The sequence below is a fragment of the Pempheris klunzingeri genome, chromosome 17 (assembly GCF_042242105.1).
Source record: "Pempheris klunzingeri isolate RE-2024b chromosome 17, fPemKlu1.hap1, whole genome shotgun sequence".
Taxonomy (NCBI): domain Eukaryota; kingdom Metazoa; phylum Chordata; class Actinopteri; order Acropomatiformes; family Pempheridae; genus Pempheris; species Pempheris klunzingeri.
This window is the reverse complement of record NC_092028.1, coordinates 21497684-21569221: the sequence shown is the minus strand read 5'-3', so window position 1 is coordinate 21569221 and position 71538 is coordinate 21497684. Positions and strand designations below refer to the sequence as shown.

Below are 71538 nucleotides of genomic sequence, written 5' to 3'. Positions count from 1 at the left end.
CTTTCTGTGATTTTGTAAAAGTCAGATGGCTCCAGCGGGGAGGTGACGGGGCCTTCCTGCTAACCTCTGTTAACCTGTTTGCCAGCGACTTCGTGTCTCCTTGTCATCCCGTCACTGCCGTCGGGACGTGCTGTGCGAGGACTTGAGGGCCGGTGGGGGGCCGAGGACGGGCTCTGGATGAGTGAGGTTGACAGAAGGCCAGCGCTCGCATGTACTCAACATCCGGCTCGTCTTACCCCACCTCCCTGCTTTCTTGCCCCCCTGGATCCACATCCAGCCGCTGAATCACAGATGAAGAGCCGCTGATGGGAGCTGACAGCCCGCCTGTGGACATGCTAAATGTACTGACTTTCACATACTAATGTTGAGGTCAGGGGTCATATGAAAGCATGCAACACGTGACTGCAGGAGTGTGTGTGCACATATTCTCCTTGTACCCAACGTCTGCACAGTTTCACAGAATCACTTTGAGCTGACGCACACAAATGTTCCCAACCGTACTAGTTTTCATGTTATTTGCAAAATAAGTCGTCAGTTTCATCATGAACCCACCCGCTAAACTCCCCCTCAGGGCATTACCAGTCATCATGTGTGTGCTCACGTTAGCATGACAGAATATTCATTTTAATGCACAGATCAGCGTCCCCCTCATGTGTAGGTAGGCTGGGTGAGGTCAACAGTAAATTACATTAATTTATTTGTAGACTTAGTTAACGTCTATATTTCACTTTTCTTTTATTATTATCTGTTTTCAGGGGCAGGTTGGTTTGGTTTAGGCACCAAAAAGATGATGGTTTGGATTAAGATAATAAATCAAATACAAATATAAAAGGCAGGTACATTTTAGCTGTTCAGGCTAAAATCGTATAATACGTGATGTGTAGTGACACGTAGCTTTTATGGGACGGTGCTGCGACGGCGGCCCCCGTCAGCGAGCCCGACCCCCTGCTGAGCACAACAGGCCTGGTTTAAGGAACTGAAACTGTCCTGGCAGAGGAAGAGGACGATGAAGGCTTGTTACCATCATCGTCGTCATGAAACGCACTTAAATCTTTTCCAGCTGCCGTGTACAGTCAGGAGCAGTCACATGCAGCATCTGTATCTGCCCCCCCTTCCTCTCCTGCAGCAGCTGATGGGATTCATTCACTAAACACCTGATGTTTACAGACTCATTCCTCTTAAAATAAGTTATATTTAACATGCTCTGCAGCTCTGCAGCTCTCTGTGAAGACATGCATCTCTACATTTTCTCTGTCTGGCTGCAGCGTTACATAAGTAAGGTAACACCTGACAAGGTGTTCTTTAATTCCTGATTATGGACACCTCGTCAGGTGTTATCCCGCTTATACCAGGGTCAGACAAAATGTAAAGTTTTTCACAGCCATAACTCTTCCCTGCTAACACCTGATGGTCTGACTAATACCTGGAAAGATCATTACCATCCCAGTAGGATAACATCGATTGAGGTGTCAATAATCAGGAATTAATGGAAGATGTGGAGGCAGAGAACCGTTCGACACCCAACAACCATCATCATCATCAAGTGTTCACCCAGACGGTGGTGTTACAGCATGTTTATCATTTAGTTCAAAACCCAGTGCAGGTCAGAAACAGCTGGTACTGTCCATAATACTGGTGTTAAAATAATTCAAAGTGAATGTAAAAATAAGCATTAAGCTTTACACTTTAACTACAAATAAGCTAATAAGATAATAATATATTTTATTACTTTTACTACTTTCACAAGCTATATTTTATATCTCTGGAAAATAATATGGAATCTTGACTAGATTTCTTAGTTTAGAATAAATTCATGATTCTGTTTTAATGTCAGAAACATGAAGAAAAAACAGTCCTTCGGGTCCTTAAATGCCTCGTCAGTGAAACTTGTTTGATGGATTCATTAAATCTTCCTCATCAAACCCGATCAGTTATTTTTATGGGCATTTTATGAGTTTAACACATGAAGCCGAGAACGAATCGTGACATAATTTATTGAAGGAGGTTAATGAAAGTATTTACAACTCGTCAAAGTGTATTTCAGCTTATTTAAAGACACATTTCTAACTGTTCCCGCTGGCTCTTTCTCATGTTAACGCACACAGATGACTTTCTCTTCATCACACACTACTTTGCTCTGAATTAAGTACGTAGTCGATGTGTTCTGGCAGCTCTGTTGGGGTCTTTTGTGACAGCAGCCTGTGTAGAAATGTTAGAATGAGCTCCTCGCAGCCCTTTTCGTGCTCCTTTTTGCTGTGACGACGACATTAAGGATAATAGCCGGTGTTCATTTCAATCTAAATTGCAGATGAAAGCTGTTGAGCTTTGAATGGCGGTGAAAACTGGCAGCGAGTTTCCTAAATGCTCCTGACGGCGACAGGAAATGTTAAGTATAAAACCTAAGCGTGTCCGTGTGTGAACGTGCGGCTCTGCCACATTGATTGTCACTCGTTTCTTCTTGGTTCCTTGGCTGTGAGGCTCTTTTGTCGTCGAGAGGAGCGCTGAAGGTCAGAAACTCTGTTTGAGTTGTTTGTGATCTATTTTCAGAAACCCCTGTCCCTTTTCCTTAAGTGCTCCTCTGATGTCTGTCTCCTCCTCCTCTCCGCTAAGAGGCTCTCCTGCTGCGACTCCACCGCTAATTTGTCAAAAACATTTCAGAGTCTTCCCCTAAAAGGTCAGAGATGGAAAAAAGTTTGAGAAACAAAGATGCTCATCCTCTTCACCTGCTATAATAGAGATAGTGATACTGCATTAATTCTGTGTCATTATCAGCTGTAGCTGCATGCACACATGCACGTTCTGGCCTTTGATGGCCTACTTTCTGCAGCCTGCACATGTAAAAACATACATCCAGAAATAGACCCGTTTGTGGCAGCTCATGTTTGTGAACAGCTGTTCACTTTCTCCAGCATGTCCACTGACTAGAAAAATCACCCGTCAGAGTAATTTATCTCGCTGCCTTTCAGCCCGATGGCTTGTTGCTGTCTGGTCGTAATTAAAAATGACACCTGGCACAGATTTTTACACATGCTGGTGATCTGGTTTGGCCACCTGTGCTAAATAAGGAGATGCATTAAACGCCGTGCTTCGGCCTGACAGAGGCACACATTTGCATTGGCCTCCAGGTTGCTTTTAGTGGCCACAGGAGTTCCACATCAGCGAAAATCCCATCAGGCACCAAGGCTCTATTTTACCAGACCACAGCAGCCACCGACCGAGGACCAAATCTGTCTCTCACAGTGATGGAGGACGTATTCTGATTGGTGGGTACAAAAGAATTAATACTGGGTCCAGTAGATCACCTGAGCTGGATCAAACAAGCATTGGATGAATGGACATAATCCTTTGGGCCAACTGTCACACACTTAGAATAACACTCTGAGCCAGTCAGTGGATCAAACAGGCTCTTTTAGTGGACCAAATTACCTGAAATTTGTATTGAAGTACATTATTTGAGTAAATGTGATTAGTTACATTCCACCGCTGCTCTTGAGTCAAATGACTCAGATGATTAAAATTGTCTCATTCAACCCGAGAGGGTTCTGCTCTTATGTCAGTGAATGAGATGCCGTAGATCAATGAGTTATATACGGGAGTCTAATGATGTCAGTAAACTGGGGGGGATGAGGTCTGACCTCCACAGTAATGGAGAGCAGCTTTATCAAAGTGTGGCTGATTGTGAGGCTGCGATGGCGAGCAGATTGATGGCTCAGCCTCGGGATGGAGGTGTGCGGAGGCTCGATGACCTCAGACCGGCGTCTCACCATTAACACTGTGTGATGAATGAACTGAGAGCGAATGAGTGATGAGTCACATGAGTTATAATTTCTGTGTTGTGGAGGAAGACGGTCCCACAGGAACACGGCTCATTATTTTCCTCCTTTACACCAAATACACAGAAAAATACGCCGTCTAATTTTTATTTTAAAATCATGTTTTCTTCCTGAAAGCAAACAGGTGTTTATCACTGACCAATCAGTGACTGATGCATCCATCACATCTCAAATCTGTTTGTAACCTTTAACCTTTGAGCATGTTGAGTTTCAGAGATAATGAGAAGCTGCTGACCTCATGCTCTTCATCTCAGTGTCTGTGGTTTGTTAGCTTGTCATGGATGTAACGTTATTATCAGACCACATGTTGTGTCCATAGATTTACAATGAAAGCAGGAGATGAGCGGCCATGTTGAATGTAGCTAATAGTTCAGCCTCCTGCTAACTGTAACATTAGTCAGTTAGATTTATTGACATATATACTATTTTTTCCCTCATGAATTTACACATAAATCAACAAACATGGAAACAAGAACAACAAAGCTGCTAACTTCTTGTTCTTGTGAAATCAAAATGTGCTTCGGTGATCCGTTAGCTAATGAGTGGCTATGTTGATGCTAACAGCTTAGCCTCCTGCTAACCATAAAGTCAGCAGGAGCGTGTGGCTAATTCCAGTTTACACGTATGTTATGTTACATAACGGCACTGGGATCACGGCCATGATTGGGACGACTGAAGCTGCTGACTTCATGTTCCTGTAATTTACCGTGAAAGCAGGCGACGAGCAGCTGTGTTGACTGTTGCTAATTCTTTAGCTTCCTGCTAATTGTAGCCAAAGGCCTGAAAACCAAAACCAACTGTGAAATTAGTTTTACACAACAAGGGGGCACCATACACCAACACGTCTACACACATGATCAGATCACACACATGAAATACACATGCTCAGATTAACACACACACACCAGGCCCAAACATTTTAGCCTCATTCAAGTTAGCACAGGGCTAACAGGAAGTTAGCACAGGGCTAACAGGAAGTTAGCCTGAGATGACAGTGTCATGCTTTGGGGCCCAACAGTCTTTTTGCCTTCCTGCTCCACTGAGCAGCTTTCAGAGGAATGAGCGTCCAGGACTCTGCAGCCACAGACACACACCTGTAAACACACCTGTTTGCTGTATCATGTTCACATCTGACGCTTTGTCCTCGTCTCCCATCAGGTCAGAACTGAGGGATTTGTTGTAACTGAGGAAGTTTCTCTGCGCTGACAGCTGCTTAAATAACACTTATCAGCTCAGGCTGATGTGGAAACCCATGAAGCACCATGTGGGGCAGGCCTACGCTCACACATCTTCCTGTCAGCGTTTCAAAGAACGATGGTGAAACATCGACTCGCAGCCGACAGAATCAGAATCAGAATTCTTTTATTGTCATTGTGCACAAAGCACAACGAAGGCGTGACTTATATGAGTGTTAGGGAAGTAAGCGTGTGAGCTGCTGGGCTTGTTTTGCAGGCCATAGGTGTCTTTAATGGGACGCAGCCTCCCCGTTACGCTCTGTACCTTCTCCTACACATTGTCCTCTTTTTTTGTGGTTGCTCCTACTGGTTGCCAGGAAACAGTGTCAGATGAACGCCGCGTCTTATCTTGTCACACTCCTAATTTCCTGTGGACCGGCTCTCCCCTGTGGCTGCTGTTCCCGTGACGATGGAGATGGAGGAGGAGGCGGAGGAGGGTGGGGGGGCTGCGGCGTGGCTCCCGCTAAGGCGACCGTATCGTCACCGAGGGTGGAGAGGCCTTTAATGACTGTGTCAACACATGTGGGACACATGGAGCCCTGCATTGATGGAGCCTCAGCAAACACACAGAGATTCAGGACAAACGCTGTGCTCTGATGCTTGTGTCCAGCAGAAAGCCGTGACAACACGCCTCCTCTCATCAGTGCAGGAACACAGCAGGTGTTTGGGTTTTGTCCTGGATTATTTGCTCTGGACGGCTGAGGGACGTCCCCCCCCCCCTCCCGTCACACTGGAGCTGTGCACTGAATACTATCTGCAGCACAGCCTAAGACAGATAGCCCAGGCAATTTTAAATCTAGCCAGAGATGGATAGATAGCGGAGGCTGTTTTCAGAGGCCAGTGTGAGCGAGGAGTTTGCTGATAAAAGCAGAGTAATGGTGCTCCTGCTGCGGTGCCTCCCCAGGATCAGCGGCGGGGAGTCCACCACTGAAATGAAATCCATCTAGTTCAGCCGGATATTCTCCCACTTTCACAAGAAAATTGAGAAAAAATCTGGGAAAAGCTACAGGCTTTTTTGCTCCACTGCATTTCAGGGAGAGAAATGTGGTATATTTCTGAGTCCACTATAACTGATTTACAGCCACTGACTGAGTTCACATATAAAACACACGTCCAGCCTCTAAGATGTGATGGATTCAGTCATTTAGTATTAAACAGGTCACCTCACTGTGCTGCAGCATTATGCTTCTCACACTTTAGAAATCAATAACAATAAACCAACACATCACAACATAATAACAACCTGAAGTACATTTTACTGAGTATTTACCAGTCTGTGTAAAGAAGCGTCCTCTGATTGGTCGGTATCAGTCTGTGTAAAGAAGCGTCCTCTGATTGGTCGGTATCAGTCTGCGTAAAGAAGCGTCCTCTGATTGGTCGGTATCAGTCTATAAAGAAGCGTCCTCTGATTGGTCGGTATCAGTCTATAAAGAAGCGTCCTCTGATTGGTCGGTATCAGTCTGTGTAAAGAAGCGTCCTCTGATTGGTCGGTATCAGTCTATAAAGAAGCGTCCTCTGATTGGTCGGTATCAGTCTGTAAAGAAGCGTCCTCTGATTGGTCGGTATCAGTCTATAAAGAAGCGTCCTCTGATTGGTCGGTATCAGTCTGTGTAAAGAAGCGTCCTCTGATTGGTCGGTATCAGTCTATAAAGAAGCGTCCTCTGATTGGTCGGTATCAGTCTATAAAGAAGCGTCCTCTGATTGGTCGGTATCAGTCTATAAAGAAGCGTCCTCTGATTGGTCGGTATCAGTCTGTGTAAAGAAGCGTCCTCTGATTGGTCGGTATCAGTCTGTGTAAAGAAGCGTCCTCTGATTGGTCGGTATCAGTCTATAAAGAAGCGTCCTCTGATTGGTCGGTATCAGTCTATGTAAAGAAGCGTCCTCTGATTGGTCGGTATCAGTCTGTGTAAAGAAGCGTCCTCTGATTGGTTGGTATCAGTCTGTGTAAAGAAGCGTCCTCTGATTGGTCGGTATCAGTCTGTGTAAAGAAGCGTCCTCTGATTGGTCGGTATCAGTCTGTGTAAAGAAGCGTCCTCTGATTGGTCGGTATCAGTCTGTATGAAGAAGTGTTGGTGTCCTAACCAATCAGAGGCCGTCTTCATGGCACAAACGTCTCTTCTGTTGTGTATTTATTTATTGTAAGTGTATTTATCAAGACAGCAGGTGAACACGTTTTAAAGTGTTTAAAATGGGCTCAGATCAGAAAACAGAAATCTTACAACATGAAGATAAATACTAGAACTAGAAACCAAGTCCTTTCTAACAGAAGCTCGTTTTAGAGAAAAGCCTCTGTGTGCAGCTCAGGGAGGATTTGTAGATGAATATTTATTCCCCTGCTGATGACACTACATTCACTCATCAGTATGTACACACACATTCAGGCACACACTGTATGCACATGCATGCTCAAACATTATCTGTTAGCATGAGCGTAGCGTGCTCGGTGTTAAACTGCATTTAAACGCAGCAGATCTCCTCTGAAGTGGTCTGGGTGTCACAGAAACACTGAACCCTTGTTGTTCCTGAAAGGCTCCTCTTCTTGATTATGGAGCTCCTGAATAACCATTAAAACCCTGATTGGGATGTTTAGATTGCAAATGAGCAGGAAACAAGGAAATCTTGAAGCTGAGAGCTGCGGTTTTTCTTTATCAGCTCTGTTTTTAACCAAGTGAAGCTCCCCCAGCGATGAGACGGGCTGTGTGAGGATGCTCTCGCCTGATTAATATCCGTTACAGCACACAACGCTGCAATTCAATTAGTCAAGCACTGTTCCCATGCTAGCCAGTGAACTGTACATGAAAGCAGGCCAGCCGATGCACCGCTGAGCACCACGAAACACCGATTACATACCAACAATCAATCCTCCCCTCAAGAAGACTAATCACTGTTTTTCTCTTCCTTTTGTTCTCATGCCGCTTAGATGAAAAATTACATCACATTAATGGAAATTTAGGAAAATAAGGCATCATCCAGCATGTTAATGGGCCTGTAAGTGTGTGTGTGTGTGTGGTTTTTATTTCCATCTGTGTGTCTGTTTGCAGAAGCATGTTCATATTTCTCTCAGTCACAGTGGAAATAACTGCTGGGTGATGTCCCGTCCTCCATCCTTTATATCCTCCCTGCTCATTACTGAACCTCAGTCCCAAACGGCACTGAGCAGGTTTATTAAACAGACCTTATAAAAAATGTGAGAGTGGCCACCGTGACGTCCCCCGTCGGTTTGTGGACTGCCGTGTTGAAGCCTGAGTTTGTTTCTTCCACAAAGACCTCCTCTGATTGGTCAGTGAGCAGGTAGCCCCGCCCCCCTCTTCCTGGTGTATCTTCCTCTAAATGGACCATCGTTTACTAAATGAACATCCTGCTGAGAATATGTGACGGCTCCCACAAACGTAACAGATCCCCCCTCTGAGATTATGGGATGTTCAGACTGGACTGATGTTGTTGCCTCCAGCAGTGACGGGAGGGAACTCCCTCTGGATCTTTGACCTCTCAGTGAAAACTGGAGCAGGATTTAAATTCTTCATGCTGATCGTTGTAATCACAGAACACCTCCGTCGGCCTTAAATGGAGCAGAGTGATTCCACAGGCATCCTCTTCCTCCTCCTCCTCCTCCTCCTCCTCCTGCTCCTCCTCACACACTCCATGTGAGCAGATCCGCGTGTATTTTTGACCATTTAGTTAAAAGCCGCTGGAGTAGATATTTTTATAATAAGAGGCGGTGGAGACCAAAAGCAGAGCTAAAAGAGACTTCCATTGACCAGAATCACACTCTGTCTCATGATGTGGCAGCGTTGTGTTCACACACTCTCTCACACTCTTTAAACATCTGTGTCGATACGTTCACACACTGTTTCATCACCTTTGCTCACCTGGAAATACAGAAACACATGAGAAGCACGTCTGCTGAGCGTGGCTGCAGACCGCCGGACGTCTCCATCTGCTGAATGACACCCGAGCGTCCTACAGACCCCCCAGGAGTGCCTGTGTGAGCCACTAATGCTTCACATCGCTGTGGCTCCACAGTGTCTTCAGGTCTGCTGTCCCTCTCTGATATTTCTGTTTGAAGGTTTTACTGATGTTTCGCCTTCGTTACTCTTCCTGCTGCTGCTTCTTCTCTCTCTGCCTCCGGTTTTCACAGCCTGTATTCAGACCTCGTATTAGTGACTGCAGGTGTGATGTTCCTGCACATCGTGTTCATCCCACCGCGGACGGACGGGAAAGGAAAAATAAGTGAAGGAGGTGGTGATTGGTGTGAAGCGTCCCCCACCTTCCTGCATAACTGTATCAGCTTTGTATGTGAAGCCAGCCTGTGTGTTTCATGGTGTGTGTGTGTGTGTGTGTGTCATGTGCAGCGATGCATGGATGTGCGGAGTGTAAAGGCGAGTGGATGGATGCTGTGGTAGTTGTTAGTGCACTGAGCCCAGCAGAGAGATAAAAGGAGCATCTACAGGAGCTGTGCTTGATAACGCTGGTGAAGTGGTTGGAAAACATGGCTCTCCAGGCTCATTGCCCAGAGAGTTGTGCTGCTCTTCCCTCAGGGATGTCCTGCCCTCCTCTACGGTGTACCGCCAGGCTCCATATGGCACTGCAGCACAACACACAGGATTCAGTGTGTGTGTGTGTGTGTGTGTGTGTGTGTGTGTGTGTGTGCCCAAATGAGGGCATCCGACTGGCCTGGCAGAGCATGAGAGGCCACAGCTCTGCAGCTCCGTTCCCCGCGAACACAGAGCAGGCCGGTGTGTTTCCTCCGGGTCAGGCTCACCGAGTGGCTTCGTCACATCTCTAATCTTCATCGTGTCACTCACCCCTCCTCCCCCCACCTCCATCCATCAGCGGGGCCTCTGCTGCTCGGCCCACCAACATATCCGGTGATAGAGTTTCCTCCCCACAGTGGATCATCCTGCATGAATCACTGCTGCTGAAGAGGGTTTGTCACTGCTGAGCTTAGAGACACTTGATGTTGTTTTATACTGTAACAGCTGAATTTATCCAACATACGATGAGGACGTGATGATGTCACCTCTTCAACTTATCTTCTACTGCAGTACATAGATTTCCCATTAATATCTGAGGGTGCTCTGGACCTCTGTGGCCACTGAGTTAGCAGAAAATCTTTACTTCAATGTGAGCACAGACGCCTGCTTTTCGTTAAGGTGGGGGTGCATCATTAGTAAGGGGAAAGGGGGACAGCACAGCCAATTTATTCTGCTTTATAAAATATTAGTTTCTGTTCAGACTAAACGTCGTCTCAGAGTGACGCAATGCAGATATTTATTCTATTTTATCATATAGATATTTCATAGTTTGCTGCTTCACTCATCTGGACACATTTCACCTCAAAACCAGACTTTTGTTGTGTTTGTGACCTGATTCAGCATCATGTGCTCTTCAGTTTCACTTCAGTTCACCATAAACCCTAAAAAAGTCACTGCTGAAGAATCCTAACATAACTGTATGTGTGATAAGTTCTCTACAGGGACTCGACCCCCAGTCTAATTCATGGATTGATATCATAGTAACACATCGTCAGGGTGTCTGTGGGGGAACTTAGACAGTTTCTGGCTGATGGAGTTCATCAAACATCCTGTAAATCCCGCACGGTCACAAAGCAGCTCAGTAATCTGGCTGATTATATTGGTCTCCTGAATCTGTTAACCACAGAGACGCTTTTAACGTGTTTTATTGGAGCCCAGTGAAGTGCAGCTTCTCTCTGCTCTCCTGTCATGTTATTGGCCTCGACACCTCTCTAATTCATCTGTCCGCTGGTTTAATATCACAGCTGGAGATAATAATCTTTTTACAGCATCACATCATCGCCTGAGTCCAGAAACTGCCTTTTCAGTTTGCTCTCTGTTTTCCGCTGACGACATGTGAGCAGGTCTGAATGCTTATTCACCAAACAAACATGAGTGTGTGGTCACGTTGTGTTTGAGGCTGAGCTTCTCTCACGCCTGTTTTGTCCATTTCTGCCCCCCAGTTCCCTTCTGCTGGGGGTTTTTATTAAAATAGATACCGTCTCTCATTATCCTTGGTTGACACTTTATGTTTTATTCATCACGTCCTCCATAAGTGCCAACGCCGCCCGGGCTCTCAACTAATCACGATCCCGGTGGGGAGAGTCTTTCCCGTCATTAGCTCCACCTGTGGCGGGGCTCTCCTCGGCCACACATGCTAATACGACAGTGATGAGGTTAACTGCACAACAGGCCGGCCTGCGTCTGGAGCTGAAGGATGAGGCCTAATCACCGAACCACGTCTGTCATCGCCTCTCTGCGCTCCTGCTGCAGGCGAGGAAGCATCAGGAATCCCTAATTGCTAATCAGGGATAACTGGAGCGCCGTGGCTGAATGTGAGACGGGAACAACAAAGACTGGAACCCCGGACAAACGCAGGAATTCAGGCTCCTCGAGAGGCCTCTCTGTTTTACTGTGTTATACTGGTCCCCTCTGAAGCTTCCTTTTTACTGGACCTTTCAGGTTCATGCAAACAAAAAAGGAAAGTAAAGAGCCAGAGCTCTGCAGACGGCAGGCTTCAGTCCGTCTCCAGTGTTTTACATCCTGTTCAAACTGTCGCCTTAAAGGAAAGGTCAGTGTCTGGTTGACAGTTTGTCTGTGTGGCCCTTCATCCAGGATCCGTCCTGGGACACGAGTCTGTCCTGGTTTGACTCTGTGCAGGTATAATGTCCTTCGATTAGAGGGCGGCTCCAACAAACATGGTCAGAAGAAGGTCGTCCCGAGGCTCCACCCCCCCCCCCCCATCCCACTGTGTGAACTTCTTTTGGTGGCACAAAGTATCTTACTGTGTTTTTCCAGCAGAAGTCCCACCAGGATCCTGCTCAGTATCCCTCTGAAGTTGGCTGTCCAGGGACGTCCCCCCCCCCTCCAACCACCACCCTACAGCTGAGCAGAGTGATGAAATCCTTCCACACACTCTGTAAACTGTTCATCATTCTGACCATTACTGATCCTGGAGCAGCAGCCTGGGAGCGGCTCTGCCTCCGCTCAGTTTGCTGCTGCCTGTTATCTCTAATTTGGCACATTATTGCCGCTCTGAACGCTCTGGTCCGTCCTCGTCCGTCCTCGTCTGTCCTCGTCTCTGCTGGCTGCACGTCCACGCTTGTTGTTGGCGACCAGCTGTGTTTCCCTTCGCCGTGAAGCAGGTGTCACTCACTTGTTCTGCGTGCAGCTGGATTTTAGTGGTGTTTATTATCATCAGACAACACCAGGACCGCGCCGGTGGGCCGAGCCACAGTTCACATGTTGGTGACAAATTCACACTTCATCTGTCTTCTGTTAACCAAACAATTTGGAAGCAGAAGCTGCAGATTTGGCTGCATCCCCAGATCTCAGCAGTGTAGTTGGAGAGCAAATATGTAATTAACAGGAATGATGCAAAGCCCTCAAACTCATGAGGAAAAGAGGGAAGCGGCTGTTATTCTCCTCACTGTTAAAGCTCACGATGAGGACAAATCTGAAACTGTGCTGCTCCACCGCTCAGCGCTTTGTGGCATCATAGAATATATAAGAACAGGTCTTTTCACAACCACTCAAACAGGAAAAATGAGTGCAGTAGTTGGGACTATTTTCAGTGGTGGATTAATACACATTTCATGCTGTAATAAGTTTCTAAGGCAGCAGAACATCTGTGATCCAGTCCAGTGGAGCAGCTCACTGACGGTCTTCTGATAGTTAGTGTGGCTCAGAGGAATGAAACAGATAAAACTCGTTAGCAGGATCAGTTTGTCGTCGATCACTGGGGGGCACTGTGGCCCGTCATGGTTGCCCCCCCCCCCAGCGCTAGTAAAGGAAAGAAAAGAAAGAAAGAAAGACCTTTTCCTGGATTTGTTCTTGAAGGAAAACACTAAACCATCAGAGCAAAGAGAACAACAACAGAGTTCAACACAAATGCTGCTGAGATCATGAGCTCGCTGAACAGGTCACATGTCACCACCTGATCCACGGTGAGGTGTCACCTCACAGGAGCAGGTGAGCACAGATGTTTTTATAGGAACAAAGGAGATCAGAGGAGGCGGTGGGAGGTGATTGAACGGAGCATATTCATGACATCGTGCTCCCTCCTGATACTCCAGATGAAGCTAATATCAGAGAGGGATTAATATCCAGGCCTCCCGTTAACCACAAGTGGAGCTGGAGGAGGCAGGTGGGCGGGAGGGGGCCGTGAACAAGCGGCCATGTTGATGGTTAACTGTAGTTAGTTTCATTGGGCACTGGGATTAAGGGAATTATGGGTATCCACGTACTGCCCAGAAAATCCTATCAAGTGCTCATTATCTATTCTATTAAACAAGAGATGCACAGAGAGCTGCACACACACACACACACAAACACACACACACACACACACAGACACACACACACACTGGTCGCTGTGGTTTATTAGTGCTGGTGCTCGCTGCTAAAGGCTGACATTTTAATCATAAGCCTTTTTTAGCCTCTTTCATGTATAAGAAATGTGTATTTACTGTTTTAAAGAGTCTGATGTCTGTAGCAGCGTCCAGCTGTCGGTCTGTGGTCCACACTGAGACATCCACCAACACTAAACCAGCGCCATCACATGTTAACGAGGAGGATTCTTTAAGGTGAAAAAGGCTAATTTAGTTTGCATTTAATTACCAGATAATTATCACCAGCACCAGAGGATAAAACTACAGGAAATAACAGGAGTGTAGTTCTTGTTTCTGCATAATAAAACTGCACACATGCAAAGACCGTTGGCGTCTGACCAGCTCAGAGACAGTCTGACCTTCAGGCCGACCCCGGGGGGGTCCAGGCCCCCTCCTCCACCACGGCTGACTGTTTGCTCTTCTTTACTGTGAGTATAAAGGTGTTTTCATACAGAAGAATTACTCACAAACTCAATGCAAACACACAAAATGGTGGTGATGGACATTATTTACAGCAGCAGAGTCTGTAATTAAAAATTGTCAGCTGGTCATCATCCACCTGGTTTCTCATCCGTCCTCCGTTCTGCTCTCTGATGGTTTCCCATCAGGACCTGGTAATGAATCAGTTGTTGTTCCGTTTCTTTCTCCCCCAGTTAGTCACTATTGAACCGGCAGCGTCCGTATCAACAGAAACATTGAAATGCAACTGAACAGAGCCGAGCTGACAGGCTGACAGCTGAGAGCCACTCAGCCCGTCTGAGGCGGCGTTTCACACAGATCTCCCAAAATAAGTCCTCACTGAGAGGCAGATGAATTAATGCACGTCTTTCCTTTTAGCTGGTTTGGAGGCAGAAAGCGTGCGATGACGCCAGCGGGCTGGAAACATACAGCTGTGATATCAATACATCGTTTATCTCAAGCACCAATAAATTAGGAGGGCCGGGTCACTTTCCTGCCGTTAATTAAAGCCTATAACATAACAGCATGGCAGCTCGCTGTAATACTGTTAATTAGTGAGAGTGTGAGTGTTCACAGGCCTCCCCCTCACATATGGGGGGGCGCAGAGGTCAAACACATGGGGCCGAATGTATCGAGCAGCTTTTAGTTCAGGATCAGAGTGTCTGACTGTGTGGGGGGGCGCTCGCACATTCATCACACGGCTCCAGTCCGACGTAATTAAAGCTCCAGTTTGTGCAGAATAAAACCTGGAGAGGTCTGACTCCTGTGATTCAGCCAAACTTCATGATTTGTCTTCTTTTTTTTTAGCCTCCCTCCTCACTTTTCTCTCCTCTCCCCACTCGGGACTGTGTGAGCTCCAGGATTAGATTAGCCATCATTTATAGCAGGCCTGGGAGGCTGTGAAGAGCAGACTCCATCAGATGGAGAGATAATGGTGCTTTATGATGGATCCTGGCTAATGAAATGCCACTGTCTGTAATGAGATCAGTGAAAAGTGAGCTTTTGACCCCCAGAAAAGGGCAGGCGGCATGTAGAGAATATCTACTGAGGATGTTCTTGACGTCTAAGGGTTCTGCCCTCCTGCTCCCTGCCCCCCCGACACGCTCTCTCTCTGAGCTTTCTGGGAATAAAACACGGCTACAGTAACACAGCCGAGCGCCAATCACACATGCAAGCAGCACAAACAGTGGAAATGCCAAAATGCTAATGCCAACATTTACCAGAGGCTGCGAGGGGGGAGCTGTTCAAACAGTGGGAGGTGTGTAAGGTCAAGAAGGGGATTACTCATGCTCAGCGTGCCTCCGAGGTCCACACGTGGAAAACTGTTAAAATACACTGGTGAGCCTGTCGGACCGCCGACCAGCCTGTGATCTCCACACGTCAGCGCCAAAGCCCAAAACAACTGGGTTACACTTTTCTTTCCTTCTTCGTTGTCAAAACATGGGGACTACATTACCCATAATGCAACACGACGGGCCTCAAGCGCAGATGAGGGCTGCAGATGTCAGCTAAACTCCACACGCTCCCATTTATTTCTTGTTTTCAGACCGAGCCAGCGCCGGCTCAGACACTCTGACGTTATTTTATCATGTTTATTTGTAATTGACTTACAGCGGTCACTTCCTGGTTCGTGGGCAGCAGTTAAATGGTCCAAATCCTCCACAGAGGCGGTGAGCCCGCTAACGCTGCCTCAGACTTCTCTTCAGTCTTGTTGGAACAGATGAAGCCTGTGAACTCAGAGGACTGTGGGACTGGAGCAGCCCTGCAGCTCTTTCTTCACATGCTGTTCGCTGTGGAGGTTTGAGTTTCTCTGAGCCTGAACATCCCTGCAGGCTCCTTTCTGTTGATTCTACTTTAAATCCACAACTTTACATTTAAATATCCATGAAAAGATGAATCATGATTATTTATCTGGTGTCTTTCACATGCAGCAGCACTCTGTAGGTTGGACTTTACTGGGTTTGGCTTCAGCAGCAGACCTCCAGAGGATGACGGCAGCTCTGCAGCCCTGGTGGTGTTTCATCCTTCTCATTTAAACAAAGGTGATGGTTCAGCAGCTTCATATCCAGGCTGCTGTCTGGGTCCTTTGGTAAAACTGCAGCTTCGTCTGTAGTCGTCCAGTAAAACGGGGTTCATACCAGGAAGGTGTCATTCAGTCGGCTTCTGTGGCTTCAGTCGACCTCTCCTGACCCCGCTGTGCCGCAGACGTTAGCTCAACCGTCAAATCAAGAAGCTTCTCTGGATGTGATCAGTTATCATGTGCAGGTTCTCTTTAACATCAACGCTCTTGTTGAGAAGAGCTTGTGCTTGGTGGTGGTGGACGTGCTGCTCCTTTATTCTTCTGTAACTGTTTCCATCCACCTGTTGTTTGGTACATGTAAGTAAGGAATAAGTAACACCAGTCAGAATATCACTGAAAGGCTTTTATGGCTGAGAAGTTCGTGCATCAATAAACATAAGATGTGAAATGGATGCTGGAGACTATAAATCAATATACTGTACGACTTATTGGTTATTTATCAGACGTTCACTCCGATGATTTAAGGTGAAATCAGCAGATCTGTTCAGACTGATGAGGATGTTCAACGTTTCCATGGTGTTTTCTCCTGCGTGGTTTTAGGTGGTCTGCTCCTTTAACACAGACCTGATCACCACAGCCGCACCGCTCTCCTCTTTTATCTGCTTTTTCCCTCATTAGTTATTGATTTATGTCGGTTATGTTGGGTTTGTTTACTATTATAGACGTTTTCTCGCCTCTCTTGTTCGCAATTTGTCCCGTCGTCCATCACACAGAGTCTCTTCTGGAACTGGATCATAAGGAAAAAACATCTGTATGAATGTGTTTGAAATGATCCGTTAGATAAAATAATGATTCACACAGATTCACACAGTGGCGTTAAATCACACACACATACACACACACACACACTCATTTCTTGATGAGTGTTTCTCTCGTTTCTTGATTGCCCTCCTCTTCCTCCTCCTCCTCCTCTTCCTCTCTTCCATTCTTCCTCCACACTTCACAGGTCATCCACCTCTCCTCTCCCCTCTCATTTCTCTCCACTTCCCTCTTCGCTCTCACTTCAACAGCGAGTCGAGCGGCGGTGAAACACATCTGAGAGCTGTCATCTTCCCCCTCATCATGGCGGGGAGCTCCGGCACACCTTTGAGTCTCTGCGTGGGGGGGTCAGAGGTCGAGCAGAGCCATCTATAGCTTCAGGAGTATTCAGAGGGGGCTCACACACCGCCAGCAACTTTTCATTTACACCTTCGCTGCTCTCCTCTCTGTGCGGTGGTTCCTGGGGGGGGGGTGATGCTCGCTTCCTCTGCAAATATGTGTTTTACATGTCAGAGGGAGGCGGTTAACAGAGAGTATGCTGATCTCTTTCCTGTTTCCTCATATGTACCTTTGCCTCTGGATATTTACTGTAAGTATGATTATCTGCAGGTATTTTACAGTTCATCATCCCTGAAACACTAAAACTGCTTCCTGTAGAATAAACCCACCCGCCAAACCCCAAAAACACTCCGATAACCAAAAACAGTTTTCGCCTGATTCCTCACGTTTTAATATTCAAATCTCTTTCTGCCTCTCCAACACAGGAGGCTGAATAAATCACTCAGAGCCTCTCTTCAGTCCTCTGAGTTGAGTCCCAGCGGCGGTCCGGCTTCGCTCCGTCCTTCGAGCATATTTACATCCCATCAGGAGCGTTTCAGACCTTTTGCCTGGCTGATAAGCTGACTAGCTCAGATTCTGAGTGAAAGTGTCGCTTCTGCTGGGGTTTGAAGGGTTAACTAGAGCGGCCATGATGCAGCTCCTGCTGTGATTTAGCCTCAGTGTGTTAATGATGGGAGGCTGCGGTCTGACCTGGGACCAGCTGATGCTCAGAAACCTGTTTGGACTCTTCCTCACATGTTTAGTCCCTGAAGGTCACCTGGACACTCAGTGCTGCAATCTGACATCTGTTTTCCTACAAACCCACTTTAAACACGTCGGCTTCTGTTTGAATGAATCGTTCGGTGTGTAACCAACAGGCCTGTAGTCTGTGTGTGTGCTGTCTGAAACTGTTGTTCCAGGAGTTGTGAGAGAAAACGAAGTGGGATCCAGCAGATGATGTCATTACATAATAAGTTCAGGTGAAGTCTGTGACTGAATGAATCTGAAGCGTCTCTTCTGAAGACCAAAACGTCCTGAACCGTCTCTCCTCTGCTTTTTAATACATTTCTATTATTGTCAGAAGTCATTTCCGGGCTAATCTCCTTTTGAAAAGGATAGAGAGAAGTCACAGAGAGTAATATTCTTTTTTAGGGCTCTCTTTAATTGAGGCGTCATGGCAGGATTAAATTTTATTTGGTCCAAGGGAGCAGCCGGTCCTGGTGAGGCGACAGAGGAAATTGATTTTGTGCCCCACATCCTCTCCTGCTGCTCCTGGCGTGCGATCGGACGGCGCGGCACAGCGCCACGTCGGGCCGGCTGGATGCAGTATATAATGTGCATTTCTTTATCTGTGAGTGTGGGTGGGGGGCTCGGCTCGGCCGGCTGGCTGTTTGGAGGCATAAAACATGGAAGTAGAGCAAGTGAGAATAGAGGAGAGAAAAAGACGTCTCAGTTTTAATGGGTTTTGCTTAATCTGGTGCCGACGCTGACATGGACACCAGCAGAAGTGTTTGTCAGTTCAGACCAGCTGTGCTTTCATCAGGAGATCCTCACGTCTCAAACACTAGTTCTCCACCTTTACAACCTTCTGATCTCCGTCCACTGTTGTGACCATGTTGGAGGTGGATTTATGTTCCTTCAGGGATGTGTTAAGATGTTAGAAATGCTCAGAATCTATGAATATCATGTGTCATGTGTCAGTTGCATATTGAACCGTAATTAGCATCCAAACTAGTTGAAGTAGTTTAGTTAGTTGACAGTGAACGTCCACTTCTTCTGCTTCTCTCCATCAGCAGCCAAACACCCCCACAAGGGGCTAAACTTTAGGTCCCTGGGTAGAATAAGTTATTTCATACGTAGTTTTGGCAGCTAAACGTTCGGATCTGAGAATCAGAAAACAGAGCAGATTTGATGATTTCTAAATATGTTTGTGATATAAACACATAAAGCAAAGAGAGGTGCAGCCCCGCCCCTTCCTGTGGACGTCATGGGACCTGATTTCAGATCGAATCTGTCCGATCGTCAACGGCAAGGAACGAATAAAGTTTAGATCTATTTGGATTCTTTCATGAAGCACACATGATGATTTAAAAGATGGTAAAGAACCATTTAGTTTGGTGTCAAACCGCTCAGTGAGCTTCATCCTCTGGTCTCCAACCACACGTCACCTGTTAGCTAGCTACGCTACATTCCACGTGCTAATATAACGTTATCTTGTTTGATGATGTTAAAGTTGGTAAAGTTTCAGTTTGTGGTGAAAGTGATGAAGTATCAGTCTGTCATCAGAAAGCTAAGACGCCCAAACGTGTCATGGCACAGCGTCCAGCTAGCCGGCGGCGCTACAGCTGCTCTGAGTGTGTTTGGTATCAGGATGTGGTCCCAGCAGCAGGTCGAGGGTCTGACCCTTCTGTGGGGGGCAGATCAGAGGACCAGGAGTCTGTGATCCAACACAGCAGCTCAGATAGCATTAGGGACGTTAGCACGGGGACGTAGCGGAGTTAGCTCGCTAGCTAGCAGGTTTGACACCAAACTAAATGGTTCTTTACCATCTTCACCACAAACTGACTTTAAACGGACAATCATCATGTGTGTGATTCAGGGAACAATTCAAACAGATCTAAACTTTATTCATCTGTAGCCGTTGACGACCAGAGAGATTTCATCTGAAATAAGGTCCCATGGCGTCCACAGGAAGGGGCGGGGCTTCACGTCTCTAGTACAAACACCACCAGCCACATTTAGCTCCGTCATCACCTCGGCCGCTCTGCAGGGTTTTTGGGTTCGGATGGCCGGAGGGTTGGCGCTGCCTTTCAGTGTTGTCAGACCTTTGAGGAAACCCTTTCGGACCCCCGGAGCCTGGGGGGGCTCTGGCCTGAGCGGACACTTCTGGGCAGCTCGGCCTGCTCACATTATCGCGGCCAGCGGTCACCCGGGGCGCCGCTGACAGGCTAAAATGTGCAAAGCTGACCTTTTGCGTCTCATTAAAATGTGTTTCGTGTGGTCACATGTGGCAGAGCAGCTTTCCCTCTGTCTGTGTGTGTGGGGGGGGGCTCTTGTTCCACATCACGTTAGCTCATCCGCCTCACCGCCACCTCCTTCACACCCAGTTTCAGGCTTTACAGACGTGTGAAGTCCCAACACCCCGCTGAGTGCTGCTCGGGCCTCCATCCAGGAGGAACGTTAAGTGCACCAGCAGCACCGATCCGACGTGTCCCAGAGTGCTGAGATGAACATACACACCTTAAATACAGCACACACACACATGTAAACACACCGTGTGATCACTGAGGAGACGCTCCAATTGTCTTTCCATTTACTTTCCGTCACGTCGCTGCGAGCTGTGAATTAGAAAAATGGACCATTTCTCCCTAGAGGCCTTGGCATCCTTCAGAACAGGTCCCTCTGTCTTTGGGGAAAAATCTGTGAGTTTGGGCCAAAAGCTGCACCTGAGGACAGACTGTCCTCTCGGTTCTGATGTAGACAGACATGAATGTAGAATGTGTTGAGACATGAAGCAAAGCAGAGAAGCTCAAACTCCTTCATTATTTCCTTATAACGAAGAAACACCTGTGAGGCCCTGCAGAGCTGAAGGGATCTGGTTTAAAGAATCTGGTTATGTGAGAAACACCAAAGAAAACGCTGGTGATTCAGTCACAGCCCTCCGTCCTGGAAACATCTAGAAAATAAAGCTCTGTTTGAATCAGTCATCATCTCACAGCTGCTGTTATGGAAAGAAGTGAGATAATCTGTCAGTAATGACAAAGAAACACTGAAGAATAATCTGAGCAGTCTAAAACCCCGGTGACAACGCCGTCCTTGTGGGTTCGGCCTGTGTTTTAGTTGTAGACACGACGATGAAACGACGGCTGTGTGTGTGTGAGTGTGAGATATTAGCGAAGCCTCCTTATCATCCGGGCTGCAGCAGAGAGCAGAAGGGCTCCGCTCAGCGCCGTCTGATAGGAAACTATCAGTGCTCGTGACGCTGGTGGAGCTATTTGTTGGCTCTCGGAGGCGTGGGGGGGGCAGATTACTGTTTAAGAGTCCTCACACACATTAGAAAGCTGTCGCTGGCTGCAGTGTGGACAGCTGATGGCTCTGTGGCGGCTCAGATAGCAGCAGTGGGGAGGTTAAAGATGAGCAGACTTTCCCATGGTGTGATTACACTGGTTCCTCCTCCTCCGTGTCCACGGCTGCACCTGCCGTTAATATCCAGCCTGGATGATTGGATTAGAATCACTTAAATCCCAAGCAGCTGCTAAAGTTCAGCCAGAAAGTCAGAGAAAAGATTACCCATCATGTCCGGAGATCCTTCAGCGACACAGTGGCACAGTGTATCTTCAAACACAGGAGCGTCCATCAGTCAGAGTGACCTGCAGTCCCAGGACAGAAACATTCACTGTTACTTTCATCAGCTCAAACATGGAAGTGTTGAGGCACAGCTGGTTTATGTGCTGTCGTTTTCTCTGATATTTACATGAGAGCAGAAACTGGACAGCTCAGTGGCGTCTGTGATGGGAAACAGACTAAACCACTAAAAACAGCCTCAGAACTGATCAATAACACAAGTGACAGCTGATGAAGAGCAACAGCAAATATTGGCCCTGCTTCTCTGGGCTGACTGGACAGATCTTTGAGGGGGGGGGGGATGGAGCTCAACAGAGGCACAACAACCCCCCCCAGGTCAGAAACACACACACACAGCTGATGTGTCAATCAACTTGAAAACACAAATGGTTGTTATTTTCCCTTGTTGACTCGTCCTTTAGCCTCACCGTCATTTCACCACCACTGCTCCTCCAGCAGAGTTCAGATGGATTATTATTAGCAGAGAGGTCAGGCCGAGTGGGTTTGTGGCAGTAAATGGCAGCTCAGGACGGGACAGTGTGTTCCAGGTTGTCTGGAGGCTCCGAGTGTGGCAGGAGGAGCCGAGCCGACGGGGGAACGCCGACTCCCACACAGAAGCATCAAGGATAAGCGGCCACATTAGCTCCGTCCATTAGTCTGTCCCTCGCAGACAGGAAGCCACTGACGGAGGCACATGTGTGGCTGGTTTAGCTGCTGTGTTTGCTGTTTGTCTGTCAGGAAACATCTGAAATAATGTGATAAACAGGCAGTGTGTGTGTGTGTGTGTGTGTGTGTGATAAAGAGTACGTCGGGGATGTTTGGAGCACCAAATAGGAACAACAGCCCAGCCCCTCTGTTTTTCCCTGCACTCATCTTATCCACAAGCTCTGAGTGCATCAGCAGAGATCAGAGAGACGACGGGATGAGGAGGAGAGATTCCCCAGATCAGCCAGAACAAGAGAAGCACAGCGAGGTGAGACTGTGGCTGTCAGCAGGATCCTGAGAGAACAGACAGGCTGTTTGTTCAGGCTGTAACTGGACAGCAACTCAGAGCCTCTGTATAACAAACTAAACAGAGCCATTGGATCCAGAGTCGTGAGTCACAGGCATGAAACTCACAGCTAGAATCACCGCCTCTGGTCCTTTCCCTCCTCCGACCAGCCAGAGATCAGAGTCCTCACCGCAGGATCAACCGCATCCATCACACGGCTTTGATTGGTCCGTTGTTTCTGTAGAACAGGACGTTGGCTCTGACAGCAGAGAATCACCAACATCATTTTGAAGTGAGTATTTAGTGTCAAACTGTTGATCTTTTGAATGAAGCTGTGTAAGAAGTGGGATAACGACACAGAGCGGCGTCATTATTGTAAAACGATCCCCAACGAGGTGATGCAGGCCCGTCGTGAATTCCCGGCCTGCTCTTCATCATCCCTTTAGTGAGATGTGGTCGAACCCCCCCTCTGTGACGGTGCTGAATAACATCCATTAAAGTGTTTCTGCAGAACATCCTGACGACCTCTGACCTTTTGGATATAAAACGTTGTCAGCTCTTCATCCTGTGTGAGAAGTCCCCACCACGTGAAGAGTCCACAGTGACCGATTCAGTTCACAGCTCAGCTTTAGCTCCAGAGGACGAGGTACAATGAGCCGCTGGGTGAAAATCCAGCCCTCCGACCAGGAATGTGGTTTCCTATCTACAGCTCTAGTTTGCAGCTCATACGTCATCGTTTGTGCATCAACTTAGCATTTTTAAATCCAAATCTCACCAGATTCCTGATCTGACTCAACATTTGTTTGTGAAAAACCCATCAATCAGTTCAATCGTCTCCACTCCCATAGTCATTGTTTGCTACATGAGTTTGAACACAAGCTGCTGTAACCACGTTAGTCCAAACTCACTGAGTCGATCCTGAAAGAAAAGTCCTCACTGATTCAGACGCTCAGTCAGGTTGGTAGAAATGTCACATCCTGATTGTTTTGAAGCAGAAGGCTCCAGATCGATTCAAGAGGACCTCAGAGGAGCCGATGGTTAGAAACAGAGCCAGAAAAGACTTTTTTTAAGATCCACCCTGAAAATAAAGGAAGCTTGCAGCCAGCAGGCGTCAGAATAAACTGATTGCTGCGTTTTTCCACCTGATGTCTGCTGATGGTTTTAGGGTGAGATGTCTTTTCGGTATTGGGGACACGGCCCTGGGGTTTCTCTGAGTGATGCCGGCCCACAAGATGCCGGCGCCGTGCGAGTGCGTGATGCTTCCCAGTTGCTCTGCTCCAGTTCAGGAAGTGTTGATCCGAGAGGGCTGGAGCCGCTCCTGGGTCCTCCCACCACAGCGGAGCAGATGAACCACAGATGAGATCAGACCCAGCTCTGCCTCCCGCTGACCCACATACAGCTGCTCGAGCTCAGGTCTTATATTTCAGTGCTGGTCTTGTATTTCTGACTCTTTTTCTAAACTTTCTGAAAGCTGAAAGAGCAGCAGCTGGAAGGTGCAGCTGTTTCAGCCTTCGAGAGCGACCTCAACGCCAAACGCCTGAACCAGTGGAAGAACACAGTCCTCTTTAAGCCCTTTTCATGGTGAATTATCCCAAAAACCGACAGGGCTCATCTGTTCTCACTGCGGTCCAGTTTAACCCCGTCCTCCCCGAGGAGTGTTTCTCCTGCTGATCGGTGTTCCTGCTCAGATTTAAATGAAACAGACCATGTTCGTATCTTTAGTGGAGCGCCGAGACGCTTCAGGTGGGATCTGAACAGTTAACCAGAGCGGCCGCCTAAACTCAACCTGTGAACCCCGTTATCGTGAGGACCAGGAACAATGTCGTCACAACACACACACATATATATTTATAGGTGAAGGACTGTGTATCGATCTGATATATATAATCTGTACTTTCCTCTCACAGCATAATGAAGCTGAGACCTTGTCATTGCTCACTTGTGTCGTTAAGCAGAACGAGACCAGAAACACTTGGTAGAAAACCACAACTCCCAGCCTGCATCAGTCTGCCTCTGTCTGCACTGACACCTTGGTGGTGAGAGGACAAACCTGAGCAGGTACGACAAGTGTTTGATGATATTACAGCCCCCCCCCCCCCTGAACTGACAACAGGGATCTAATATCCTCTCTTCTTGTTCACTTCTGGGCCCAGAGATGTAAAATGAAAAGATAACGTCCCCTTTGTGCTTCCTTGGCGTTTCAGTCCGTCTGTGTGACTTCATGCTCGGCCCTTCGGTTCAGACGTCAGCGGCGCTGAATAAGGTCGGCGGTGGTTGGCGGAGACTGTGACCCATTTCTTTGAGCACATCGGAGCAGAATTAGAAAGAAATGATTTGATCTGGAGTTTTCTGGTTCTTCTAAGCTGGTTTAAACTCATGAGAAACGAGTCCTGAAGCCCAAACCTGTGAAGAGTGTTTCCGATCTTCTGAGATACAAATGTCTCCTTTTCTTTATTTATAATGAAGCAGTGTGAACATGTGGGCAGTTTATAAAACCACCACAATCTGTAGGTGTAATTCTCCCATAATGAAAAGCTGCTTTTACTTCTTCATAAAAAGAATAAGAATGTGTCCACTGTTAAAGAACCAAAAGAACCAAACACAAACTCAGCTAAAGGGTTGAGAAAAGTGGAGCCAGATTGGCGCTGAAATGGGAATTTAAACTCTAATTAAACTTGAAATCAAAGGATTAACTTCAGACTTTATTTACAAAATGTTTTTTTAAACATTTGATTTGAATTGAAATATTATCACGTTGATGTTATGTAACTCTGCTGTAATCAGTCTGCTGAGCTCTGCTCGGAGCGCCACGCTCTTCTCAAGGCTGATATTATTGATATTCCTATTGTGCAGTAGTTCTCCTGTGTGGATGAAGTGCCGCTTCCTGTTGACTGAATCAGTGTTTACATACAATACCATCCTTCCTCTTTGTGTCAGTCAGTCCTCTGTCCTACTGGCCTTGAACGCCTCAAGTGTCTGCCGGGTTGTAAAGCTGAATGAAGGTGCAGTCAATACGACGTCTCCACTCGTCTCCATTATGTTCCAGGATGTGAAGAAAGTGCACGAACCAGCAGCAACAAGCTGTGAACACTGACATGTTATCAGTGCAGTAATCACTTTTATTTTAGCTCTGTTTTGGGTCTCCACCCACTCCTGAGGGACACATCTGTGTGTTCAGCTGCTGATCTCTTTCCTGGTATAAACCTTTGACTTGGTGTTCCTGTAACAGATCATATGTTTGATTTCCACGTGTTCATCCTTGCAGCACCAATAATCCTGCACTTTGAGGCGTTTGGTAAAACTACAGTAGATTTACTGACGCTCGATCAGTTTGATCTCCTGAAGAGAGGTGGTTTGAGTTTGTAACAACATCCCCAACATCTGACAGCTTCCTCCTCCATGGCCTCAATTCCCCTCTTCATCCTTACGTGGGGGCTGATGGGAGGTGAGGGATCTGGTTTGTTCTGCCTGGCGTCGGCAGAAATATGTTCCACACTGAGACGAACCGCTTTGAATGAAAGCAGATGCTGTTTACACCCAGGTGTATGTTGGAAAGAGAAGATTGTGTTAAACGTGTCCTGCTTGTTACGTTTGTTTTTAACACTTTAACCCAAACCACCATCTTTCCCTAAACCAGTTTTCTGTGTCCAGTAACTGAACCATTCAGCCACGTCACCCACACTGGCCCGAAGTGGGATTCACTCTCCTTCAGACTGTGCAGCCGTTTGGCTTTTTGCACGTTGATGTAAATAAACACGATGGTGAAGACATGGTGTGTATGTGGCTGTTTCTGTATGAGTGACGCCGCCACAACGTGAATCAAACAGGAACAACAGAAAGTGTTTCATTGGTGTCCATCTTGCTGTCTCTTGTCCCGTCTCCATCACTGATTCCATCACTTGTTCTTGACTGAATAAGCCAAATGCAAAAGCAGGCTGGAGACAAAAACAGTGTAGTGTAGTCATATGTGAGGTAGGCTGGAGATAATGAGCTGTGTGGGACCACGTTTAATAAAAAGCTGCTTTTTTATCTGTCCCTGCTCCACCGCCCACTCCCACAAACTCCTGTCTGTACTGAGTTTCTTCCTCCTCCTTGTTGTCTCCTAATGTGGTCCCAGTTGCGAGAGGTGCCTCCAACACCCTCGTTTGTATCTTTCAAACTTTAACGAATGCTCAGGCCGTGAAGGTTGCACGACTTAAATGGCACACGCACAGCGAACAGGTCGGAGACACGTGATTAATGACTTTTTGTCGCAGCTCAGAAGCCTCCTTTTGTTCTTTAGTGAGTAAAAACACTTTAATCCACACAACAACACACACTGGTGGGAATTATGCTAAACAATATTTGGATGTTGTGAGATGAAAAAACAGAAAGTGACGGTATGGATGGTGTAATTGGTCCTTACACTGTTGTGTCCAGCAGCTTCCACTTGTGCAGCGATAAACAAATGCTGGCTGATACAGCGGGCGCGGGGGGAGGCTGTCTGCACACAGCGGGCTGACTGTGTTTGACGGGGCTAAATGCAGGAGACCTGTGGTTTCGCCTCTCTCCGCACAGACCTGACAGGATCATTTGGAAGCCGACTCTGCTTTGCAGGGAGACGCCTTGTCAGCGACTCAAACGCTGCACTTGGCTTCTGCTCCCAAAGGAAGCTTTCTGCCAAATTACATTCCTCAAAAAGAAGCAATAAAGGAATAGTTTGTTTACTTTAATCAGACTCTGACTTAGAGAGAGAACAGAGCAGCACAAAGAGAGGCAGAGCTCGTTATCTGAGACAAAGCTTGAGTCTGGCTTTGCTAAATAGATCTGATGAAAGCTGCTCTCGTTCTGAGGCGACTGATCTACCTGATGGAGGCATCGGGTGCATATTTTTCTCCCTTCAGAGACACATCAGTGTCGAAGAAATGGGAAGAGGCACTTTATTCTCTAATGAGTCTGAGACATTCACAGTGATGCCTTCCGCAGGTAGAATAGAAAATGCATAGTTTCCTGCCTTGTGTCAAGACCCTTAGACCCGAGGAGACGTGCTCTCCATTCAGAGAGCGGGGGGGAGGTGTGCAGGAAACAGAATATATCTGCCACACATCTGCCTGCCTCAGAGACCACACTGCATGTGGCTGAAAACATCATTACTGTTTGGACATGTTGGAAATGTTGCTGTGAAGGGAAGGTGTGTGGCAGGCAGCATCACACACACCGTCACAACATGAGACAGACACACGGCTGTTTTCATCGTGGCTCATGGTGACAAACTTTCTTACTCTTTTAGCTAACTGCTTCAGTTTTCTGGCGCTCTAACGTATCAGCTTGCAGTGAAACAGTTGATTGAGCCACCGTTCACCACCTGCTCAGCACCGAGCAGCAGACGGTTCAGTCAGAGAGCAGAACATCGAGCACATGAAGCATCGCTGCTCTTTTAGATTAACATTAGAAACTCACATTTTTCAGTCTGAAGTTTCTTACATGAGATTACATTCATCACTTCAGGGTCTCCCTCCGCAGACCACCACCTAGGAATTAAAAAATTGCTGTGCTGAAATTAAAACTACAACAGAGCCGGACAAAACGCCGTGACAGCACGCGGTACGGTGGTGCTGCCCGGCACCTCATCCTGCCTCGTGTGAAGTTCAGGCTCTCAACATTGCTTGTAGCTCTCTGCAACTTCAGCTCCTCTTCTAAACGAATGAGTCTGTCATCCTGTCACTTTACGGCCCAAATGTCTCTTTTCCAGCTTCAGTGTGTGTTTGACTTCCTGAAGAGAAACTCTGCAGCAATAACCGACCAAACGCACCAGCAACGAGTAACCTCCACAAATGGAAGCTGACAGCTGTCACATTCATTCTTTATTAATGACTTATCATGAATTAAAGTCTTTGAACTCATCAGAGGCAGAGATTAACACTAATATACGTAAATCCGCTCTGACTGCTCTCGAGCTTCCTACAGAGAAGCTGATTAGTCCTGATGGGATTCTCCTTCTCCGCTGTTTCCATCCACACGATGAAAGTGGTCACTGAGTGGTTTGATGAGTGTCAGAGTCAGACGCCGCTCATGTTGTAAACGTCTTCATCTTTAAACAAATGAATCCTCCAGAGCGAGCAGAGTGAGCTGTGACTCGCCGCGGAGCTTCTTCCTCACACTCACTGCAGAGTAAAAGCTTGTTGTGATCAGGTTATCGTCCCCTCCGGCAGGCCATGACGGCGCTGCAGCACGTCTCCATCACACTCCTTCTTTCTGTCATCTCTCTCTCTCTCACTGCCGGAGCTGTTTCCTTTATTTCCACAGGAACAATCAGTTATTGGTGAGAGCGAACGAGAAAACAGGACAATCCTCTTTCTCAGCACATACTGCAGCTCAGCCTGTGCAGCTCTGTGAACAACGGAGAAACAAACTCTTCTCTCACTGCCACACTGTCTGAGTGCCTTTTCTACCAGGGGCTCATTATGTATCACAACAGGTGTGTTTCTTCAATGTAAAACACCAAAAACAATCAGAGGAGGAGCCGTCTGAGCGGATAATTCCTTTTCCCTTCAAACAAGAAGAAAAGTGGTTTTTCATGTTGCTGCGGAACAACGCAGAAGGAAAATAGCTCCGGACAGATTAAAGTGACTTTCAGCATTCAGTCTGTGCTTGTTTTGCTTTGGGTAACAAGAGGATTGAATCAGGATGGGTTCGGTCCACCAGCAGCTCAGAGACTTCTTCTTCTTCATGTCCCTAAAATGTGTCCAACCTCAGCTAAAAGGTTCCAGAAGTCACTGAAGCAGAATGAGTGGATGTAGAAACAGAAACTAAAGATCTGTGAACCCTCCAGAGGAGATCTGAACTGTTTCAGGTTTTACTTTCTGAGCGACGGAGATCTGATTTCCCCAGAGCCTCCATTGGTGTTTCTGCTGATTGTCCTCCTTTAGAGGTCTCAGGTAGTGGATTCTTTCTCACCTTTGGACCGAACCTGGCTATCTGTTCCCAGTCTTTGTGCTAAGCTAAGCTAAGCTAAGCTAAGCTAAGCTGCTTCATGTTATGAGTGCTCTCATCCAGCTCTCTGCAGTAAAGTGAATAACAGTGGAACTCGTCCTTTAATGGCTCGTGTGAAGATGAAGGATCTGTAGTGAAGCTCCTGATATTCTGTGATCGTGTCTCACACATTAAGCTGTTAACAGTAAAGGGCGACCCCCCCCGTGGGAATCTGTGCTGTGTTTACAGAGAATATTGTTTCCCGCCCCCGCCTCGGTCAAACATGCAGCTCAGATGAAAGCAGAGTTCAGAGGCACAGATATCAAAGGAGAACCAGTGATGTCGACCCGCTCGGCTTTACTGCGACTCTGATGGTGACAGCATGGGGGGGGGCAATTAGAGGGTGTCTTACATGTTTTACCGACGTGTTGCTGACATGTTCTGTCAGCCGAGTCCGTCAGAGGACACCAGTGTGTGTGTGTGTGGTCTCTGTCCCATTCATCAGTGACCTCTGTGACACCAAACCCTCTTCAGACGCCACCTTAAAGTTTCTGCTGTGCTGAACTTTTACAGACACGTTTATCGTCTGGAACTTTTGACTTTAAAAAGAAGCTGAATCAGGAATCAATGAGCTTCAACTTGTCATGTTAAAGTTCTGCTCTGTAAAGATCATTCTCAGAGTTCATGCTTGTGTCGGTGGGTCCTACTAGAATATGTTCACATGCTGTAATGTTCAAACATCACATTATTTTGTCCTCCAGGCTCTACGATGAAGCAACGCTGTGTTTTAGACCCTAACAGGTGTGTCGTCCCTCCTGAACCTGATGCTGTTGAGCCCACTTTGAAGAGACCAGTGAATTTAATTAATCTGCCGGAGTGAAAAATATCCGGAGCTGCTTTAAGAGGCGAGCTGGCAGGCCGACGGACGGCAGATGTTCAGACAGAGTGAGCATTCTTCTTTTGTGGGGGGGGGCTGCTGCCTTTGGCCGCTGTTAAAGCAGACGTGGTGTGATGGAGATTAGGAGCAGGCTGTTCAGAGGGTCGGCCGGGCGGCAGGTTTTACACATCAAAGCCGAGGAGACCGAGGGAGGAGAGTGAACATCAGGCCTGATGGTCCAGACGTCAGGACATCAGGACATCAGGACATCAGGACATCAGGACAACACATATTTACCTTCTGCACAGTAGAACAAGTCCCTAAATACGAGCCTCCGTTATTCAGTGTCCAACACCAGCTGGTCTGCAGCTCACCTGTTCATCAAAACACTGAGATCTTCAGCACTTTCATCTTATTACAAAGTTTGATTAAACACATTTTTATCACAGGAAACGATGAGTTGTTGACGTCTGACATCTTATTAATTAATCAGTTGCCATTCAGACGAACACAAATAAAAGGATTCTTCGTTTATTTGAACACATGAATGAATTGTTCCTGTGTCAGAGGTGTGAAACCAGCCTGAACCTCCCTGTGAAGCTTCTGCTTTATTACACGGCCGACTATCAAAGAGGCTCCATTTAATAATCTAACACCACAGCTACGACCACAAGTCAGAGAGTAGCATCAGGTGTACGGTGCAGACTAACACTGTCAGGGAAGCATGTCAAGTTTATCCAGAAAAATGACAGGAACCAATCAGAGGGATGGTGATGAGACACTATGAGCTTGTGTTCTGCTTCACACCCAGTGACACTGTGAGTGATGACGTGTCTCCATCTTCTAAAAATACAGACTGGTCTTTAAACAAGAGGTGGAGAGTCTCCTAGCAGCCTAATGGGATTAATGGGAGCAGCACTGCCTCCTAGAAGTCTTCGCATTTCTACATTTCTAAAGTTCCTCCGCTGAGACATCCTCTAACTGCCAAACTGAGAAAGCTGTAGTTTATTAGCTTAGCGAGAGGACGTTGTTATCCTGATGTCACAGTGCTGCCTGTCCGCGTCCTCTCCTCTGAGAGCTCAACCCTTCCACATGACAGACCTCTCTGACTCCATTCTCCTCACTCTTCAGGAGTTGGCTCCTGTCTCAGGTGTTTTCGAGGGCTTTCAGCTCTTCAGTGATGTCTCCACAGGTTAAAAATACCTGGAACATGAATACTTAATAACCAGAGGAGGCATGGAGAGGCTCATTAGCAGCCCGTCTCGCTGACTTCCCACCGCTGTCCTCCGACTCAAACCTGACATGTTAATATCAGCTCCAAAGTGAGCGAGAAGAAAAAGTTTGAAATGACAAAGAGCATCAGTCTCTCAGAAAGAGAGGACGTAGAGTTCGATGGCCTCCCCTCGCTCTCCCCCCTCGCTCTCCCCCCTCACTGAGGAGCTTCAGGGATGTTTTCATGTGTTGCTGATTCATTTGTGATCCACAGCGAGCCGACTGTGAATGAATGACTAATTAGGCCACTTGTGGTGCCTAACAGGGAAAAGAGCCTGACTGAAGCACCTTACTAACACACACACACACACACACACACACACACACACACACACACACACACACACACACACACACACACACACACACACACACACACTCACTCACTCACTCACTCACACACACACACACACACACACACACACACACACACACACACACACACACAGCAGCTGTCAATCAGAAACAAGCCTCTTCTTTCCACCTCCATCACCACGGCAACATGGAAACCTCTTTGGCCTGCAGAGGTGGACCGAACATATACCTGGTGTGTGTGTGTGTGTGTGTGTGTGTGTGTGTGTGTGTTCAGATCTGATTTATTCGTCCTTATCAATGGGGAGGGAGCCCGTGGGAACCGGGGGCAAAAGAAGACCAATAACAGCCAATAACAGCAGCGCTCGTCTTTGTGCGCAGCGTTTTAATTTGAACTCGTCTGCTCCACAGTGGAGACGACATGCTTTGAAAATAATAGATGGTTGACTGCATTGAATTTTTCATGCATAGTTTACCATAATACTGTCTCCCGTGGGCCGTGTGTGGGGGGGTGTAAATATTGGTTCTTCGGAGCGAGCGTCTGAAGTGCCGGAGTGATCAGTTCATGGTGGAGAGGAAGCGCACGGTCCCCTCTGGGGACGTCCCTCTCATTGCTCCACCTAACGTAACCAGGCTAAAGATCGAAGGACCAATCAATACCTGTCTCACCGCCGCAGCCCGACCTCCGACCTGCGACTCAGTCTGATGCTCAGAAGCTTGGATAATCACTCAGCTCTGCAGGGACAGCTGGTGTCAGCAGGGACGGCAGGACGGACGTCCATCTGCAGCTCACTCACAAGTTTGGTGCAAACCAGCACAGTGACCCCGAGAGAGCCCTCACAGGAAATCAATAACTCTGAGCTCTGTTCATCACAGAGACACACAGGCAAGACTTCCCTCCCACAAGGAGGGAAGGAGACATCTGAAGGAAACAGGGCGCTTCAATAGTGTTTTTCTGTCTGAGAAGATTCATTCACTCTGTGGTGATGAACATTATTAAGGACAAATAGATTTCTTCTCATTAATGAACTTATGGGGACAAAAGTTCTTTGACTTCTTCTTCCACACTGCAGCACGTGTGTGTGTGTGTGTGTGTGTGTGTGTGTGTGCGACTGTATGTTCACACTTGATGTTTATTTTAAATGCAAAACTGGTCATAAGTTTAATTAAAATGGTATTAAAGGTGTCAGACTGATGATGGCAGCCTGCTGCGTCACACAGACTGACCTACTGGAGGATTCGCCCTAATGAGTAACACTGACATGGTGTGTGTCCGTCTGTCCTGACGTCCAGTGGACACACACTCTGCTGCACCCTCGTCACATGACTCTGAACACTTCCTGCTCTCTGTGGCAGCTGATAATGAAAACCTGGAGTGTGAAACCTGTAAACATGAGTAATGGCTTTTGCTCTGAGCTCCATTCGTCTGTCTGCTCCTCTTCTCTGGCTACATTCAGCCTGATCAGCACTTTTCTTCCCCGGACAAACCGTTCGTCTGACGCTACCTCTTCTGTGAAATTGAACTTGTCACATGGTGACGAAATATGATCACACAAATTCACACACACGCATTTCGACATCAGAGGCCGACCCCCCCCCCTCGTCAGTCCCTCCCTTCACAGCCTTCAGCAAAAGCAAGAGAACTTTTCCGAGACATTATTTGAATCCATCTTCAGACGCTGAGAAGTCTTTTACTTTTTAATCACACTCTTCCAAAGGACTTTTAATCACAGCCTTCCTGCACTGTGTGTGTGTGTGTGTGTGTGTGTGTCTGTGTGTGTGTGTGTGTGTGTGTGTGTGTGTGTGTGTGTGTGTTGGGGGGGTGTGACAGTGATGTGGGCAGTGACTGAAAGCCGAGGGAATAAAAAGAGACCCCATCATGACACGCTGCCGTCCTGTCGTTCCATTAGAAGGAGCAGAGTGACCCTCATCGCCCTGCCCCCCCCCCCACAGAGGCATAATTGGGTTTTAAGGGGAAAATTTCTTAGGACCTAAACTGCATTTGTTCTGTCTCCTCCTGCTGATGCCCTGCTGCCCCCCCCCCGACCCCCCCGCAGCGAACAGTCTGTGAGGGCTCCATGGGAAATAATAATTCCTGTTGTCACACACTAATGGTCATTGCTGCATAAGTGCGGCGGCCTGGAGAATAATGACATTAATTCTGCCGTGATGGGAGTCTTCAACTTCCATAAGAGATGAGGAAGATGAGGCTGTGAAATTATGAAGAAAGAACCGCGTGACGCATCGGCCGTTTGCATCGTCTGATTGCTTTTTGTCCTCTGGTGCTGCTCGACATGTCGCCGTGGTTGATCTCTTCAATTAGAATAATAGAAAGATTTATTCACACGGCCAGGAAGGTAATTGTGAGCAGGCGGGAGTCAGCGGCTGAAGGGCCCCGGGCTTCTGATTCATTAGGGGGGCATCATTCCTATTCTATGCAGGGACGCTGACATATATTGTGATTTAGTACATTTCCTACAAATTCAATTGGGAAATCATTTATAATCATAAAGTGACCAAGTACGGATGTCTGTTTTGAGCTGATCAAGCAAAACGAGCTGCGTCTTCACAGAATCCTGCAAATCCCATAATGCCCCAGTGCAGCCCTGAATGACCAGGGTCACGTTTAAGTGAAATAGATTTAGAAGATCAGTCTTCAGGTCCAGCTGATGTTTGTGACCGATGGAGAAACATGGAAATCATCAGGTTTGTAGAGTCCGTTTGTCCGGTTGAACCGGAGCTCAGACGCTGCAGGCTGCTGGATTCACAGTCACAGAACTAGTGATGTTCGCTCACTGGGTCAAAGAGGAGGCAACATTAAACCAGATGTAACTGGTTACACCTGTAATCAGGTGGCTCTTCAGTACAAAGCTTCAGTCTTTGGATGCTGCTCAAATCAGCAAATACAGAAGAGGACTCTTAGAAGCAGGAGCTGTAAAATCCTCTCACATATAAACTTCTGTAAACCCAGAGAGCAGCTGTGCGCCTGCTGTCCCTGAACGCAGCGTTTCTCAACGTAAACTCAGCAATCAGGTTCTCGTTAGAAGTTTCAATATCAAAACTCATTGATCTGATACCAGGAGGAGGTCCAGACAGACTGCTGCTTCATCCTGACCAGGCTCAGAGCAGGTCCTGCTCCAGTCAGGCAGGGGGAGGGACAGCAGGACCCAGGCTGCACCAAACTACACCAAAGAGGGTTCAACACAAACCAGGGCGGGGGCTGGTGGGGCCACCACACTGACGCAGTGACGACTCTTAAATCAGCACTCGTCTCTCGTCCAGGACGCAAACGTGTCCTCCAGGTCAGCTGGCAGTAAGAGAGGCCCCCACCGGTCTAACTTTGCTCTCATGAAGTCGCCTGATTCAGGAAGTAAACTTTGCTCCTTCACTGCGACTGACTGAACCTGTGGGTGACGTGATGAAAGCAGTAATTAGGTTCCATGTGTTGATGAATGAGTCTCTCTCATCAGGTGTTCGTGCTTTCTGCTCCACCATCATATTCAGTGTCATCATGGAGCTCCGTCTGAGGGTCTAATGAGCCCATTTCTATTCATTGTTGTGTGATTTGGTGAATCAGCGGCAGCCTGAGAACAGAGACGCCGTGTACAAACACAGAGTGTGGGGAGCAGTCGGGCCTCTGTGTAAACTGAGTGGGTGTTCGAAGCTGCACATTCCCAATGAGAGTGGGGGGTGGGGTGGGGTGGAGGGGGTCTGCAATAGTGCAGCTGAAGCAGGGAATATCTCCCCCTCCATTGATTTTCCTGTCTGTGCTGTGAGTGGTGAAATGAAGGCTTAGGCGTCCTCGGTGCCTCAGATTCGTCGACCTGTGGTGCTGAAGAGGCATTTTGCGCAGCGACGTCCGTTCAGTGTGGTGTGTTTATACCTGGATTTAGTTTAGCCCCCCCGTCCTCTGGCCGTAATCTCAGTTTGTTCCCTGAAAGTGTTAGCAGACGTCAGGAGCAGATGATGGGGCTGAAAACCAAATACGACCTCTGGATTGTGGTCGTCGCGTTGTTTGTCAGACAAGATGCTTCAGTGCCCCCCCCCCTCGGACTATAATCAGCCATTCTAATAAACACCCTTCATATTTCTCGCTCAGCAGCATCTCAGCTGGTTATCCTCTCTCTCTCTCGTGCACTTTATCTGCTGAGAAAAGTGCCGTTTGCCGAGGAGACAACATTCGAGCCTTAACAGCCTGTTAAAACTGTTGGATTACTTATTGACATCTGGCTAAACTGATGCGCTAACGATCAGCTCATCGACTGTTTTTTGGTTTGACGGCAATAAAAACACGAGGAAGAGAAAGATCAAACAGCATTTATTATCATCTTAATATAATTTATATTTAGATAAAACTAAGAGTGACTATTAAGTGTAGTGGTGCATACATTAAACAATGGATTTAGTGTATACATGCACAACTCTTGCAGAATAATTAAGTTTCCGTTAAGCATGAAGTTTGTTTTCTTGTGTAACAAAGCCTGCGACCTCCAACGCCTCTGCTATGAAACACGGAAATCACAGTAATTCCAGTGAAGTTTGTCTCAAGGAAAAGAAGTAAAGTTTGATATCAAAGCCTCCAAAGTTAAAACATCTCAATGTGTCTCCATGCTCGTCTCCTCCTTTCTGCTGTGGAGGTCGGGGGGGGGTCTCGTTGCGGTGTGGGACTGTCGGGTTTTAGCGATCAGCGTTCATCTTCCGAAGCTTCGGGGGCAAGTTCTCCTCCGGCCTCCCCCCAGCTGAGAGCAGCGGGCTGTGCATGGGGGCCGGAGCGGGGGGCAGAGTGGGCGTCAGGCTGTGCTGGTACAGGTCTCCGGTGGACTGGGTCATGGGTTCAAAGCCCACCTTGAGGGACTTGAGCTGCAGCCGATTCTCGGCCTCGGGTCCCGGCGAGGAGCTGAGGCGCTGGAGCTTCAGGGGCAGGTCTCCGGTGCTGCAGGCCTTCTCCGAGTGCTGGGAGCTGAGCAGAAGCACCTTCCTCTGCAGGTCCTCCTTCCCAGATGAGCTCATCCTCTGCAGCTTGCTTGGCAGTCGAGCTCCTGTCCCTCCCTGACGGCCCCTCTCCTCTGTGTTGATGCAATCCACAGAAAACACCCGGTCACGCCGGGCGCCGTGGCTCTCAGTCAGTGCGGGGGTGGGAGTGGATAAAGGCGAGGGCAGGGAATTCTTCTCTTCGTGCTCCTTGACGCTGTACGGTGGTGTCGGCACCTCGAACGTGCTGTGGAACTGAGAGTAGTCCACCCTGAAGAAGCCCTCCTCCAGGGACATCACCGGCAGGAAGCGATGGCCCCATAAAACCTCGTCCTCGGTGTATGACGTCCGCGCCTGGCATGTCATACCTACAGGAGAGAGACGGTGGAGATAAAAGGGGTTTAGCGCCGACAAAACAATTGCTGACTGATAAGGAGGCATGTGAAAGGGCAGCATTATCTCCTCTTGAGCTCTGCTCTCCCTCACTGGTTGTGGAATCACTGCTATTTCCTGTGAAATCTACCATCTCATCCCATTAAGTCGCACACTGGAGATTTAAATACTGCTTCGGCAGTAAATCCACAGGGATTCTTGTCATTTCCCCAAATGGTTCATTAAAGCACATAAACAGCTATTACCAACAACTATGATATCTCCATAATCTACCAACGGCCCCTCTAATGACCTGAGATGTGATGAGTGACATCTCTTCAGAGGCTGCAGTTTGAGATGTCTGTCCGTCATGCAGGTCAGAGCGGAGCCTTGTTGAGCCATTTGCTCTGTTAATATAGAGGAAAGGTTAGTGATGCTTGTTATCAGTGTGGCTCGTGTTGATTGTGATAATTGGCAGTTTGAATCTTATCAACATAATTAGCATTCAACCAGCACCGTTCTCACACCGGCACATCGATGGCAGGCGCCGTGGGTCCTGTCCTCACGTCTTTAGTGGTGTCATGTGGTGCTGGTTGTGAATCTCTGCTCATCTCAGAGTCGACCGTCAGGCTGAATGTTTGTTAGTGTGCATATGACATAATGGAAAGCAAAGAGTGCCGGTGTGTCTGCTGTATGCAGGGTGCTGGCATCATAAACACACTTTTTCTCTTTGACCTCGGCTCTTGTAAAATCATTTTCTTGACATTTGAATGCTTGTTGGAGGTCCCTCGCAATCGATAGGCACTTAATCCATATTTTTTCTGTTCCAGTGGTTCTGCTTCTGCCTGAGCTTTCCTGTTAAACACTACCGTTAGTGTTGGAGTAGGAGTCTGGTGCCGTCCCTCTGAGGGATGATACGTGCACTGTTATGTCATAGCCTGATGCTATTCCAGGCTCCCTACTCATCTTCATCCAGAGAAAACCTTCAGCAGTTCTACATCTACGCAAAGGTCATTTTTATTCCTAATTAGCCCAGAGGCTCGGCTTTAATCACAAGGGTGAGTCTAGGATACATTTCCAGCTGTATTCTCGACTCCTAGCAGGAGACTGACGTAGCTAGTGGACATAAGACAGCAGTAGTGCTGGTGCGGTGGACGCTTGTGGGTTTACAGCCTGACAGGCGTGCCAGTTCTGTTTCATCATTCAGGTGTCATGTGGGTATTCGACCAGCTGGTTAGTGTTTACGGCATCTTTCATAAAAATAAAAGCCCTCAGCTCAACTATGCAAACAGTTGGCAGACAGCCAGCAGGGCGTCCTGGCTGTAGCCTTCACTCATCCTGCTCACAGAGGGCATTATGATGCACTGTCTGTGGGACTATTTGAATCTGACCATGAGTCTAGATGCACACATGCAGAGAGGTGTGTGTCATCTGCATATCAGTGTAACCTACAGATTGATCAGTGGTTTACAAAGGTCTGTTCTGCCTTTAGAGGTCTTCACAGTCCTCCAGGTTCCTAGAAACCATGGTCCAAATGATATTCAGCCCATATTACCTTCTGTTTTCAGATGGAGAATGCTGATTGTGAGACATCCTGAAATGTTGCAGATTCACTGACACATATTCTTAAAGAAACAAGTCAAAGTGATGATGTTGAGCCTCGACAGGTGTAAAACAATAAATGTCGTAACTGTGGAGGTTTTATTTTATATCCTACGTTCTCCATCCATCCATGACATACTGTTTCAAATCACATCTCCAGCACCGTCTCTTTCTGCTTCTCTCTGAAACGTAAAAACCCACTCAGTGGTGCCTCGAAGACGTGAACTAAAACTGACAGGTATTAGAGCGACTGCATGGTAATCTGTCAAGTCTGGTTTAAACATAATTGGAGTGAGTTGTGTCGGCAGCGGCTGGCTGTGAGCGGATAACTCTAATGTTCTCGGGTTAATGGGATGTTTGTTGGTGTGAGGATGACGGGATAGTGTGGCCCATTGAAGGTGACACCGCCAGGGCTTCTCTCCTCTGCCCCTCAGCTGTGAGCGCCACAGCACTGCGACTGCGACACTAAACTTCTGGCTGCACCCTGATTTAATGGTATTATCAACAGAGTACAGGCCGTGTTGCCTGCATGCCTCTACGCTTCCCTGCTGATCCCTCCCTCCTGCGCTAAGCCTTTTCAGCTCTGTGCTTTCTTCTGCAGCAGTGTCAGAATGAGGGTTACGGGGGATGGATGGGATCAGAGCTAAAAAGAAAAGAAGGAGATGGATTTATTCGTATTGGACTTGAGGGAGGAATCATTGTGTTGAATATGCAGCGGAGAGAGAGCAGTGTTGTCCCTGAGAGTACTCCAGCATGGCTGCCTGTAGTTTACAGCGCCGGCTGTATAACAATGTCTCTCAGGCTCAGAATTACCTCTGCTCTCCGCTGTCTTCTGAAAAATGGAGTGGAACTTCTACTAAAACCCTGGCTCATTCATCAAAGTGACACACGCATCTATGACCACAGGCTTTTATTATGCATAGGGTGGGCATAAACCGATTCTGCAGTAATAGAATATCCCTCATAATTCAATCAGGGTGTCATTCTCATATGTTCTCATTCTCGATTCTTCTTTAGCTCCTGCGTTCTTCAAACGTGCAGAACTGGGAGATGAGGTTTCACAGAGTCTCGAGTATCTATTAGACAGGACTGTAATGTGGGTCGATATTAATATGGGAATTTACATTTAGATTGAGAGTGAGAGGAATGAAGAAAAGAAGCAATGAGAGTGGGGAGGAAGTGGATGAAAGCATGCAAGGAATGATGGGAAATAAGTTGAAATGAGGAGGAATCCCTCACCAGTGGTCTCCACAATGCCCTCCAGGATAACGACAATCTCAAACTGTTCGTTCGTGAGAGAGCGCTGCGATAAGTCGAAAAAGGGGCTCTTGGGATTGATTTCGTGGCAAATGGTGAGAGGGGACACCAGGAAGAGCTGGTCAGCACCCGTCCCAAAGCCAACATCCAGTTCACACTGGTCCAGAGGCAGGAACTCGCCCTCGGGTGTCTGACGAGACTGAAAGATGGTCGACAGCAGGAGGGAGACAGAAGGTGACGAGAGAAATGAAGAGAGAGAAGAAGAAGAAGAAAGAGGCAGGAGAGAGGATTAGGCTCATGTCATCACAAAGCAGAGCGACAAGCATTCTTAACCTCTTCGGCTGCACTTCCTCAAATGAAACGACTCAAATCCTCAGAAGAAGAACTAAAAGCAGAAACACTCCATTATAAATACATCACAGAGGTACATGTTACAGATACTGTTATTAAATGAAAGAAGATGATTACTGGAAAGATGTCAGACCAGTAAAACAATAACAGACTTAAACATTTCTACACAATGAAAACTGATATTTCTGCTCAGAGGTGGAAATGTGTTAAACTACACAACTCAATATTATGGAAATTGTCTCGGTGGAGTTTGTCCTGCTCTGCTGAGGATGTCGGTCCTCGTATCAGATGCCTTTTCTTTATTATCATAAATATTAGATTTATTTGACTGAGTTATGTATTGTTTGCTTTGTTCTGCTATCTGTGCAGTCATGCGAGGAGCCCTGTGTGCTGTGGAAAATAAAAAGATCAAATGAATAAATACATTATTGTACTGCATTCAGAGGGTTGCTTAAGAAAAAGTATTAGCAACAACTTAAATATCAAAAGTTGAAGTACTTGTTGCTGCAAACTGCCCCTCCCAGTGTGGGATTTTACATATAACAGAAGAGCGTCGCATAAACGGGGCTCCAGATGTGTTAAATCTGAGAGACGACGGAAGAAAAAACAAAGTTTGGACACAATTTCATGAGACTCTTCTCTAAATGTAGCTTTTTTGTAAAAAAAAAAACTTTTAGTGAGATGAAACCATGTGAAAGTTTGTGGGGCTGTAAGGTGTCCAGGTGCTGCAGGGAGCTCACAGTGGTCACTGAGTGTTTGAGTGAATGTACTTAGTTACTGTCCACCTCTAAAGGTGTGATGTGTGATTAGTGTGAACACTATGTGCCCCCCGCCCCAGAGAGGTTTTCTCTCTCCGTCCATGGGCGTCCTGTTTGCAGCGGCCACAGACTTCACGCTGATCCCCAGCGGCTGATTTGCAGGCGGATGTATGAGCCAGCAGTGATTGGACAGGACTTGCCCACAGAGCGTTAACTGGTGCGGAAGCATTTAATTGCCTCGCTGACGTCGGCGCACAGCGCTGCGATCCTCGTGTATTTTTTCCTTCCTGTCTTATTCTCTCTAATCAATGTGTCCACCTTTTCTCTCCCTTTGTGCTCCCCTCACTAAGCAATCTGTCTCACCCCTTTCAGCTATTTTCTCCCATCCTGCTGTCAGAAAAGAGGCTTGCAGATAAAATATCTGAAATATTCAAATGCATAAACCTGAAGGAATCTGAGTCCAGTTTCAACAGGTTCTTTCTGTCATTTTAGGGAAAAACATCTGATGTTCAAAGCAAATTATCACGTTTTTAAATCTACAATTAACGTAAAAATAACAACAAAATGAACCAGTGTCACAGGATTTAATAGTAAAAGATATTTGTTATGCTCCTTCCTTACATTGTTAACCCTCCAACCAATAATTGGGATGCATCAGCCACCAGCTACCCACACACACTCCCCCGCACACACACACACACACTTCCTCCACCACACACAGCTTCATAATGATCTCCCACACAGATACAAACACAGGCCCGCCCCTTCTCTACAACCCTTCCTGCCATTTCTGAATCTTTTTGTTCTCTCTAAATCCTAAAATAATTGATTCGTTATTCCCTCAAAGGCAGTTTCCACTTCCAACCTTCATCACACACAATCGGCATCATCTGATGATACTACAGTGGACGAGTGGCTCGTCTTTGACTTCAGCACAGCATCACTTCGGTTAACTCAGTCTGGTGTTACTGTACCCGCCCCCCCACAGTTACTGTTGCTACGGCTCTCCAGCTCTCCATGGAGCAGCACCGTGTCCATCAACGCTTTGGATTCTTTGGGTGAACAAACTGAACTGAATCACCTCCTGAAACGACCTGTTCATCTCAGTCACACGTCAGTGCAGGGACCCCCCCACACCGAGGGGGGTGGTTCACCTGCAGAATGAAAAACCGTCTCAGATCCCTTCACTGCGAGAAAATGATGCATGTTCAGTGATCCGCTCTCTGACCGTAACAGTCCTGACAGTCTGAGGCTCAAAGCCAGCGGTCATCTCTGATATTCAGTGAGGAAACGTTTAAAATGTCAAGAATGATAAACACAGTTTGGTGTTTGGCTTCATGAGGGATCACTGGAGCTCCATCAGCTCTGAACGATTCGCTCGATGTGACCTGGGTTGATCGATTTGGGAACCTGGAAAGGACTTTAAACTGGAACCAGGTGGTACGTTTAATATTTGCAATGATGACAACAGTTAGTTTTTATTTGTGAAACTTGTCCAAAGTTCAAACAGAAGAAAACAAAAAGCAGCTTCTCATTTGTTGCTCGTGGACCGTATCAGCTGCAGCTAGCTAATTAAGCTAATGTTAGCTCCTCGAGGTGGCTGAGAAACCTGCCTCCAGCTCGGTTTTTAAGTTTCCCGCTGACTCACTGTGTTATGGGACCTTTGGCTTTTTATTGTTGACAATAAAAAGCCTGAAACAACTGAATGAACTAAAGCCAGAACACTTCGGCTCTGATTTCATCAAAATGATCAGCGTCACATTTACAGGGACTTAACATCTAGGTGTTTTTCTGCAGGATCGATGATGTAAAACGCTTCTCATTCATAAATAAAGTGGCTTCGGTGGTTTTCTGCAGGCCTCTCCTGTGCTGCAGCTACCAGCCAGCTTCACCCTGACCTCCCCGTGACATCGCCTCGTGGTTCAGCCCTCCGAGATGCAAACTGTGAATGAAGTGTGAGTAAACAGACTTTGCATTGCCAGAAAACATTCTGCATTCTATTTCTATCTCTGTGAATATCAATGCGACGCTCCTCTGGATCTCTGCTGGAGAACGTCCTTCATGTCAGGGGGGCATTGTTCACTTGTCAGGTGCTTTACAGACGGCTGAATACTCTGTGGCATCGCTCCTCCATGTGGGTTATCTCATGCTAGCTCAGGGAAATTCTGCTTTTCACTCTCTGTCTTTGTCGCTTAAGATTAAAAAGATGGATGACTGTATGCAAACACTGACGGGCAAAGCTCCTTACACAGGCCCCCGCCGGCGTCTGCTACGCTGCTTCCTGCACAAAGATCCTGAGATAGCCGAGCGTGACTGGTTTTTCTTTGTAAATCCGACACTCAAATAAACACATTTTTCTGCCTGAGCTTTGACGCATCCAGACAGGGATTTTTATTTTCATTGGCGATGATGCTTTGGGGGATTCTTGTGCTGCAAAGACACATTTCTGTTCAACCCCCCCCCATAAAGTCTGACTACTCAGCAGCCCCGACAACCTGTCAGCTGCTCACTGTCATCATCATCAGGCTCACTAAAGCAGAGTTTCACTGGGGTGAGTGATGCTCATGGATGAGGACAGGTGATAAATAAAATTGATTAAGCCTAAAGTGGCCTGATCTTCCTACTCAACTCCACTCCATGCTCCGCCGGGCCTTCATCAATCAGGAGCCGGGAACGGGGGGGGGGTCTACTGTCAGGTTTACCGACTAGCTAGCCGATCACGCAGGCTTTCACCCTGCCAGATACTGTGTGCCTCCCCAGCACGTTTAAAAAGGTGAACCAGTCAAATCAGACAATCACAGTTTCCTCCTCTGCCAACATGAGCACGTATCTAACACAGTCAGCCCTCTTCATCCAGCTGTGTGCTCGCTGTGGGGGCTGCTCCACTGTGGGGGCTGCTCCACTGATCCAACTGCTGGTTAGTCTCACTGCTGTAGGTGTTAATGGGCTGGACAGAAACACCCGTCAGCTCCAGCTTTTCATAATAAAAAATAATAGAAGAAGAGTCCCTGAGTGTCACACCTGAACCAGGAGCATCTGGAGGAAGAAAACCAATGAACGAGTCACGTTATTTCACACTATTTGGCCACTCGTCTCCACTGAAGTCTGACGGCCAACAAGTCTCACTGCCGACTCTGGATGTGAACGAGCCTGATGTGTTCGTACTGTGGCACTACCAGCTGTCAGTCCAACGAGGGCTAACGCAGCGCCCACGAGGTTTCATCACTCAGCACCACCGTGAGTCCAGTCCAGCCGGGACAGCAGAGCTCTCCATCCCCCACCTCCGAGTCCAAATCCATTCCTACAGCAAGCTAACCGCTTCACTGGCTAACAGTAGCTACAGCTCAACAGGAAACTACCTCAGAGAAAAGGACTCGTGACTCTGTTCAAAAGGCACAAAGTGCTTCTTACTGATGTGGTTAGAAGTCGTTCACAGTTTGGCGTTAAAATGTATTTTCCAACAAGCTGCAGTGTGAAGTCATCACACTCACATGTAAACCAGTGGAGATTATTATTGGACCGACATGATGCCAGTGCTGACCTCCTCCATCTGAGCATCATTTCACCTGTTCTGGCCAATAACAGATGACATGAAAAATCTGAATCTCTTCTTCTTTTCATCCAAAAAAAAACAGCTGTGCATCACAGTGGAGGGAGTGAAAAGACACTCCCCATGTTTCCACAAGCACCCAAACTGTTTTAATACCAACTCATGGCTCAGTTGTTGTTCTGAAATGATTCTGCTCTTTAACGACCAAACAAGCAGAACAAAGACAGTTTAAAGTTACCTGTTGAGCAGGTGAGCAGCAGCTCCTGTGGTGCTAAACTTCACCGTTTTATGACCTGATGAACTGAAATGCAACTTGATGAGAGCATGTGATCTGACTTTTAAAATGAATCGTTAAAAAGAGGCTCTGATTTAGCTGACCAGAGGTGAGCAGCAGGTCCACCGCGTCGAAACCACATGTTAAAACCACACGTTAAAACTACACGTTAAAACCACACGTAAAAACCATGCGGGGGGGGCATAAATGACGCTTCACTAAGCCCCTCCCTAAACCTGCTACTGTCCAATCACACTCCAGAGGTCTGTAAAGTGCAGAAAACTTTCAGAAAAAGGGAAAAATGCAGAAATCTGGAACCTGCAAATCTGACAGCAGATCATTTGGAAGCTTAGAGGAGGGCTTCGTGTTTTTTATTAAGTAGAGAAGAAGACCTCAGTTACAGCTGAATCTCCAACAACCCAACGTACATGACCTGTTTCCTCAGTCGGAATCTCTCTTTCTATTAAAAGTTCCCTTTAATAGAAAGAAGAAAATATTATCTTATTATAATAAATAACATTATTCAGCCACAGTTGTTTGCTACAGTTAGCTAGCTTATCATTGTTAGCATTGCTCCCTTGCTAACAGAGTTATCTTTATCCTTCACTAACAGCTGTGTGCTAAGCTAGCTAACGTGGCACCTACGGGACAAGAGTCACCTAAAATAACTCCTGCGTCCCCCCCCAGGCTTTCTCACTGCTGGTTCAGACCTGCTCACCTGGATGTCCTAGTTGTTCATTATCCTTTTCCACAATGGTTCTGTTGGCAGAGCCCAGAAAGACGTCTGCTCGCTAATGGGACAGCTGTTCACACTCACAACTGAACCTTCTGCATCCAAAGTGACCAATTACTGCCGTCAGAGCTCACCGAGGACGACAGCGTTCAGGAGAGAGCGGCTTCTCTCCAACGTTCAGTGCTAAAGGTGTCCAGCTCCTCATCGGTGACACACACAGCAGTTATTAGAACTTACTATAATTATATGGTTCAGAGTTGGTGTCGTGTTCACTGAGCTCCTGTTCAATAAAGATTCTTACTGTTGGAGGCAAACTGAAGCATCCGAGCACCAGCTACAACTTCCAGGAAGTAACAGGAAGAGACAGGAAGTAACAGGAAGTGACAGGAAGAGACAGGAAGTGACAGGAGGTGACAGGAAGAGACAGGAAGTGACAGGAAGTGACAGGAAGAGACAGGAGCTGACAGGAAGTGACAGGAAGTGACAGGAAGAGACAGGAAGTGACAGGAAGTGACAGGAAGAGACAGGAGCTGACAGGAAGTGACAGGAAGTGACAGGAAGTAACAGGAAGTGACAGGAGGTGACAGGAAGTAACAGGAAGTGACAGGAGGTGACAGGAAGTGGAAGGAAGAGACAGGAAGTGACAGGAAATGACAGGAAGTAACAGGAGGTGACGGGAAGAGACAGGAAGTAACAGGAAGTGACAGGAGGTGACAGGAAGTGGAAGGAAGAGACAGGAAGAGACAGGAAATGACAGGAAGAGACAGGAAGTGACAGGAAGTCAGGAAGGTTCACAGTATTAAAGATGTGTAAAATAACGTTAAAATTCATTATGCCTCAGTTTGAAAGAAACACTACGTTTTTAATCCCTTAATATAATATTAGCATGTTTTTTATTAATATAGATTCCAGTCATCTGCATGTCAAATGTTTTGAATAAATGGTGAATTATTAATAATTTGCTTATTCTGTGACTCTACCCCCTCCCAGACAAGTCGAGCCCCACATTGTTTATCCTTTGTTTATTGATTGTTGGTTTAATTAATGTCCTAATTATATAATTTAATCCATCCCTCCTTTATTGTGGTCTGTATTTAGGCCTCCTATTAGTTTTGCTGTTAGCATGTTGAGTTGATGTTGTTGAGTTTTCTGTGTTATTCATGGTAAATAAGATGCAGAGCGGCCCGTTTATTCTGGGTCATGTGTACTGAGCACATGAGGTTATTCTGGACTCTTTTTAATGCTCTGAATGTGGAGAGGAGGCCTGTGACGTCCCCTGATCGGACTGTAGAGGCAGAGGAGGGCTGAGCAGAATAAACCAGGTATTAGACTCCTCCTAACTCTGCTGCCTGAATGTGCTTTGCACGTCTTCTGCTCTGGTTTGGTTTTCTTCTCGTGTTTTAATCCTCGCTGTGACACTCGGGGACTTTGGCGGTCGCTGGCACAGACGCTGTCACAATGTTCTCGGCCAAAAATGTGTTTTGTTGTGACTGCGCTGCCTCTGATTTCTACTTGCGAATGGAGAAGCGCTGTAACGAGGCTCATTACTACTGTCAGGAGCCTGAAGATGAATCCTGTGGTAATAATACAATGTGTTTTAGTGTTTGTGAATCTGTCTTCAGTGTGCTGGCTCATACATTACAAATAATACACACTCCACCTCACACACGCCTCCTCCACAAGCCTCTGAAAGGAGACTTAGCGAGGAGGCCCGCGTCCAAACAAAGCCACAGATTTTGTCTGCTGGTGTGTTTTTGATCTCATCCTACACACCTGAATGTGAATTATTCACCTGCAGGACAGAGGAGCAGTCTGCCTCTCAGGGTCTAATCAATGACCAATGACCTGATGCATAATTGCATCTCTATGCTTATTAGAAAATTAATGGAAATCAATGCTGGTTCTGGTGACCAGTCGTATGTAGCCAGTCCTGCAATCCTCTGAGGACGCTCACAGCCGAGAGGATTTCTCTCCCTGGTGTATCGTTGGAATAGTGAAAGTACTCAGAAAAAGATTGTTGGTGATTCTCTGTGTCTCCCCTCCTCCGCCGCTCACCGTCCCTTTCAATCACCTCCTCCACTGTCTCGCCCTCCTCCCAGTGACACCACAGTCATCTCAGCTGCTTCAGATGGGACTGTGTGTGACAGCCTCCCTCGGCCTGTCTCCCCCCTTCTCTCTGTCCGCTCTCACCCACTAATCACCCACGACCATCCAGCAGAGCTCCAAACTGTCCGAACACAACAAGTAGATCCAGTTTACGCAGGTTTCATCGAGGGATCACTGAGGCCGACAGACTCTGCTCTGGCTTCAGGTTGACCTGCAGCCTGCCCTCAGATCTAAAGCCTGATGTTCACTATGATTCCTGTGACTGTTTGATGTAACTGCTCCTTTAATCCTGGTCTCAGTGTCTGTGTGAAGCTTAAATAACTGACGGTCACAGTCAGCGGCCTCCTGCTTCTTTATGTTGTCACTTCAGAGGAAACGAGTCACTGCAGCAGGTCCCCTAAATCACCGGCCAATCAGAGCTTAGGATGCTGAGGAGGTCAGAGGACCTGGACGATGCTCAGAGACTGTCAGCGTTACACCTGAGCAGCAGTCAGCTGATTTGTAGTCACATGATCAGCTGATGTCAAAGGAACCGTTTTTTATGCCTTTGATTTGAGCATGTGATGGATTTCATGTCAGAGAGCTGCTCCTACTCTGTTTTATGTGCAGCTTGATGAACAAGACTTCACAGACTCTTCTCACACACACACACACACACACACACACACACACACACACACACACACACAGCCTCCTGATTCCTCTGTCAGTGCCGTCTGAGGATGTTATATGATGAAGGCTGCAGTTCAACAGCACCACCATCATCTCTGCACAGGAACTGCACTGACAGCATTCCTTCTGACTCCCTCAGTCTTTTATTTGGGGCTTTTTCAGCACACATGTGATGTGTTATATCTGAAGGTGTGTTCTGTCCGGCCTGAACAATGCCTCTGTTCATGCACAATGGCATTATTTTCTCTCCACTCTGGCAGAGCTGCAGCAAAAAGTCGGTCTCGGTGAGAGAGTCTTTGAAGCGAGAGAATAAGGTTAGAGCACAGAGCCCGGAGCAAAATAAAAGAGGCTGAGGAGCACACAGTTGGCTGCTGTTTATTGTGTTTCCCAGAGAGCGAGTGTAGAACGATGTGGGCCTGGCAGAGACGTCCTGGGATCCATACTGATTGTATTTCTTAAGGTAAAGGGGGGGTCCACAGTGTAATTGTTCCCTCAGCCTCTATTACCCCCAGTGTCACACAACCTGTCATCAGTGCCGACACATCTACAACAGATTATTTATCTCTGTGACTTCCAGTCGCGCTGATGAAGTGAAATTGACGGCGTCACAGTGAAATCTGTGCAGACGTGTGTGATTGTACTTTGTGCCTGTGGGGCTGCTGAGTGTGGGGGGAGCTCGGTCCTTCCCCCCTCCCTGCCTGCCTGCATGCATCATTAAGCTGACCATCGCTGAGCTCAGTGTGGCTGTGTGAGGAGAACACAGACATAAACAAGCTCCAAGCACCTCGCTAATGCTGTTTGTCTTCTTTATGGCCCATTGTGCACATTGAACATGGATGAGGCTGAGAGGAGCTCTATTATGATAATGAAGAGAGCAGCCAGCGGTCCTCGCTGCTGTTTGGGGTCATTTTCTGCATTGTTGCTTCAGAGCTTCATTAGAAACACCCCCCCCACCCCAAAAAAATGCGCTGAGCTGTTCATCAGTGGACGGCCAGCGTGGGTAAGGACTCAGCACCCACTCTGCTGAGGCTCCGTGGCACCGTTTACATCTCAGGGAGCAGAAATTCAACCAAAACACCCCAAAGAAGAGAAAGAAAAGACCGCATTTCTTTATGGAAGCCATAAATACGTTTTATGTGTGCTGGCCCCCCCCGAGGAGAGCAGTTTTACTGACTCCAGTGATCTGTGGTGGTACCAGCAGCTCCCTCTCACTACTGACTCACTGAGCCATCCTCAGGAGGGGGGGCCTGTCACATGACCCACTGATGCACACCTCTCTGCCCAGGTGCCCCCTCCCCACAAACACCAGCATCCTCATCCCACCCCCCCATCCTGCAGCTGGAGGGCTGTGGGACCTGCTCACACTGAAGCTTTGAATGAAAAGGCTGCTTTGAAGACACTGAAGTTCTAAGAAGTTCATTATGCTGCATGGAGCCTCTCATTGACTTCATTATGTGGCTCTATTAGTGGGAGAAGGGGGGGGCTGAAGCTTCAGCTCTGCTCCAACACTCTGTCAGTGACCATCGGGGGGGGGGGGGCTGCTCTTACCTTTATGAGTTTGCACCTGATCTGCGCGGACACCATGTGGCTGTTCCTCAGGTTCCCCACGCGGAACATGAGGCACAGTTTTCCGTCTCGCTGAGAAATCACCGCGTCCTGGCTGAACATGAGCGTCTCTGCGCGCTTCTTGGGCTGGGACATCTTGATGAACATGCAGCCGATGAGGAACGCGTCCACGATGGAGCCCAGCAGCGACTGGAAGAGGAAGAGGATGATGCCCTCCGGACACTTCTCGGTGATGTACCGGTAGCCGTAGCCGATGGTGGCCTCGGTCTCGATGAAAAACAGGAAGGCGGAGGGGAAGTTGTAAACGTTGGCCACGCAGGGGGTGTAGGACGAGTCGTGGCCGTGGTTGAGGTCCCCTCTGATGTAGGCGATGATCCACCACATGGATGCCATGACCAGCCAGGCGATGGTGTAGGTCAGGATGAAGATGAGCAGGTTCCAGCGCCACTTCAGGTCCACCAGGGTGGTGAAGAGGTCGGACAGGTACCTGCTGGTCTCTCCGCCCAGGTTTCCGTGCTGCACATTGCAGCGGCCGTTCTTGTCCACGAAGCGCTGCCGCTTCTTCTTGACCGGAGCGGAGAACGTGGTGGCCCGGTTGGTGTTGACCACCTGGTAGTCCTCGCCGAATTTCCTGCGAAGTGCCGCCATTTGAGCTGAAGTTTCGGGGAAATCACCGGGTGTTTAATCCATGTTTCAGAGTGTCGGAGCCTCCAGAACGCTGGTTACCTGCAGTGCGTAAAGTGCGCCATGGCCACCTGAGCGCGCGCAGTAAACCCTGTGACTGTGGAGTGTCCGTGGAGCCCCGTGGATGGTGTCCGTGTGCTCACAGACATCCACAGTCCCTGCAGGGGGGTGACATGACCGGGGGAGGCTGCGCGCTCTGATCAGGCTCCTCTCACTGTGAGGAGCCGTGTGCCATCCACAGCTTCTGGTGACTGTGGAGGACGGAGAGGGAGGTGTGAGGGAGTGAGAGGGAGGGAGGGAGGAGGGGAGAGTTACACAAGAGAGGGAGAGAGAGAGAGAAAGGGGGGGGGGGGCTCTTCCCTGCTGTTACTTCGGTCAATTTAATCAGCGGGTGACTTAATTGATATCTTAATTAATCAGCTGATGAACGTCTTCAGTCCCTCCTCAGAGGTGCTCTGGGGCTGATCCTCTCTGAGACACCGTGGGAGTCACACACACACACACACACACACACACACACACACACACACACACATCAGGTGAGGAGGTCTGAGGGTCTTTCTAGTTAAACTGCGCCACCTGCTGGACGAACGGCCTCTGCGCACCAACTGGGCCTCAGTGAGCTCCTCTGCTTCTGTTCAATTACTAAATCTTTTAAAATGACTTTAATAGTGTCGAGTAAATAGAAGCACACAGTAAAGATCTGAATATTTTCCTGTGTGACATTAAGTCTGTGCTTCTCCTCTTTCCTCTGAATCCTTCCTATTGATCTCTACATTGAATGGGAGCTACAGCGGAGGGTTTCCTGCACTAAGATCCTCCCACAGGACGGTCCTAACAGGGAAGGTTCGCCCTTGGCTCTCGGTGCCCTTGTTTTAATCAGACCGAACACAAAGGTCTGTGTTGCATGTGAGTGCTGCTATTATTGACTAATGCATGATGACAGGTGAGACGCCCTCCACCGTCCTCATCGGCTGAGCCTCGACCTTTAATCTGTGCTGCTGATCAGGTCCAGATATCACCTCATTATGTCGTTTATTGATTAAGGTCATTCCAAGGTATTTGGATTTGGAGGCAACAGACTCGTACACATCTATAATCTATTACACAATAAGAATATGACTGACTGAGGCTCACGAGGAGTCGGTCACAGTCGTCATACACAAACACGTCTTCTTCACGTGTCCATGAACTCAGAGTGGATCCTAAATGCCACTTGACTCTGTCTTTATTCAAACAGCAGCATCAGACCTTTGTGAGTAAATCTTTGCCTTTAGTGGCTCCAAAGCAGTTATGACCTGCACTCAGCTGCCACTTTATTAGGTACAGCGAGGTACACTTCTAAATCACCTGGAGGATGAGAAAGTAGTGCCACAATAATAACCACAGCAGCCCCTCGTGTATGTCTCCAAGTGATTTGGGGATATTTCAGACTATAGATGCAGATTCATCTCGTCGTTTGACTGTTTGCTGTGTTGTTTGAGTGTCTCTCAGTCACAGAGCTGATATTTCACCATCACAGCTCCTCCTGATAAATCTGACATCAAACATGGTATCAGGCTGATCTAACATGTATTTTGAAAGGCAGACAGCAGAAAGCTGCATCAAACTGTTAATCAGATATTTGCATTACAGATGAGTGAACACGTAACAGAGAGAATCACATCCGCAGCATTTGGTGGCTCTTTGATATGAAAACAACAACAAATTATTTCCACTTATTTCTGCATATTTCCATAAAGAGGAGAAAAGATGATGCAGAACGATGCTGTGGATAAAAACAAGCTGCACCGTCCAAAAGCTGTGTGTCTCTGACTGAAATACTTGAACAGTGGAGTGGAAGTTACATGAACTCAGTTAAAGTTAAATAACCCAACCCTGTCCCCCAGAAACAACCTTTGTCCTAGTAAAAAGACAACAGACATGAAAAAGACGACGTCACGTGAATGTAAGTCTGTAAAAATGGGTTCTAGGATGTGACTGAAAAGAGGTGTGTGAGTGAGTCTGAGCTCAGACAGGTCGCTCCTTTAGATTTAAGCTTTTATTTTGATAGGACCAGCAGTCCTGAGGGTAAGTATGAAGCTGCAGCCAGCAGCTGTTAGCTTAGCTTAGCACAAAGACTGGAAACAGATGGAAACAGCTAGCCTGGACCTACCACTGCCTCTTCTGCTCAGTGGTTTCACTGGCGTTGTGCTGGACTACTTCCTGGAGTCTGTTCTGGTTGCCCGGCAACCTCACAGTGACAGTTTCCAGATTTAATGCTAAGCTAAACTAAGCTAAGCTAAGCTAACCAGCTCCTGGAGGCAGCTAGATGTGCAGAGTGGTGTCGAAAGTGAATGATCCTCTGTAGCAGACTCTTGAACTATTGCTACATTAGCTGCATTAGCATTTTTTAAATCTCATCTGATTCTCACACAAAGTTGTTGTCACAGAAAAGTGAAACCGAATCTTTACTTGTAGTTACAGGGGTTGGAAGCTGTCTGACGCAGTGAGCCTGTACAGGTAGAGGTAATGTGCAGACAGACTTCATTTGACCTGTCAGGTGTGTAACTGTGACCACATGAGTAGTTTAGTGGCGTCTGTGGGAGGCCGTCTGCAGCCTGCCATCAGAGGGCTGCACTACTGACTGGATTCATCATTTGTAGCATTTGGCACCAAATCTGAACTAGAAAAGAATCACCCACAACACAACAGCACAGGTTTCTGATCACTGATAACCGATCGACTTGTTTCTCAGAGGACGGAGCTCACACACGGCTGTGATCCTACTAACAATTGAGGATTAGTGTGTCGACGGCAGCTCGGCCATCTGCTGTGAGGAGGCGTCAGGCTTTCCCAGGGAGAGGAGTCCAGATCAGCAGCCTCCAAAACCTGGCTCTCCCCTCCTCACAGCTTCCTCTTCGTTTGGATATTAGATGAAGTGAAATATGACATTCACGTCCAAATAGTCTGTGGTGTGTGAGGCTGAGAGGGATTCAGGGGGGGGAACAAAGACATGCTGCACACGCTGAATTATTAATGAGGATTGATAAGCATCTGTGTCATATGATACACAAATTAGCACAGATTCCAGACAGGAAAATATTGGACTGCTCCTCGTGTTCGTCATCCTTCATAGCTGTGGTTTGTATGCAGGTGCAGACCTGCTCCCCCCTCTGCCCCCCCCACAGCGAGGCCACACTGCTCCGTTCAAAGTGGAGCCAGCGCCGTATAACATGACCGAGGAGCGCCAGCCGGAGCCGAGATGTCTCTGACCTCAGTGTCCCAAACGCTCGGCTGAGAGGACGGACTGACGGGAAGCTGAGCAGAGACTCTGACACCACAAGGAAGTAACAAACTCACAGGACGTCCTCCCTGTGTCCTCATAGGTCAGGTGATCTTACCTCACAGGTCAGGTGATCTTACCTCACAGGTCAGGTGATCTTACCTCACAGGTTAGGTGATCTTACCTCACAGGTTAGGTGATCTTACCTCACAGGTCAGGTGATCTTATTTCACAGGTCAGGTGATCTTACCTCATAGGTCAGGTGATCTTATTTCACAGGTTAGGTGATCTTACCTCAGAGAAGCTGAAGACTGCTGCTGTGGTATCAGGTGATGATGATGGTGATGATGGTGGTGGTGATGGTGGTGATGATGATGATGGTGATGATGGTGGTAATGGTGGTGGTGATGATGGTGATGATGGTGGTGATGATGATGATGGTCATGGTGATGATGGTGATGTGATGGTGGTGATGATGGTGATGATGGTGGTGGTGGTGATGATGGTGATGGTGGTAATGATGGTGATGTGATGGTGGTGATGATGGTGATGATGGTGGTGGTGATGATGATGATGGTCATGGTGATGATGGTGATGTGATGGTGGTGATGATGGTGGTGGTGATGATGGTGGTGATGATGGTGGTGGTGATGATGGTGGTGATGGTGGTGATGATGGTGGTGGTGATGGTGGTGATGATGGTGGTGATGGTGATGTGATGGTGGTGATGATGATGATGGTCATGATGATGGTGGTGGTGATGATGGTGGTGATGATGATGGTGGTGATGATGGTGATGGTGATGGTGATGGTGGTGATGATGGTGGTGATGGTGATGTGATGGTGGTGATGATGATGATGGTCATGGTGATGATGGTGATGTGATGGTGGTGATGATGGTGGTGATGAGATGATGGTGATGGTGGTGGTGATGGTGATGATGGTGGTGGTGATGATGGTGGTGATGATGGTGGTGGTGATGATGGTGGTGATGGTGGTGATGATGGTGGTGGTGATGGTGGTGATGATGGTGGTGATGGTGATGTGATGGTGGTGATGATGATGATGGTCATGGTGATGATGGTGATGTGATGGTGGTGATGATGGTGTGGATGAGATGATGATGATGGTGATGGTGGTGGTGGTGGTGGTGGTGATGGTGATGGTGATGATGATGGTGGTGGTGATGATGGTGGTGATGGTAGTGATGGTGGTGATGATGGTGGTGATGATGGTGGTGGTGATGATGGTGGTGATGGTGGTGATGATGATGGTGGTGATGATGGTGGTGATGGTGGTGATGATGGTGATGATGGTGGTGGTGATGGTGGTGATGATGGTGGTGGTGATGGTGGTGATGATGGTGGTGGTGATGATGGTGGTGATGGTAGTGATGATGGTGATGATGGTGGTGATGATGATGGTGGTGATGATGGTGGTGATGGTGGTGATGATGGTGGTGATGGTGGTGATGATGGTGATGATGGTGGTGGTGATGGTGGTGATGATGGTGGTGGTGATGGTGATGATGATGGTGGTGGTGATGATGGTGGTGATGGTAGTGATGATGGTGATGATGGTGGTGATGATGATGGTGGTGATGGTGGTGATGATGGTGATGATGGTGGTGGTGATGGTGGTGATGATGGTGGTGGTGATGGTGGTGATGATGGTGGTGATGATGATGATGGTCATGGTGATGATGGTGATGTGATGGTGGTGATGGTGATGGTGATGGTGATGATGATGGTGGTGATGATGGTGGTGATGATGATGGTGGTGATGATGGTGATGGTGATGGTGATGGTGATGGTGATGGTGATGGTGGTGGTGATGATGGTGGTGATGGTGGTGATGGTGGTGATGATGGTGATGGTGATGATGGTGGTGGTGATGATGGTGGTGGTGATGGTGATGGTGATGGTGGTGGTGATGCGTGGTGACATGAACACTGACCTTTGACCCAGGACGCCGGTTTAACCCAAACACTTCTTCTTCTTCTTCTTATTGTAACCCGACATCTTTTCCCAAAATCAGCCAAATAGTTTCAGTGCTGGAATGAACCTACAAAGTACAACAATAGACCGAATCAAAGTCCTGCAGGATGCTGAAGTCTCTAACAGACTGTGAGCACCCTGAAGCCTGTAAATTATTAATATTTTGCTCACTTGTTAATAAAGTTCTACGCAGGCGTCGTTCTGACCGACTCCTCCATGAAGATGTCGTATGAACCAAAGCACCACCTGATTAATATCTGTTACATTCACGCTTCATTTTCCTGAGCTACTCTCTCTCAAACTGTCATTTTTCTGACTCTCATCTTGCGGCCGTCGTCTCACCATCATACATATTTAAGCCCTGAGGGGTGGGGGGGTGATTTCAGAGATATCATCGTCAGGATGTCGTCAGCTGAAAGAAGCCGGGACATCAAAAATGCACTCGCTGACCTTTTTTGCATTACTCTACTGTCTGCATTTCAATCAGGCCCCGCTCTGAATTAATTGGTTCATTAGCAGAGGCAATTAGGAGTGGGGGGGGCGAGGACTGGCTCTGATGTGGTTTTAGATGTATACACACTCATTCATCTGGCAGATCTGAGAGCTTCACTTCTAAATACATCTGTCCTGATCCTTTGGTCGCCTTTTCTTTTGGGACCAAACAACAAAAAGACAGAAGATATTTGTCCCTGATAAACAGTTTAATCTGAACCTAAACCAGGCGGTGGCAGGAGACAGCGAGCAGTAGTTATTTCTAAAGATAAGATAAGAGGTAGTAATGATAATGTGACGTATGAAACCTTAAACCGCTCTGAAAGGATTCATTCTGCTCTTTGATAAACTACTTTCACTTCTAGCTAATTTTTCCTCAACATGAAGATTGATTGATTAATTTCATTTTGTGAAATTAGTCAATTATAGTAATATTATGGGCTGTTTTGTAGTTTTTTAGTGATATTTAATGTTTTAACGGTGTCTGAGGGCTGTTTTGTAGTTTTTTAGTGATATTTATTGTTTTAACGGTGCCTGAGGGCTGTTTTGTAGTTTTTTTTTAGTGATATTTATGTTTTAACGTTGTCTGAGGGCTGTTTTGTAGTTTTTTTTTAGTGATATTTATGTTTTAACGGTGCCTGAGGGCTGTTTTGTAGTTTTTTTTAGTGATATTTATTGTTTTAACGGTGCCTGAGGGCTGTTTTGTAGTTTCTTTTAGTGATATTTATGTTTTAACGGTGCCTGAGGGCTGTTTTGTAGTTTTTTAGTGATATTTATTGTTTTAACGGTGCCTGAGGGCTGTTTTGTAGTTTTTTAGTGATATTTATTGTTTTAACGGTGCCTGAGGGCTGTTTCGGTAGTTTTTTAGTGATATTTATTGTTTTAACGGTGCCTGAGGGCTGTTTCGTAGTTTTTTAGTGATATTTATTGTTTTAACGGTGCCTGAGGGCTGTTTCGTAGTTTTTTAGTGATATTTATTGTTTTAACGGTGTCTGAGGGCTGTTTCGGTAGTTTTTTTAGTGATATTTATTGTTTTAACGGTGCCTGAGGGCTGTTTTGTAGTTTTTTAGTGATATTTATTGTTTTAACGGTGCCTGAGGGCTGTTTTGTAGTTTTTAGTGATATTTATTGTTTTAACGGTGTCTGAGGGCTGTTTTGTAGTTTTTAGTGATATTTATTGTTTTAACGGTGCCTGAGGGCTGTTTTGTAGTTTTTAGTGATATTTATTGTTTTAACGGTGTCTGAGGGCTGTTTTGTAGTTTTTTTTAGTGATATTTAATGTTTTAACGGTGCCTGAGGGCTGTTTTGTAGTTTTTAGTGATATTTATTGTTTTAACGGTGCCTGAGGGCTGTTTTGTAGTGTTTTAGTGATATTTAATGTTTTAACGGTGCCTGAGGGCTGTTTTGTAGTTTTTAGTGATATTTAATGTTTTAACGGTGTCTGAGGGCTGTTTTGTAGTTTTTAGTGATATTTATTGTTTTAACGGTGCCTGAGGGCTGTTTTGTAGTTTTTTAGTGATATTTATTGTTTTAACGGTGCCTGAGGGCTGTTTTGTAGTTTTTATAGTGATATTTATTGTTTTAACGGTGCCTGAGGGCTGTTTTGTAGTGTTTTAGTGATATTTATTGTTTTAACGGTGCCTGAGGGCTGTTTTGTAGTCTCTTTCTGATCCTCTCCTCAGGTCGGGACGCCTCCGCCTGCAGGACCCAGAATCCTCTGCGCCGCCAAGATGGCAGAGCCCAGCAGCTGCGGGAGAACAATGTTTGGGCTCTAGAGACCGAACCGGACCGCTGAGGGGGAACCACGCCAGCCAGAGCAGCGGGTCATGGTCCTGCACCGGTAAGGGGGCTTCGTAAGGGTCCGGCGGCGGCTCGGAGTTGGCCTCCGCGGGGGTCCGAGCTCCTCGGACGGGACAGACAACAAAGCGCAGCGCCCTGCCGCTGCCGCACCGCTAGCTAGCTGTTAGCCGTTAGCTAGCTGCCTCGGCTAGCTAACAGCATCATTGTTCCCGGAGTTGTCCGGGCCGGTTGTTATGGGTCAGGCTCGTGTTGCCGCTCCAGCTCCCACAGCTCGGTCCACCGTCCGGGACCCGAAGCCGACGGCTGTGAGAGCAGAGCCCGGGCAGAGAACCGACGGTGCGGGGCAGCGCTGCTGTTTTTCTCTGCTTTCTCTCAGACCACCGTTCGTCCTTGATCACTCCAGCCGCAGGTTTTGTGTGCGTCTTGTGTAACGTAATCGCTGCCGTGCAGTTTTATCTGCCACCGGGTCTCCATCCTCCGAGTCCAGCTCAAACTGCCCTGAACTAACTTCGCGGACATGAGGCAGAGGCGCTGCTGCTCCCGCTTTAGCCGCTTTTCCTGCCCGTGTCTGCGCCGCTCGGTGCCGCTCGGCGCAGATCTGCGGCTGTTATTGCATGGCCATATTAATTATTGCCTGATCGTGCATCACAAAGAAGAAGGGCCCCGCAGGAGTGGTTAGCCGGGTGGTTAGCTCGGCGGCTAATTGCTCAGCGAACAAACCTGGTAGTTTAGTTAAAGAGCTCCGGGCTCCTCTGCGCGTTTGTCTGCAGGGACTCAGGACACGAAGCTCAACTTATCCCTGTTTGTTTTCGTGCTAAAGTTGTCTTTGTGTTAGCTGATCTCTGCTGCTAACGCACCACAGCTGAAGGCATTTGGCAGCAGTCAGATAGCAGCTCTCATTAGCCGGTGGGTCGGCCAAAGATCACTGCTCAGCCTTTAATCATGATTTATTATGCATGTTAACGTGACTTTAGTGGACTTTAGCCTCAGAGAGACCCCCTCCCCAACATTTAGGGGCCTCCTCAGAAAGAATTTCTAATCACTTTTGTTTTAAAAATGCACATGTAGCTCAGACCTGTGCCTCGGGTTCACCAGGAAAGATGCATTTGATGTGCTCCTGCAGCAGAAACATAATTACACCAGCAGTCTCTGTGATGCTGTCTGTGTGCACTCTCATTGGCAGATAAGCTCATGCAAATAGGATGACTGGGTCAGACAGGCCCATCAAACAGATTAACACACAACTTCAATCCTCTCATTCTTCGTCTCGTGTTGTGTCTAGCATGGCCGCCGCACTGACCTTTCTGCCCTGCAAAATACTGTACGTACACACTGTAATCAACCGCAGGCAGCCGGGACAGTGCTGCTCCCCTGTTCGGCTCTTGTCGTGGTGCCAGACTGTAGCCCTTTGTTGACCCACAAACCGGCAGTTTTAATCCGACTAAGCGCCCAGTTGTGAGATCAGAGGCCGTGTCACTGATTCCTGAAGACTGGGCTTAACTGGCTCCATAACTGTTGTCTGTTGGCTTTTCTCTGTGTGTCTGTAATGTCCCAGTGCTTCCTTAAAGTGTGTGCTAACTGTTTCTCCCTCCCAGGATGACACTGATTGCCACCCCGTAGTTTTCCAGCCCGCCGGCGTCCACCATGAGTATCATTCAAGACAAACTAGGCAGTGAATACCTGCGCTCCAACGGGAGCATGGACTCCAGTTTCGGCCCCGGCATGATTATGTTCAGCCACCTCCCCCCGGTGACCAGCTTCACGCGGCTGGCCGCCCACTCCGTCAACTCCGTCATGCAGGACCTTCCGCCGCAAGAAATGATCCTGAAGAAGGAGCGTGACTCGCCTGACTGCAGCATGGGCGCCCAGGGGGGCCGCATGGGGTGTGCGGGGGTGGGAGACTACGTTCACGCCATGGGTATCAAGCAGGAGAAGCTGTCGGAGCACGATTATCGGCTGCCGGTCTACCCCGGAGGGCTGGGGAAGAGCACGGAGCTGCTGGAGGTGACTGTCAGCAACAACCAGAGCCTGCTGGAGCACGACATCAACATGGGCAACGTGAGTACAGCTGACAGGAGAGCAGGATGTGGGGAGGGGGGGATTTTTCTGAATAAACAGCAGCGCTATCAAGTGTGAGCGGTCGGTTACATTTCCCCCGTTAATCAAGTTTAGACCTGAAACAGTCGGTTTAAGCTCATTTGTCTGGTTGTAGCTTCTCCAGTGGAAACATCAGCTCCGTTTCATCTTTAGACCAAAACCAGACGACCGATCGATTAACAGAGAACATGTCCGCTGAACTGATGAGCCCTCGTCCAGCTTACATCCTGTAGGTGCTTCTCACCCCCACAGTAACATTTATACAGACGATAAAGAGTCATAAACTGCTAAAATGCTTTACAGTGATTAGACATTCACAGGTGAGAAACTCGATCACTGCCATGGAGTCATTATGGTATGTAAGTATTTCTCTGCCACTCCAGGCTTCACTCACATTCGTGCAGGTAGAGATGAGCACACAGCAGGTGGGAGTTTTTCCTTCCATCAGGCAGCTAGATGTAAAATATGAACACGTGTTTATTCAGAAGATATTTGGTCTGATATCACATTTAAAGCTCTGCTGAAAGTCTCTCCCAGGCCTCCTTCCTCCTTATTCAGATCATTTCTATGAGCCCACAGGTTCCTGCTTTGTCAGAATATCTTTACATGCAACACGACAACAGAGAGGAACCGTGGAGCTCTGAGGAGGTTTGTCACTGGGATCATAATCTCTCACCACCGCTCACGAGGAGGGGGGGGGGACTGAGGTGTAAATGGGGTCTTTTGGAGCGATTAGCCACAGTGTGTTTGTGTTGGTATGTTGGCTGTAGGTGTGTAAATATAAGTGATGCACGTGGAGACTAGTTTAGAATATCTGAGGATTTGAATGAGTTTGGGTTCGTTTGTCCTGAAAGCGGCTCGTGTTTTAGAGCGCTGGGGGGGGGGCGGGTGCAGGGGAGCAGCCTGTGTGGAGCTGGTTATGGTGACATAAATCTACTGACGGCTGGAAATGCAAAATATAAACGAGGCCCCCCCTCCCTGCCTGCCTGCCTGCCTGCCTGCCCCCTCCCTCTCCGTCTCTCTGGGTAGAGGAGTGATGTCATCCAGCCTCAGTGTGAATGAAAACGCCGTGGCGAGGACACAGCTGTCTTGTTTGAGCTTGCACTTCATTTCAGACGTCTTTTGTGCTCATTCAAATCCAAATACACACAACCACACACTTCCAACAATAGCCAGGCATCAGAGGTCACCGGGGTCTAGATGCAGGTTTGTTGAAGAACAGAATGAATTATTGTCTTCACTATGCCGGCTGTTTTTTATTGTCTACTCAAGGACAGTTTGATGTTGAGGATTTTAGCTTTTAGAAACCTAAAAACTTCTCAGATCTCGTGGGTATTTGCGAGTGTGTGTGGCAGGTTTACACCCACTAAACTAAATCACTCAATCCAGTCTTGGGCTTATATTATCCTCCTTTTGTACTCCTGTTTTTACCCTGAAAATAGGGCTGATTTTGAGAACAGCAGGTGCTCCCACATTTCCCCCGTCAGCCTCCATATGGCAGCGAGGTGCAGCATGTTAACTGGGAGAGAAAGGGCCATCGTAACCTTCTTCATTCACAAATTAATGCCCCACAAAGAGTGTTGGTGTTTAGTGAGTGTGTTTTCTGGGTGGAGTGAATGAAAGCCACGCTGTTATTCTGCCCACTAGAAACACGAGTGTCCCACAGACAATCAGTAGAGTGCTCTGTTTGTTTGCATGGGCGACAAACATGGACTTGTTTGCATGATGTTTTAGACTGAAGGCCCTTAACCTTCAATCAAGTAATTTCCTCGTCACGGCTCGCTCTCACGGCCTCTTCGTCTCCCTTTGTCATCCTCACAGCTGCCGAGTCAGTTAGGAAAGGAGCCCACTGGGAGAAAAGGTCGAAGGTCAAACGCTGACGGACAGGAGGGTAAACCGAGGAAGAAGAGAAGCGAGGCGAAGGTTGGCCATATATTTATTCATCTGTGGATGTTGTCGTATTTATCATGTTTCCATAAGAGCCATTTGTGCACATTTGATTAATTACAGAGGCAAAGAAAGAAGAAAAGTATATTCATATATATATCAGTAATATAATTAGTGTTGAATAAAAGTGAAAGGTTATGAGTAAAACATTAATGTTTGAACACACTATATAATCTGATGTCGACGTATATAGACGCTCCCCCGAGTGTGAACACCGTGAACTGATCCTTTAAATGTATTCGGATGACAGAGGGGGCAGCTGGCTGAATGGGACCTCTGGGTTTCTCTCTTATTGTTCTGCAGCAATCAATGATGCTGGATGCAGATGGAGGCAGCCTGTCGCCGGGAAGCAAGCCTCACATCTGTGAGCACTGCGCCGCCTCCTTCAGAAGCTCCTATCACCTGCGTCGACACGTCCTCATTCACACAGGTACGCTACGCTCAGGTTTTCTCCTCTGTGCTCCACTCACAGTTTATCTGTGTGCTGCCTGAGAGCTCTGAAGTGAACACTGTAATATCTAAGTGCATCTAAGCACTGAGCACCACCGCTGTGGTCCCATTAAAGGAGCAGAAAACATGATGTCCGTAGCCTGTCCCGCTCACTGAGGGCCAAACCGTCACTCAGGCTCAGCTGGTCTCAGACGGAGAGGTCACATTCATCGCTGCACGCTTAGTTTTTCTGCGTCATCACAGACAGAGCGGTAAACTTTAACAGTCTGGTCTCAGAATCAGGGAAAATGCTTAACTTGAGTAGTTGTGTTTTTTAGCTGAGGAATCTGAGTTTGAATATTTTTTAATGAAAAAAGCTTTAGTCTGGTGTTTCATTGACACAATCACTCATGGAAACTAGAAATCTTTTAGTATTTGAACTGAAACGAGCAGGTAGAAATCCTGATCAAAGCATTCAGTCCAAATTAATATGAACAGCTCGTCGAATAAACAAAGACACAACATATATATATATATATATATATATATATACTATCTAAATATAATTTAAAGGAACTTTATTTTCCACGGTTGCAGTTTAGTAACAGTTTAGATGTAAATCTTTGGTTTAGTACCTTGAAAGTGATTTTAATTCTTTCAAAGCTGAATGGCATTGTGTGTGTGGTTTCATAACTGAACTAGAATGTAAAGAGGAGAACACACCAGTCAGTCGTAACGTTAAACTATCTGTAGGTAAGTTGGTGGCCTGGAGGGTCGAGCCCTGTACGGCCTCTGACTAGCAGCTGGATAACAAACAGGACGCCTCCTCTCCTGTCCGTCTTCATTAGCAGTCACAGCTGAGTGTCACATTCATATTTGTGCCGGCTGACTTCTTCCCCGCTCTGAATCAGGGCTGGTGTCCTTATCTGAGAATCACTCTTGTTTCTTTTATTTAGCGTCATGTTTCCCGTTTGTGGAATGTGTCAGAAGGATTTGCTGGCATGTGATGACTGCTTCGGTCACAAAGTGGAACATCAGGGAGAGAAGCTGCACGTTTGGTCACTTTATGTATTTAGATATTTTGGGCCTCCGGACCGATGAAGCATCTGCTGTATGATGTCTAATGATAACAGTGTCCCAGAACACTTTCAGAGCCCTTTAATTCATCTATGTGGAGAATAAAGTTCTCTAAGTTCAGACTTCTGTTGGATTAGTAGACTGAATCCTTTAAATGCTTTGTGACGGTACAGAGCCTCGTCTGTACGGTCGGTGTTCCAGAAAGGGACGAACACGGTGACATGAACGCCTGTGAGATAAGGGAGGTTTTACTGCGCTGGATTACTTGATCCCGTCCTGGTGCTCGTCTCGTATCTTCCTAATAAGTGACATGAATCACAGAGGGCTGATGGCTGACTGTCCGGGGGAAGGAACCTGCTAACTGTGAATCTGTGGGGTTTCATTCCAGGTGAACGACCCTTCAGATGCAATCAGTGCAACATGAGTTTCATTCAGAAGTACCTTCTGCAGCGGCACGAGAAGATCCACAGTGGTGAGTGAACGTGGAGCGTTGACATGCGATTCAGCCTGTGAGTCAGTGTGTCCGCTAACCCCGAGCGCCGCTGTGTGTTTGTCAGGAGAGAAGCCATTCAGCTGTGACCAGTGTAACATGCGCTTCATTCAGAAGTACCACATGGAGAGGCACAAGAGGACGCACAGCGGGGAGAAGCCGTACAGATGTGAGACCTGCCAACAGGTGAGTGAGCGCCCCCCCCTCCTGCACTGGGCTGTGTGTATGTACATGAAGACCTTTAACATGACGCCTGGTCTGGTGTTTGTTCTCTGCAGTATTTTTCTAGGACTGACAGACTGCTGAAGCACAAGCGAACCTGTGGAGAAGCCATAAAGAAGGGGCTGGATCCGGGGCTGATGGACCTGGGCTGTGTAGACATGGGACACGGCAGCTATGGAATCACTCAGGGACATGCTGGGAGGAAGAGGGGGCGGTCCAGAAATCCAGGGGACGGAGGCGAACGCAAAAAGAAGAAGGGGGATGGCGGAGGGGAGAGGGTACCGCACATTCACGGGGGCGTGTCGGGGGGCTACAGCATCCACGAGTACTCTGTGGAGAATCAGACGGTCCCCTCCTCTGCGGAGCCAGGCCCCAGCATGCAGCAGGGCCCCCACGGCCGCGCTCCAAAGATGGCGTTCAAGAAGGCGAACCGCAAGAGCCTGGACAAAGGGGGCGTGGGAGGGGCCAAAGGAGGCTCGCTGGAGCAGAGCGGGGACATGGACGGCCTGGGCCTCCTGCAGGGGAACGGGGTCAAAGTAGGGCCCCCCAGCAGCAACTACGACGACGCCATGCAGTTCCTCAAGAAGAGACGCTACCTTCATGCAGCTCACAATGCAAACTCCTCAGGGCCCGCGGTGGTGGTGGGGGGCGGCGCCGAGTATGACGTCGGCATCAGCCACTTGTCCTCGCAGCAGTCTGTGATCCACAGCGCCGTTTCCAGCGTGATGGACAACGACGCGCCGCTGAGCCTCGACAAGTCCGGGATCCCAGACGAGGTGCTGCAGAGCCTCCTGGACCACTACGCCCAGAAACCGGACGGCTCGCACCACGACGTCCACTTTGACATCAGCGACCATCACGTGGAGCTGCACCCCGCCGCAGCAGACGGCGCCGACATCGGCCACAACACCGACGCCCCCAGCCCGTCCGGAGACAAGACCGTCATGATGCACGAATACTCTCGCTTCCTGCTGCAGGCTCTGGAGCGCACCAGCCACAACGCCAGTTTCCCTCTGGGCCCCGGGCCTCCCGCCTCAGGACCGTTCACCAGTTCCCACCCAGGAAACCCCCTCTACGCCGACAAGAACGTCTACACCACGTCCCCGCTGGAGTGTGGGTTCGGCCAGCCGGTGGCGTCGCCTTCGCTGCCCTCCTCTGTGCCAAAGTCCCACTTTGCGATGCTGACGGGCTCCTCGCCACAGCACGGCTTCCACCTGAGCAGCCTGGACGCCCCCTCCCACCAGCAGCTCACCCCCTCTCAGGAGCTCAGCGACCAGATGGAGAAGCAGCACTCCTCCACGCCCCCCTCCTCCTACCAGATCAGCCCGTCTGACCTGAGCAGCCAGAAGGACCACCCGCCGCTCAAGAACGGCACGGCGGTCTACCCTCTGGCCCCCCCCCAGGATCTGTCCTCTCTGGACTCCCCCAAGCCTTCCTACCAGATAGAAAACTTTGCGCAGGCCTTCGGCTCCCAGTTCAAGTCAGACGGCCGTGGCTTGTCGTACGGCGCCGACTCTGGCGAGGTGGATCACAGGATACGGACGTCTGTGTCTGAATTCTCAGGGTATACTAGTTTGTTATCTGATGTCAATGAGCCGGTCAGTACAGGTTCCAAAACTACAACAAGCCAAAGCTACAGATGAGAGCCTGAGAGCGAGAGAACACTACGTGGTTTTTTAGTGCTCCTATTTTATTATTATTATTATTATTATTATTATTATTATTGTGGTTCTGATTATTTTTCTAAGCGACATCTTTCTTTAATTATCTGATGCTCTGTTTTTGTGCCCACTCCTCTCCCACAACGAGCCTGCAAGGCTTCCTGCAAATGCAATTTTTAAAAAGATCTCTGTTATTTTTAAGTTAATTATGTATTTACTGTTTCTTCTCGTCATCGTAGTGACATTAGGTCTGGTCATTCATCATGAACTGAAAGTACTTTTTAAGTAAGTGTTGAGCGGCACCGGACGCATTTCTTTTCCAAGGAGCTGAAGTGTTTGAGCAATCAACTTTACAAGTGTAAAATAATAATAAGAATAACCACGATGGCAGGGAATAGCCCAGAATCGAAATAGCAAAAAAAAAAAAAAAAGTTATTGTCTGTTACAAGGTTGAAAGTATTACTCAGGAAAAAGTGGAAAAGGGGAAGCCTACGAGGTGCAGTGAACACTCTTCTCACAAGTTTGGTTTGAGACTTGAGAGGGTTTTTCTTGTGTTTTGTTACTTGTTGAATGAGTGTGACACAAACAGACTGCTGCCAGCTCACGTGAGCACTGAAAACACTTTCTACTCGGCTATATAGAGATTATGGTACTTTGGTGTCAATGTGAAACTCAGTTTTCTTCAATAAGGGCCATATATATATCTATATATATTTATAAGAATATATATTAATGTAAAATAACAGATTTAATCATCCTGGGGAACTGCCAGTTGAAGTAGAGGAAGAACGGGGGCAGGTTGGGGGGGTAAATGTTGTCCTTGGTATATTTTTGGAGAACTAAAGTGACGTTGGGGCTTTTCTGTGGCCAATGGAGGTTGCTGTTGGACAGCGGTAGAATGGCCTTCCCCTTTTCCTGCCCCCCCCCCCCCCTCTTCCTCCGTTCTCTTGTTTCTTTAAAAGAATCCAGTTAGCACTTTGAGCCGTTTTCTCACATGGAGTAAAAAAAGATGGAGGGAGCTCAGGCGTCAGGACGTGCTGCGGTTTGGGCGGAGCAGAAGGGCTGTCTGGGCTGAACGTATCCTGGGGGTGTGATGGGGGCACCCTCTGTTTGGGTCGCATGGTTTATATGGGGCGGTGTGTGTGTGGGGGGGGGGTTAATATGTGAACGTGGGATTTTTTAATTAACTTTTTCTCTTTCTCCTTACTTTTAGGAAGGGTTTAGCTGGGGGGAGGGAGGGAGGGAGGGAGGGAGGGAGGGGGCTTTTAAACTATGGTAACCTTGAATCGGGATAATGTAAATGTAATTCATCCCCTAGTTTTAGTTGACTTGTAACCCAACTTAGCAGCTTGGCGTTCTTACTGAACTCGATGCCATATGTGTTAGTGATCCGGTGATCTGGTGATCCGGTGATCTGGTGTTCCCTGAGCACAAACAGGGCTGACCAAACACGTGGATGCTTTCAGACCTTTTCATGTGTGCTGGCAGTACCGAGCATATATGTCCCGTTAGAAACTGGGTGCCTATTCCTGAGAAGCGCGGGTGCAAGATATGGTCTAGTAAATGTTAAATGTACTTTCTTGCTGATTTTTAAATGTATTTATGCTGTATTCTTTTTGTAAAGACGACAATAACTGCGCTGTCTTCCATAGCTGCGGCTGGCCTTGAGTGCTGGAGCTGATATCACTCTGCTGAATGAGTCTTTAAGCCCTTTACGCCCCGATGGCCTGTTCTTTTAAGCAATCATCAGACATGGCGGAGTGAATGCAATGCTGTCATATCCCTGATTAAGAGCCGCCATGTTGGATTCGGTGGAGGCGTGAAGGAGAATCGGCCTCACAAATACCTCATATCACATAAAGCAGGGACGCAGGAGACGTGTTGAGCACAGATGCTGTTGTATGTTCAAAAACAAATGTTTCTGTCGTGTTTCTGTGCGGCTATTTTTAAACCTTTGTGACATTTCCGTGACCCGATCAGACTCTGCTGCTTAAGGGTTCGTGTCGATGCGTCACGCCAGCCAGTGTTGAGTTCCTCCAGTCGGAGCTCCTCTCTCCTCTGATTCGCCATATTGTTTACAAAGAAATGTACAAAACACTACATTTTCCTCCGTTCTCAGCCCTGTATGCATTTGGTTTCACTCTTTCTTCCCTTTTTTTTTTATCACCGCCAAATTTTGTAGCTGATATTTTCCATTTTTATGTTTTCAGGCTCTTGTGACACGTTTCACGAGACTCTGCTTGTCCAATGAATTTAAAAGTGATTTAGGGAGAATACAATAAAAATACTGCTATGAAGAGCCGGTGCTGTGGTCCTTTATGGGGGGGGGTCACGTGTTTTTGTGTTTACACTGAAATGATGGTGATTTGCTCTTCATCACGCTGATGGGCGGTCTGCTGACTGTCAGAGGCGTGGGGCCGCTGTTCTCACTCCCACCACCAGGTGGCGATGTTCTCCTGCAGGTGAGGGGCTGTGGGCCCTCAGCTTTGGCCCCTCCAACACTTTCTGCAGCTCTAATGTGCTCCTGTGCTCCTTTTAACAGCTGCTCAGGTTTGTCTCTTTATTTTACTGGTTTTCTGATTCTGGACTTTGACTCACTTGTTTCTAATGAGTGTGTTTCTGCTTCAGACCTGTTTTCCAGACTGCAGCTCATTGTGGGGGTACAGGAAATGTGGTGAGTCTCCCCTGAGGCGGGGGCTCAGTGGACTTGGTGGGTCACATTAAGTCCTGTAGAAACGCATGACGGCTGATCTGTGAGCAGGTGTGTCAGGACGCAACACAAGCACCAAATCTCCTCCCTCAGGTGAGTCCCCCCCCCCCCCCCCCCCCCCACGCCCGCTGCAGTTTATCAGAAAACCTTTCTCAGTCTTTTAAATCTAAGGGGGGGTCAGTTACAGTGAGGACATCTCATTTATCATTTATTCACTGAGTCTCCAGCAGCCGTCAGCCTGTTGAATAATTGGCTTTTTCCTCCACGTTCTCGGGTCTAAAGCTTCTTTTCCACCGCAGGAACTTTTCTCATTTACCAGGATTTAGAAAAACCTCGGCGTGTTTCCACTGAAATGACCCGGGGAAAAAAACTTTCCTTCAACTCCAAACTTTCCCTGAAAAAGTTCCTCCTAGCGAGGAGGAACTTTTCAGGTTCCCCAGAACTCTTGAGGGGCGGGGCTCTGTGCTGCAGAGCGCTGATTGGTCGAACACACCTGCAGCGTTCTGCACCTCTGTGTTTAAGCCGGTGTGGCTGCAAACTGGTTTATTTCATTCCTACAAGCTTCACTTCATTTGTGTTTTTGATCATTTGGAAAATGGAGCCAAAGAAGAGCAGCTACCAGAAGAGGACAGACGACGAGGTCCAGGCTGTTTTCAGCGTGTTTGCGGTGTTTGAGGAAGAAATGCAGTCGACTTGGTGGAAAAAGGCCTTAAGAGTCTTTTTTTCCATCAGCATAAAGCTTCTTTTCTGCTAGAAGACAGACCTGCACAGCATTACTTCATTAACAGCATCCTGACCACACTGAGTGAACCATTAAATAAGAGTGAGAGCCATCAGTCAGTGTGCAGCATTAAACACACACAATATAAAGCATCGGTGTGAGATGGATTTCTAGACTCATGACAAGTGACAGAAACAGGCGTCCTCGTGTGAAATATCTCTAAACAGGTGACTGAATATCACAGGAACCCCCCCCGAAACATCAGCCCCCGCCTCCCGGCCAGAAAGGCCTTTAACTGTCCATAAACATCACCTTCTCATATTTTCTCATTTCCCTCCCTTTATCTGTGCGAGGAACTAAACTGCTTCCTTAAACCAAAAGGAGAAGTGTGTTCAGTGACCTATCCTACCGGCCGCTCAACAACTCACTGTTTTCTAGGTAACACAATGATGGAAGCTTCTCTCCTCTCGATTTTTCCCAAACGTAAAACTCTCTGGACATCGTCATGAGTCGGTGTCGTAAAGGTTAGAGGGAGAACAGGAGAACAGTGGGGGGGTGAGCAGGTGACTGAAGAGCTGAGAGCAGCCAAACTCTTCTCCAGGTCAGAGAGGGCCGGACGACAGGCGCCGGTCAACCCTGTGGGAGTCCTCAGACAGTTAGTTAGCTGGGTTAGTTAATTAGTTAGTTAGTGCGCTCTGGACTTGAATTATGTTCTTATCTCTGGGGGGGGGAAGAGGCTTCATTCATATTGGTATGTGTGCACAGAGAGATAGCGGTTGGGAACAACAGCAGTAAAAAGGGGAGTGCGTTTTAATGAGGCGCTCTAACACACTAAACTAAAGTGGTTAGCACGTTAGCACGTTAGCATGCTGACGGAGCCTGGCTGTCACACTATTCATTAAAGGCCCAAAAAGCATCATCTCCTGTGACACATTTTCTGTAAGGCTGCTGATGAAGTGATCCATCAGCAGCAGAGACTGGTGTAAAGAAATGAGCTTGTGCAACATTTAGATCAGTAAACCCAGAATCCGATCAGTTTTCCCAGAAGCCGCTCCTGAAATAACACCGGCTTGTGTCAACACTGACAGGCCTCTGGAATTAATGTTGCGGTGGTGAAAATCAACACAAGCTATTGAATAATGTTGCAACATCGCAGAGTATTTGCATGAGATAAGAGCGAGGTGTGTGTGTGTGGTGTCTCCTGTGGACCAGCGTCCACAGCAGAGCTGTAACGCTGCACCATGGTAACGCAGACAAAAGGCAGCGGGTGAATTTGCCTGGAAAATGCTGCTTATGGAGGAATTGAATAGCTGAAAGGCTGCAGTTCAACCCTCCACACAGATAAAGTCCACTCCTTAGTTAAATTATAACACTGTCTGTCACACGGTGTCGGAGGAAAAACACTTCCTTGATCATTTGCCAAGTTTTAAAATACCTGTCATGTAATTACTGTAATTCATAACAGCATCTTGTATTATTGTACAAACACATTCTGATTTAGGTGCTGCTTAATGGATGTGAGATGTTTTTCGGCTGCAAAGTGAGTGAAGAACTTGTGGTGATAGTGATGTTCATTGCTGTGTTACTAAGGAAGTCCTTCGCTCAGGTGCTCCACACAGTTCCTGATATTATTGACATTTCTGACTCGTACATGATGTATTTGTTTCCGTGACTGTCAGTCAGGAGCTCCTGCTGCAGGCTGATCAGAGGACTCGGAGGAGGCACCAAGCCCTCAGCTGCTCTGTTTCACCAGCTCCATTTGATTAACATCTTTACTGTTCATATCGTCTGTTTGCTTTGGCTCAACATGTGCATTGCCCCGTTTAAACACTCCATTAAACAGAAGAAAAAACTGGCCATAAAACGGTGACACTGCAGGAGCAGCGATGGGTCATTTAT

At 47.6% G+C, this 71538-nt stretch overlaps 2 protein-coding genes across 2 annotated transcripts; one reads left to right on the top strand and one right to left on the bottom strand.

The window, feature by feature from the left end:
• Positions 1 to 36330: 36330 nt before the first annotated feature.
• kcnj19a (potassium inwardly rectifying channel subfamily J member 19a) lies at positions 36331 to 50695 on the bottom strand. The gene is made up of 3 exons (XM_070847490.1): positions 50030 to 50695; positions 40020 to 40236; positions 36331 to 37174 (listed from the first exon to the last, which is right to left on the bottom strand). The coding sequence occupies exons 1-3, from the start codon at positions 50693 to 50695 to the stop codon at positions 36513 to 36515; spliced, it is 1545 nt and encodes a 514-aa protein (XP_070703591.1). The 3' UTR covers positions 36331 to 36512.
• Positions 50696 to 58220: 7525 nt separating this feature from the next.
• On the top strand, positions 58221 to 66190 carry znf281a (zinc finger protein 281a). The gene is made up of 7 exons (XM_070848076.1): positions 58221 to 58325; positions 59881 to 60343; positions 62204 to 62305; positions 62633 to 62759; positions 64224 to 64307; positions 64393 to 64511; positions 64604 to 66190. Exons 2-7 carry the CDS (start codon positions 59930 to 59932, stop codon positions 66188 to 66190), a joined length of 2433 nt encoding a protein of 810 aa, XP_070704177.1. The 5' UTR covers positions 58221 to 58325; positions 59881 to 59929.
• The last annotated feature ends 5348 nt before the right edge of the window (positions 66191 to 71538 follow it).

Coding starts and splice junctions, on each gene's coding strand:
- kcnj19a (XM_070847490.1), bottom strand. CDS start 50,695: ATGGCGGCACTTCGCAGGAAATTCGGCGAGGACTACCAGGTGGTCAAC. Junction 40,237..50,029: donor TCAGGTGCAAACTCATAAAG/GTAAGAGCAGCC, acceptor ACCATCTTTCAG/TCTCGTCAGACACCCGAGGG. Junction 37,175..40,019: donor GGGCATTGTGGAGACCACTG/GTGAGGGATTCC, acceptor TCTCTCCTGTAG/GTATGACATGCCAGGCGCGG.
- znf281a (XM_070848076.1), top strand. CDS start 59,930: ATGAGTATCATTCAAGACAAACTAGGCAGTGAATACCTGCGCTCCAAC. Junction 60,344..62,203: donor ACGACATCAACATGGGCAAC/GTGAGTACAGCT, acceptor TCATCCTCACAG/CTGCCGAGTCAGTTAGGAAA. Junction 62,760..64,223: donor ACACGTCCTCATTCACACAG/GTACGCTACGCT, acceptor GTTTCATTCCAG/GTGAACGACCCTTCAGATGC.